Source organism: Heterodontus francisci, chromosome 8 (assembly GCF_036365525.1).
Source record: "Heterodontus francisci isolate sHetFra1 chromosome 8, sHetFra1.hap1, whole genome shotgun sequence".
NCBI classification, from domain to species: Eukaryota; Metazoa; Chordata; class Chondrichthyes; order Heterodontiformes; family Heterodontidae; genus Heterodontus; species Heterodontus francisci.
In genome coordinates this window covers 93,040,085-93,110,296 of record NC_090378.1, presented here as the reverse complement: position 1 = coordinate 93,110,296, position 70,212 = coordinate 93,040,085, and the positions used below count along the sequence as shown (strand labels likewise).

General features: G+C 43.8%; 1 protein-coding gene across 3 annotated transcripts; it reads left to right on the top strand.

Moving 5' to 3' along the window:
- Nucleotides 1-10,667: 10,667 nt before the first annotated feature.
- On the top strand, nucleotides 10,668-53,129 carry nuf2 (UF2 component of NDC80 kinetochore complex). 3 transcript variants are annotated; one of them, XM_068036504.1, is made up of 14 exons: nucleotides 10,668-10,720; nucleotides 21,164-21,291; nucleotides 22,439-22,513; nucleotides 23,222-23,298; nucleotides 28,059-28,120; nucleotides 31,453-31,550; nucleotides 39,292-39,365; nucleotides 41,393-41,489; nucleotides 43,207-43,269; nucleotides 44,064-44,201; nucleotides 46,494-46,637; nucleotides 50,281-50,456; nucleotides 51,449-51,584; nucleotides 52,763-53,129. In XM_068036504.1, the coding sequence occupies exons 2-14, from the start codon at nucleotides 21,169-21,171 to the stop codon at nucleotides 52,892-52,894; spliced, it is 1,395 nt and encodes a 464-aa protein (XP_067892605.1). In that variant the 5' UTR covers nucleotides 10,668-10,720; nucleotides 21,164-21,168; the 3' UTR covers nucleotides 52,895-53,129. The 3 variants fall into 3 exon arrangements, with proteins under 3 accessions (XP_067892605.1, XP_067892607.1, XP_067892606.1); XM_068036506.1 differs by lacking the exon at nucleotides 10,668-10,720 and adding an exon at nucleotides 11,043-11,209; XM_068036505.1 differs by lacking the exon at nucleotides 10,668-10,720 and adding an exon at nucleotides 13,880-13,977.
- Nucleotides 53,130-70,212: the final 17,083 nt, after the last annotated feature.

Below are 70,212 nucleotides of genomic sequence, written 5' to 3'. Positions count from 1 at the left end.
GACCTTCATGACACTGGTGCTCCTCTGGCTACTGCTGCCTCGCTCCATGTGGCTGAACCTGTCTCTCTCTCCCACTTTCCTCCTCACTGAAGCAGTCAACTCAGAGTGCTAGAGCACACATTGAGATTTGGAACCTTCATGGCACAATGCCTCTCCATCCTCTAATGTTGCCTGCATTCGCTGCAAGTGGATCTGGGCCCTCCGCTATGGCCTCACGCTCTGCAGTCCCTCGATATGTACAAGCCTTTGCTTATCTGAACCTCGGCCTGCCTGGGTGGCAATTTAGCTGCACTCAATGGCTGCCACTTCCAGCCAACACTGACCTGCCACTGAGCTCTCAACTACTTTGAGCAGGAGAGCTGCTGATGCTTCCTTGAATCCGTGCACCCCATGGAAAACTTAAAGGACATTGCAAAATCACTGTCAATTGGCTGCTTAATATCCTCAATTGCCTGTGCCCAACCATTCCTGGGAAGTTTGCCTGGCGGCGGGAATAGGTCAAGGATTCCCACTCGTGAGGTTTAGTTTAGTTTAGAGATACAGCACTGAAACAGGCCCTTCGGCCCACCAAGTCTGTGCCGACCATCAACCACCCACCCATTTACACTACACTAATTCCATATTCCTACCACATCCCCACCTGTCCCTATATTTCCCTACCACCTACCTATACTAGGGGCAATTGCTAATGGTCAATTTACCTATCAATCTGCAAGTCTTTGGCATGTGGGAGGAAACTGGAGCACCCAGAGGAAACCCACGCAGACACAGGGAGAACTTGCAAACTCCACACAGGCAGTACCCGGAATTGAACCCGGGTCACTGGAGCTGTGAGGCTGCGGTGCTAACCACTGCGCCACTGTGCGGGAAGTGCTGTTGAAGAAGCTATTATTACCTTCCATTCTTTGAATGCTGTCAGAAAGCTAAGAAAGCGAAGAAACTGAGACTGCTACATTGAATTCTGACAATGTATTCTTCCTGCAGGAGGAGGTTGTACATCATGACAGGGAGCATCAGGCACTAGAAAGATCTAGAGCCACAAACTTACAAGGAAGACGCACCATCAGTATTTGGAACCAACTCTGGTCAGGCAGTTGGGGGTTGGAAATGTGCCCATTACCGATTCATGATCATACAAAGCTTTGGTTAGTTGATATATATGTGTAGTTCAAAGAGTCAACTATTTTTCTACAGGCTTAAGATTAGTGCGTGCTGTTCTCATAGTCCACGTTAACAACTTGTTCACAAACTGCATACCTTGAAACAGAGATTCCAGGTCCCTCTACCCTGCTGGCAAAGGTGGCAGAAGCTCATCCATCCTGTCATTCACCCTCTCCCTTGCACTCAGTGTAAGTCTGATATTGCTGAGTGAAAGCTTGAAAAATGTCAGCTCAACTGTCTACTGATGAATATATCAGGGCTTGTAGCATGGAACAAAGAATGCCATCAGAACATCAAACAAACTGTGCACCACATTTCAAGATATGCAACAGTTGTGTGGACTTACAGTAGAGTTCAATATCATTCTGCGAACCAACACCAAGAGAGTATTTCATCATTTTAATGCTCTTCCAGGTGTGGCAACCTTACGTTGAGACGTCCAGGCATACCAAGCATTGCAATGTGGACGTGCCAAATGAAGAACTGTAGGTCTTGGGGACCTTTTGGCAAGGTAAATGTCCATCAGATTCCAAAATATCCAGGGCAATATCTTAAAGGACCTAAAGGATATCCACTAAAATAAAAGCAAAATGCTGCAGATGCTGGAAATCTGAAATAAAAAGAAATGCTGGAAATACTCAGCAGGTCTGGCAGCATCTGTGGAGAAAGAAGCAGAGCCAACGCCCCAGGTCAGCGACCCCCCCCCCCCCCCCCAGAACCGGCAAACACCAAAAATGCAAAAGGCCACAAGCAAGCAAAGCAGGGGTAGGGCAAGAGACAACAAAGGAGAAGGTGTAGATAGGACAAGGTCACAGAACAGCCGACCAGGTGGGCGTACAGCAAAGGTAAACAACATGTCCATGGTGTGCTGAAACACAAAGCATCAGTACAGATAGGGTGTCAACGGAATTACATCCACCCAGGATTACAGGTATCTCCAAGAAATACGTTCCTCAGACTGCTATTCTCACCGCATCCTGAGATCCACACTCTGTGCTATGTGCCGCCACATGTACACACTGAACCTGTCTCCAGCAGCACCGCCTCACCTTACCTCAAAGCCGTTCTACTCCGCAGTTTCATTTCATCCTTCGTCTCATCCGACGCATTAACAAAAAACTTTTTTTCTTCCTTTTTCAGGTGTCAAGGAATGCAAGCTCCAGCAGCTGATGGGGACTAATACCCCTCCAGATCCTTCTTCCCCTTCACTTCCCTCTGACCCCACCCCTTCTGATCTGACCCCTTGCCGTGTATTCACCCGTCAACTTCCCCCTCTCTGACACTAAACATTCTGTACTCAGCAAAGGTCTCAGTTTTATCCCCTTATGCCCCCATCTCAATTAATTTCGCGCTCGGCACGACGTTGAGCTCTTCTTCCGTCGCCGCTTCCTCTGGGCTCACTTCTTTGACCAGGAGTCCTTCCCCCGATCAGTAGACCCATTCATCCGCCTCCAGCATTCTTCCTCTACCTGGACCCCTCCCACTGGCCTCTTACCCGCTCTTGATCCTTTCATTGAAAACTGTCGGCGAGACATTGGTCATCTCAATTTCTCTGCCCCCCTCACGCACTTTAAACTGTCCCCCTCTGAACTTGAGGCACTCCGTTCTCAGGTCTAACCCCGACATGGTCATCAAACCTGCAGACAAGGGTGGTGCTGTTGTTGTATGGCATACCGTCCCCTACCTTGCAGAGGCTCAGTGTCAACTCTCAGGCACTTCTTCTTACCTCCCTCTGGAGCATGACCCCATCACCGAACATCAAGCTACTGTCCACAGGACTGTCACTGACCTCATCGCCTCTGGACATCTTCCCTCTACAGCTTCCAACCTCACAGTCCCATAACCCTGGATAGCCTGCTTCTATCTCCTTCCCAAAATCCACAAACAGAACTGTCCCGGCAGACCCATTGTGTCAGCCTGCTCCTGCCCCACTGAACTTATTTCTTCCTATCTTGACTATTTTTTCTCTGCTGGTCCAGTCTCTTCCCACCTACATCCATGACTCTTCTGACACCCTACATCATTTTGACAATTTCCAGTTTCCTGGCCCCAACTGCCTCCTCTTCATTATGCTTCCAATCATCCAATCTCTACATCTCCATCCCCCACCAAGACGGTTTGAGGGCACTCCGCTTCTTCCTGGAACAGAGGCCCAACCAGTCCCCATCCACCACCACCCTCCTCCGTCCAGTTGAACTTGTTCTCACATTGAACACCTTCTCCTTCAACTCCACTCACTTTCTTTAAGTAAAAGGTGTTGCTATGGGTACTCACATGGGTCCTAGTTATACCTGTCTTTTTGTGGGATATGTCGAACATTCCTTGTGCCAGTCCTACTCAGGCCCCCCTCCCCCAACTCTTTTTCTGGTACATTGATGGCTGTATCGGTGCCGGTTCCTGCTCCCGCCCCGAACTGGAAAACCTCATCAACTTTGCTTCTAATTTTCACCCTTCTCTCACATTTTACATGGTCCATCTCCGACACGTCCCTTCCTCGACTTCTCTATCTCCATCTCTGGGGATAGGCTGTCTACTAATATCCATTATAAGCCCACCGACTCCCACAGCTACCTCCGACTACCCTTTTTCACACCCTGCCTCCTTCAAGGACTCCATTCCATTCTCCCAGTTTCTCCGTCTGATGCATCTGCTCTGATGATGCTACCTTCCATGACAGCGTTTCTGATATGTCTTCCTTTTTCCTCAACCGAGGATTCCCCCCCCCAGTGTGGTCGACACGGCCCTCAACTGTGTCCGGCCCATTTCCCGCACCTCCACCCTCACCCCATCCCCTCCCTCTCAGAACCGCGACGGGGTTCCCCTTGTCCTCACTTTTCACCCCATCAGCCTCCATATCCAAAGGATCACCCTCCACCATTTCCGCCACCTCCAGCGTGATGCCACTACCAAACGCATCTTCCCCTCCCCTCCTCTGTCAGCATTTCGAAGGGATCGTTCCCTCCGTGATAGCCTGGTCCACTCCTCCATTACCCCCACTACCTCGTCCCCGTCCCATGGCACCTTCCCCTGCAATCGCAGGGAGGTGTAATACCTGCCCATTTACCTCCTCTCTCCTCACTATCCCAAGCCCCAAACACTCCTTTCAGGTGAAGCAACGATTTACTTGTACTTCGTTCAACGTAGTATACTGTATTCGCTGCTCACAATGTGGTCTCCTCTACATTGGGGAGACCAAACACAGACTGGGTGACCACTTTGTGGACCACCTCCGCTCAGTCTGCAAGCAGGACCCCGAGCTTCCGGTTGCTTGCCATTTCAACACTCCCCCCTGCTCTCATGCTCACATCTCTGTCCTGGGATTGCTGCAGTGTTCCAGTGAACGTCAACGCAAGCTCGAGGAACAGCATCTCATCTACCGATTAGGCACACTACAGCCTGCCGGACTGAACATTGAGTTCAATCATTTCAGAGCATGACAGCCCCCCATTTTACTTTCATTTTTAGTTATTTTTTCTTCCTTTTTTTAACATTCCTTTTTACATTTTTTACAATCTTTTTTTGCATTTATTTCATTCCATCTTAGTTTGTTCAGTTTGCTTACCCACTGTTTTTTTCAGGTTGTTTTTCTTCAGGTTTGCACTTGCTGCTGTTCAATATTCAGTGTATTCACACCTAATCTGTACTAATGCTTTGTCTTTCAACACACCATTAACATATTGTTTGCCTTTTCTCCATGACCTTTTGGTCAGCTATGTGGCCTGGTCCAATCTACACCTTCTCCTTTGTTATCTCTTGCCCCACCCCCACCTCACTTGTTTATAATCTGTGACTTTTCCAATATTTGTCAGTTCCGAAGAAGGGTCACTGACCCAAAACGTTAACTCTGCTTCTCTTTCCACAGATGCTGCCAGACCTGCTGAGTGATTCCAGCATTTCTTGTTTTTGTTTGAGGTCACGTGGTGTAATGTTTCCACTTGACTGTGTGAAAAACTGGCTGAAACCAGACTCACCAGCGAAGTGTAATGAAGAGAAAGGAGCTGTTTATTCTCTCTCAACAGAAATTCTACAAGGAGCTACAGGCCAAGTTAATTCCCTAAAGAAAGAAGAAAAGCTGTTGTCTTTTAAGAAACCGTTTGTATTGCTGAAGGAACTGTTGATGCCTACTGCAGCCGAAGAGTTGAATGCCTATTAAGGATTGACTATTGCATCAAATCCACGTGAAGACATCACTTTTTTTAAAAACTGGTTACTGTTATCTTTTGAATGTATGTGTGTGAATGGGGGAGTTAGATTAAAATAAGAAGTTATAAGGTCTTTAGACATAGGTTTATCTTGATAGTGTTTAAGATTTGTTTTTTTTTATAAATCGTTTATTTGTTGTCTCAAGATACCTGGTTTGGTCTGTTTTATTCTGTGGGTTACTAGAGTGTTTAATTTGGCTGCTTTTCCGATTGGGTGTGAAAGCTTAATAATATGCTGTGACCTGTGGCGTGACGGGACTGAATTGACGGTGCGTTGCTCCTGCCATGGTTGTAACACCCTCCAATGCTTTAATCACTTTGCCATACAGGGTATCTTTTTCATTGATCCCCAAGGTAGTCAGAATGTCGTCTGCACTGTCTCCCATGGCATAAAGCAAAACACTGACCTGTTCTCTGTCCAGTCATGCCGTTAAACCCGACGCAGGGTGGTACCTATCGAAACTTCGAATCCATCTCGGTCACGCTTCAGCCTGGTTGGGCCCTGCCACTCACTCAAAGCTCTCTGGTAAGGGTATCGACTTTTCCATGTTTCCTCAATGCTTTCGATCTCTTCTGTTTTTTATGCTACAAATGTCATTTTTACTGCTGCCGCTATATACTATATTGTTAGTGTGCTGTTAGTATTGAATGAGGATGGTGGACTTTGGGTCAAAGTAACAGGAGTTTATTTACTGGGGTCTTATATCTGTAAGGCATCTACATTAACACTGAGCAACATGAGGTTCAGACTCGTGACATCACATCCTATGAGGATGCTTAAGGTTTATATACATAATCCACTCAGCAACAGCTTATGTACATTATACTACGCTCGCTACCATAGGGAGTGGTTGAAGCAAATAGAATAAATGCATTTAAGGGGAAGTTCAACAAGCATATGAGGGAGAAGGCAATAGAGGGTTACGATGATAGATTTAGATTTGCTTGGAGAGAGTTGGGAGTGGAAGCAGACCTGTTTGGAACTGAAGACCTCTCCGCTCCAGAGTTTGAAAAAGAAAAAAAACAGTGACATCACAGGAAAGCAGTGAGTTGATTGGCTGGTGAGTATTTGCTGCTCAGGAAGTCAGTCTAAACAACTGGGAGTTTAAAAACATAAAAAATATTAAGTATTAATAACAAGTAACAAGTGGATAGTTGGTGAGTCTTATCTTTTATTTTAAATTCGGGTTTATTACTATTAGTGAGGTTATTACTACTATTGTTAGCGTTTTAGTTTTGGTAGGGTATATTGTGGTAAGGCAGATTAGTATTGATAAAGATTAGTAATAGCAGTAGTAAGGTTATTATTATTATTGGTATGATTATTAGTAGTAGCAGGGATTATTTTTATTTATTTATTTATTTTTATTTATTTAGAGATACAGTACCAAGATTTATTATCTGATGGATAGAGGAATGGCAGGGCTGCTCCAACCTCTGGGGTGCACATCCTGTGCCATGTGGGAACTCCAGGACACTTCTTGGGTCCTGGATAACCATATGTGCAGGAAGTGCCGTCAGTTGTAGCAGCTTGAGCTCCGGGTTGCGGAACTTGAGCAGCAGCTGGCGTCACTGCAGTGCATCCATTATGATGAGACCTTCGTGGATAGCACGCTTATTGATGTGGTCACCCCACAGCTTACAAGTATTCAGGTAGAGAGGGAATGAGTGACCGCCACAGGCAGTCAAGAAGAAACAGGCAGGTAGTGCAGGAGACCCTTGAGTGCATCTCACTCCCCAACAGGTATTCAGTTCTGAATACTGAGGAAAGTGATGGTTCGTCTGGAGTGTGTAGCCAGAGTCAAGGCCATGGCACCAGGTAGCTCAGCTGCATGGTGGGTGGGGGGTGGTGCAGCACAAGGAAGACTGGAAGAGCTATAGTGAAAGGAGATTTGATAGTCGGGGAGCAGACAGGCGTTTCTGTGGCCACAGATGTGAATTCAGGATGGTATGTTGCCTCCCTGGTGCCAGGGCCAAAGATGTTACTGAACAGCTGCAGAGCACTCTGAAGGGGGAGGGTGAACAGCCAACAGTCATGGTTCACATTGGTACCAATGACATAGGTGGCTAGAGGGATGCGGTCCTGCAGAAAGAGTTTAGTGAGCGAGGTAAGAAATTAGCAAGCGGGACCTCAAAAGTAGTAATCTACGGATTACTCCCGGTACCATGTGCAAGTGAGGATAGTGCAGACAAATGCGTGGCTGGAAAGATGGTGCAGGAGGGAGGGCTTTAGATTCCTGGGACACTGGGACCAGTTCTGGAGAAGGTAGGACCTGTACAGGCTGGACGGGTTGCACCTGAACAGAGCTGGGACAAATTTCCTTGCAAGTCAATTTGCTAGTGCTATTGGGGAGGGTCTAAACTAACTTGGCAGGGGTGTAGGGACAAGAAGGAAATATCAGAGAGGAATACAAAGGTGCACAGAATACTGGGAGAGATAGATAGCACCAGAGTGGGGAATAGTAAGTTATTAGGTGGGGTCAGAGTAAGGGAGAAAGTAATGTGAATGCATGGAGTGTTGTCAATAATATTGGTGAGTTACAGGCGCAGATTGACGTGTGGAAAAATGATGATGTGACTATAACAGAGACCTGGCTCAAAGAAAGGCAAGACTGGGTGTTAAATATTCCTGGATACAAGGTGTTCAGGAAAAATAGGAAAAGGGGAAAAAAGGGGGAGGGTGGCGGAATTGATTAAGGAGAGCATTGCAGTGCTGGAGAAAAAGGATGTCCCAGAGGGCAGAATCAATTTGGCTAGAGCTACTGAACAAAAAAGGTGCAATTACATTGCTCAGTGTTGTCTATAGGCTACCAACATGTGGGAAGGATGTGGAAGAACAAATTCGCAAGGAAATTACAGAGAGATGCAAAAATTATAGGGTAGTTGTAATGGGGGACTTTAGTTATCCAAACATAGACTGGGATAGTAGTAGTGTAAAGGGCAGTTGGGGCAAGAGTTCCTAGAGTGTGATGAGGAAAATTTTCTACAGCACTGTGTTTCCAGTCCAACAAGAATGGAGGAACTACTAGACCTGGTTCTTGGGAATGAGGTGGGCCAAGTGGATCAAATGTCAGTCGGAGATCATTTGGAGGGCAGTGATCATGTATCATAAGATTTAGGCTGACTATGGAAAAGGAAAAAGAACAATACAGAGTAAGAATAATTAAATGGGGAAAGCCAACTTCAATGGATAAGAATGGAGCTGGGTTGAATAAATTGGAGTCAAAGTTTGGCCAGAAAAATGGTAGCTGAACAATGGGCTACCTTCAAAGAAGAGATAGTTTGGGCACAGTCAAGGTATGTTCCCCTAAATGGGAAAGGTAGGGTAAACAAATCCAGAGCTCCTTGGATGACAAAGAGGTAGAGGTTAAGATCAAGAAGAAAAAGTGTGCTTATGACAGATGCCAGGTAGGAAATACTATTGAGGACCAGGCTGAATATAAAAGATCCAGCAGGGAAGTGAAAAAGCAAATAAGAGAAGCAAAGAGAGGGCATGAAAAGAGACTGGCAGCTAACATTAAAGGGAATCCCAAAGTTTTCTATAGACATAGAAATAGTAAAAGGTTGGTAAATGGAGGAGTGGGGCCAATTAGGGACTATAACGGGGATTTACACATGGGGAGAATTGCAAACGTTATACCCTTGTTCAAAAAAAGGTGTAAAGATCAGCCCAGCAACTACAGGCCAGTCAGTTTAACTTTGGTGGTGGGGAAACTTCTAGAAAGAATAATGCAGGACAAAATTAATAGTCACATGGACAAATGCAGGTTAATTAAAGAAAGCCAGCATGGATTTCTTCAGGAAAAATCATGTTTAACTAACTTGCTGGAGTTTTTTGAGGGGGTAACAGAGAACGTTGATGAGGGCAATGTGGTTGATGTGGTGTACATGGACTTTTAAAAGGCATTTGATGTAATGCCACAGAAGAGACTTGTGAGAAAAGTTATAGCTCATGGAATACAAGGAATGGTAGCAACATGGATACAATATTGGCTGAGTGACAGGGAACAAAGAGTAGTGGTTAATGGATGTTTTTCGGGCTGGAGGAAGGTTTGTAGTGGAGTTCCCCATGGGTCAGTTGGGACCCTTGCTTTTCCTGATATTTATTAATAACCTAGACCTTTGTGTACAGGGCACAATTTTAAAATTTGCATATGATATGAAACTTAGAAGCATTGCGAACTGTGAGCAGGATAGTGTAGAACTGCAGAAGGACATAAACAAGAAGCTGGAAGGGGCAGACAGGTGGCAGATGAAGTTCATTGCAGAGAAATGTGAAGTGATTCATTTTGATCGGAAGAACATGGAGAGATAATATAAAATAAAGGGTACATTTCTAAAGGGAGTGCAGGAGCAGAGGGACCTGGGTGTATATGTGCATAAGTCATTGAAGATGGCAGGACAGGTTGAGAGAGTGGTCCATAGAGCAAACAGTATCCTCGGCTTTATTAAAAGGGGCATAGAATACAAGAGCAAGGAGGTTACGTTGAACTTGTATGAGACACTAGTTCAGTCTCAGCTGCAGAATTGCGCCGCAGTTCAGAAAAGATGTGAGCGCATTTGGGAGAGTACAGAAAAGATTCTCGAGAATGGTTCCAGGGATGAGGAACGTCAGTTGTGAAGACAGATTGGAGCAGTTAGGACTGTTTTCCTTGGAGAAGAGAAGACTGAGAGGTGATTTGATAGAGGTATTCAAAATCATGAGGGGTTTGGACAGAGTAGATAGGGAGAAACTGTTCCCACTCGTGAAAGGATCGAGAACGAGAGGGCACAGATTTAAAGTAATTGGTAAGAGAAGCAAAAGCAACATGAGGAAAAACTTTTTCATGCAGCGAGTGGTTAAGATCTGGAATGCACTGCCTGAGAGTGTGGTGGAGGCAGGTTCAATTGTAGCATTCAAAAGAGAATTAGACTGTTATATGAAAAGGAAGAATGTGCAGGGTTACGAGGAGAAGGTGGGGGAATGGAACTGAGTGAATTGCTCTTTCAGAGAATCAGTGCAGACATGATGGGCTGAATGGCCTCCTCCTGCATTGTAAGGATTCTGTGATTCTAGATGAGGAAAGCTGGGAAGAGACTCAAGTGAAGCATGGACTGGTTGGGTCGAATGGCCTGTTTCTGTGTCATATTTCCTATTTATTTCAGCCTTCTAGCTTCGGCGGTATTTTGCTTTCATTATTTAGTTTGGGATTTATTAGTTGTGTTTAATTAGGCTTGTTGCAGTTGGGGTAACACAGCGCTCCCTGCAGCTCAGGACTTTGAGCAGCCACGCCGTGACAGCGTGATGAGATCATCACGCTGTCGGTTGACGCTTGAGGCGCCAAGTTGAATTTTGAAAGGAGCGGCGGTTAGAGGAGGTAAGCGCGCGCGAGTACCGTCCTTTGCAAACTAAGCAAAGAACAAACCCGGGAAGATGGGGGTGGTCACTTACTGCAGATCTTGTTTGTTCACATTAATTTGGTGCCTCCGTCGCCCTGTGGAAATTTTAGGCAGTTTGTTACTTAGCGACAAGGGAGCGGGGTGTTTGTGTTTGAATGCGAATTTGTTCAGTCAACTGGGGCGACGCTGGTGCATTGCTTTGTTTTTGCGGCTGGTTACGTTATGTGGCATTGCCTTTTGCAATAAGCTTTGTCAAATGCTCTTCAATTTTGATATTAGCTTTTTGAACGAAGGGTTTTCGGACAGGGGATCGCACTTTTCGGGAGCTAACTTCTAGCGCATGCTTGGTCTGGTTGGGAAACTGACGGATGCCGGTCTCTGGCGCATGCTCAGTTTGGCCGTGGATGACGAGCTGTCGGGAGCTGGCTTATTGCGCATGCTCAGTTCGTTACATAACGAGCTTTAAGGTGAATAGTTCCTATTCAAGTTACACCTGTTGAAGTGCGTGTCAAAATTGCAGCTGCCTGTCTTCTTTGTAGGATAAATCTTAAATGTACAAGTCATAGTTATACAGCACAGAAACAGGCCCTTTGGCCAACCTGTCTGTGCTGACCATCAAGCACCCATCCAGTCTAATCCCATTTTCCTGCACTTGGTCTGTAGCCTTGTATGCTATGGCATTTCAAGTGCTCGTCTGAAAAATACTTCTTAAATGGTGTGTGAGTTCCTGCCTTTACCACCCCTTCAGGCAGTGTGTTCCAAATTCCAACCACCCTCTGGGTGAAAAAATGTTTCCTCAACTCCCCTCTAAAGCTCCTCCTCACCTTAAATCTATGTCCCCGGTTATTGACCCCTCCGCTAAGGGAAAAAGTTTCTTCCTATCTACCCTATCACTGCCCCTCAATTTTGTATACCTCAATCAGGTCCCTCCTCAGCCTTCTCCGCTCCAAGGAAAACAAACCTAGCCTATCCTATCCCGTATGCATTCCTAACCACGTTATCTACCTGTGCTGCTGTATTCTGTGATCTATGGACAAGTACACCAAGGTCCGTCTGTACTCCCTAGGGTCCTACCATCCATTGTATGTTCCCTTGCCTTGTTAGTCCTCTCAAAGTGCATCACCTCACAGTTCTCAGGATTAAATTCCATCTGCCACTGCTCTGCCCATCTTACCAGCGCAACTATATCGTTCTGTAATCTAAGGCTTTCCTCCTCACTATCCACGACACCACCAATTTGCGTGTCATCTGCGAACTTACTGATCATACCTCCTATATTTGTGTCTAAATCATTAATGTACACAAACAGTAAGGGTCCCAGCACTGATCCCTGCGGTACACCACTGGTCACAGGCCTCCATTTGCAAAAACACCCCTCGACTATCACCCTCTGCCTCCTGCCACTAAGCCAATTTTGGATCCAATTTGCCAAATTACCCTGGATCCCATGGGCTCTTACCTCCTTAATCTCCCATGTGGGACTTTATCAAAAGCCTTACTGAAGTCCATGTAGACTACATCAACTGCTTTACCCACATCTACACATTTAGTCACTTCCTTGAAAAATTCAGTCAAATTAGTTAGACACGATCTCCCCCTGACAAAGCCATGCTGATTATCCCTGATCAATCCCAGCCTCTGTAAGTGGAGATTAATCCTATATCTCAAACTTTTTTCCAATAGTGAGGGGAAAAACTTTGATAACATGCCATATGGAGTGCAACCACAACAATAATATGCATCCATATCATGCCTTAAATATAAAGAATGTTAGGGGGTGCTCCACAGCTAATTGAGTGGAAAATAGATGTGGAGCCAGGGAGGAGAAATTACAGATTATCCAAAATGCTTCTGCCTATATCCTACTCTCACCAAATTTTGTTCACCATCCATGAGCCATGATCTTATTGAATGGCGGAGCAGGCTCAATGGGCCGAATGGCCTACTTCTGCTCCTAACTCATATCATCATGTCACCCCTGTATTCGATCAGGTACATGACTCTGGGTCCTTCCCTATTTCTGAAAATGCATCCAGCCCTATATCTCTCAGAACTCTTGCACTCCTCCAGTTCTGGCCTCTTGTGCATTCCTGATTTTCTTTCGGTATCTAGACGCAAAGCTTTGGAATTTCTTCCTAAACCCCTCTACCTCTCCTTTTAATATGTTCCTTAAAACCTAACTCTTTGACTACCGCCCTAATATCTCCTTTTGTCACTTGGTCTCAAATTTTGTCTGATTAAGCCCCTGTGAAGTGCCTTGCCATGTTTTACCATGTTAAAGGGCGGCGCAGTGGTTAGCACCGCAGCCTCACAGCTCCAGGGACCTGGGTTCAATTCTGGGTACTGCTTGTGCGGAGTTTGCAAGTTCTCCCTGTGACCGCGTGGGTTTTCACCGGGTGCTCAGGTTTCCTCCCACCGCCAAAGACTTGCAGGTGATGGGTAAATTGGCCATTGTAAATTGCCCCTAGTGTAGGTAGGTGGTAGTGAATATGGGATTACTGTAGGGTTAGTATAAATGGGTGGTTGTTGGTCAGCACAGACTCGGTGGGCCGAAGGGCCTGTTTCAGTGCTGTATCTCTAAATTAAATAAATTAAATAAATATAAATTTAAGTTGTTGAGTGAATAAAAGCTTGGCTGAAAGAGTTGGCTTTTAAAGGAGGGAAGAGAGATGGGTGAGCAAGGAAGAATGGAGTGTTTGGGAAGGACTGAGGCTTGAGGAAGTTGCAGGGATAGGAATGGGCAAGACCTTGGACAGATTTAAATATGAGAACTGAGATCTTGAGGCATCAGGGGATAGTGAGCAAGTGTGGGTTAGTTGGAGTTTATGGAGGATGGGAGGCTGAGAAAGACAGTTATTGTGTCTGGAGGTGACAAAATAGATGAACCACTTTATTGCAAACACTCAAAACCTCAAGGAATGCAACTAAAACGGGAGTTTCTATAAGAAGGAAGCAATAGATATCAAGGCTGGATTGTGCATAACAATCATTATTTGCCTAAATTTCTTACATCTTTAAAAATGTGAAATGCATGATTTAGCAAATCAGATTTTCAGCTTTATTAGTCTTAAAAATGAACAAAAAATGCCCCTTTTTGTTGAGCCATCTTGAAAAATAATTTGCCTTCCACACAACAGTAACAAACATTGAAGATGACTGCAAACAAGGTCGAACCTTTTTAGGCCAACATTGACCAACACACTTGGATTGAAAGGTGAAAGCCTCAAATTCAAAGGTGTGAAAATTTTCCTTAAAACAATATTTCTGCATGTTATGCTTACAGATAAATGGGAATTGCAATGAATAAAATTATAATAAAATATGTTTTTCATAATAGGGAGTATAGAGGTTGCATTAAAATAAGAATTGCAAATAAATCAATGTGGGTATATATGAGGGCTTCTGCGGCAAAGAGGCTGAAGTAGGGGGTGGAGGCATGTGGGTGTTGTGGAAGTGAAAGGCTGCTGTGTTTATGATGGAAATATGGAGTTAAAAGCTCGGTTCAGGGTTAAACAGGAATCCAAAGATGCAAATAGTTAAGTTCACTAGTGGTTGTGGAAAGAGGACAGAATCAGTGGCAAGGAAATGGATTTTGCAGTGTGGAACAAAGATGATAGCTTTGGTCCTCTCTGGTAAATGTTACTGGTATGTGATACTTCGAAAGGTGAAGCTTTTAATTCTGTAACTTGTATCAATTTATTTTTTACAAGAGTAAGCAAAGTTTCAGATGAGAAATTCTGAGTTATTAAAATTCATCTCCAATTTAATTGTTCGTAATTCCCAAAAGTCAGAACCCGCCGGAAAACAGAGTCCGTTGGGAAATGGCTGTTCTCGGTGTCAGCGGCTGTCGGTTCGAAGACTGACAACAATCTTTTTTAAAAGAACTGACTTTTAAAAGAACTTTAAAAAGAGCGATCCACTCTCTGCAACTGTGAGAGAGTGGTAGAGGGAGGAGAGACCGAGAAGAGAGAGTGGGGGGGGGGGGAAAGAGGGGGAGAAGAGAGAGTGGGGGGGGGGGAGAGGGGGAGAAGAGAGAGTGGGGGGGGGGGGGAGAGGGGGAGAAGAGAGAGAGTGGGGGGGGGGAGAGGGGGAGAAGAGAGAGAGTGGGGGGGGGGAGAGGGGGAGAAGAGAGAGAGTGGGGGGGGGGAGAGGGGGAGAAGAGAGAGAGTGGGGGGGGGAGAGGGGGAGAAGAGAGAGTGGGGGGGGGGAGAGGGGGAGAAGAGAGAGAGTGGGGGGGGGAGAGGGGGAGAAGAGAGAGTGGGGGGGGGAGAGGGGGAGAAGAGAGAGTGGGGGGGGAGAGGGGGAGAGAGAGAGAGTGGGGGGGGGAGAGGGGGAGAAGAGAGAGTGGGGGGGGGAGAGGGGGAGAAGAGAGAGTGGGGGGGGGGGAGAGGGGGAGAAGAGAGAGTGGGGGGGGGAGAGGGGGAGAAGAGAGAGTGGGGGGGGGGAGAGGGGGAGAAGAGAGAGTGGGGGGGGGAGAGGGGGAGAAGAGAGAGTGGGGGGGGGAGAGGGGGAGAAGAGAGAGTGGGGGGGGGAGAGGGGGAGAAGAGAGAGTGGGGGGGGAGAGGGGGAGAAGAGAGAGAGAGTGGGGGGGGAGAGGGGGAGAAGAGAGAGAGAGTGGGGGGGGGAGAGGGGGAGAAGAGAGAGTGGGGGGGGGAGAGGGGGGGAGAAGAGAGAGTGGGGGGGGGAGAGGGGGAGAAGAGAGAGTGGGGGGGGAGAGGGGGAGAAGAGAGAGTGGGGGGGGGAGAGGGGGAGAAGAGAGAGTGGGGGGGGGAGAGGGGGAGAGAGAGAGAGTGGGTTGGGGGGGGAGAGGGGGAGAAGAGAGAGTGGGGGGGGGAGAGGGGGAGAAGAGAGAGTGGGGGAGAAGAGAGAGTGGGGGGGGGAGAGGGGGAGAAGAGAGAGAGAGTGGGGGGGGGAGAGGGGGAGAAGAGAGAGTGGGGGGGGTGAGGGGGAGAAGAGAGAGTGGGGGGGGGAGAGGGGGAGAAGAGAGTGGGGGGGGAGGGGGGAGAGGGGGAGAAGAGAGAGTGGGGGGGGGGAGAGGGGGAGAAGAGAGAGTGGGGGGGGAGAGAGAGAGTGGGGGGGGGGGGGAGAGAAGAGAGTGGGGGGGGGGGGAGGGGAGAGGGGGAGAAGAGAGAGTGGGGGGGGAGAGAGGGGGAGAAGAGAGAGTGGGGGGGAGGGGGGAGAGGGGGAGAAGAGAGAGTGGGGGGGGGAGAGGGGGAGAAGAGAGAGTGGGGGGGGAGGGGGGAGAGGGGGAGAAGAGAGAGTGGGGGGGGGGAGAGGGGGAGAAGAGAGTGGGGGGGGGAGAGGGGGAGAAGAGAGAGTGGGGGGGGGAGAGAGAGAGTGGGGGGGGGAGGGGAGAGAGGGGGAGAAGAGAGAGTGGGGGGGGGAGAGGGGGAGAAGAGAGAGTGGGGGGGGGAGAGGGGGAGAAGAGTGGGGGGGGAGAGGGGGAGAAGAGAGTGGGGGGGGGAGAGGGGGAGAAGAGAGTGGGGGGGGGAGAGGGGGAGAAGAGAGAGTGGGGGGGGGGAGAAGAGAGAGTGGGGGGGGAGGGGAGAGGGGAGAGAGAGAGAGGGGGAGAAGAGAGAGTGGGGGGGGGGAGAGGGGGAGAAGAGAGAGTGGGGGGGGGAGAGGGGGAGAAGAGAGTGGGGGGGGGAGAGGGGGAGAAGAGAGAGTGGGGGGGGGAGAGGGGGAGAAGAGAGAGTGGGGGGGGGGAGAGGGGAGAAGAGAGAGTGGGGGGGGGAGAGGGGGAGAAGAGAGAGTGGGGGGGGAGAGGGGGAGAGAGAGAGTGGGGGGGGGAGAGGGGGAGAAGAGAGAGTGGGGGGGGGGAGAGGGGGAGAAGAGAGAGTGGGGGGGGAGAGGGGGAGAAGAGAGTGTGGGGGGGGGAGAGGGGGAGAAGAGAGAGTGGGGGGGGGAGAGGGGGAGAAGAGAGAGTGGGGGGGGGAGAGGGGGAGAAGAGAGAGTGGGGGGGGAGAGGGGGAGAAGAGAGAGTGGGGGGGGGAGAGGGGGAGAAGAGAGAGTGGGGGGGGAGAGGGGGAGAAGAGAGAGTGGGGGGGGGAGAGGGGGAGAAGAGAGAGTGGGGGGGGAGAGGGGGAGAAGAGAGAGTGGGGGGGGAGTGGGGGAGAAGAGAGAGTGGGGGGGAAGAGGGGGAGAAGAGAGAGTGGGGGGGGGAGAGGGGGAGAAGAGAGAGTGGGGGGGGAGAGGGGGAGAAGAGAGAGTGGGGGGGGAGAGGGGGAGAAGAGAGAGTGGGGGGGGGAGAGGGGGAGAAGAGAGAGTGGGGGGGAGAGGGGGAGAAGAGAGAGTGGAGGGGGAGAGAGAGAGTGGAGGGGGAGAAGAGAGAGTGGAGGGGGAGAGAGAGAGAGTGGAGGGGGAGAAGAGAGAGTGGAGGGGGAGAAGAGAGAGTGGAGGGGGAGAAGAGAGAGTGGAGGGGGAGAAGAGAGAGTGGAGGGGGGAGAAGAGAGAGTGGAGGGGGAGAAGAGAGAGTGGAGGGGGAGAAGAGAGAGTGGAGGGGGAGAAGAGAGAGTGGAGGGGGAGAAGAGAGAGTGGGGGGGGGGAGAGGGGGAGAAGAGAGTGGGGGGGGGGGAGAGGGGGAGAAGAGAGTGGGGGGGGGGAGAGGGGGAGAAGAGAGTGGGGGGGGGGGAGAGGGGGAGAAGAGAGTGGGGGGGGAAGAGGGGGAGAAGAGAGTGGGGGGGGGAAGAGGGGGAGAAGAGAGTGGGGGGGGAAGAGGGGGAGAAGAGAGTGGGGGGGGGGAGAGGGGGAGAAAGAGTGGGGGGGGAAGAGGGGGAGAAGTGAGTGGGGGGGGGGAAGAGGGGGAGAAGAGAGTGGGGGGGGAAGAGGGGGAGAAGAGAGTGGGGGGGGGGAAGAGGGGGAGAAGAGAGTGGGGGGGGGAAGAGGGGGAGAAGAGAGTGGGGGGGGGGGAAGAGGGGGAGAAGAGAGTGGGGGGGGTAAGAGGGGGAGAAGAGAGTGGGGGGGGAAGAGGGGGAGAAGAGAGTGGGGGGGGAAGAGGGGGAGAAGAGAGTGGGGGGGGAAGAGGGGGGGAAGAGGGGGAGAAGAGAGTGGGGGGGGGAAGAGGGGGGAAGAGGGGGAGAAGAGAGTGGGGGGGGGAAGAGGGGGAGAAGAGAGTGGGGGGGGAAGAGGGGAGAAGAGAGTGGGGAGGGGAAGAGGGGGAGAAGAGAGTGGGGGGGGGAAGAGGGGGAGAAGAGAGTGGGGGGGGGGAAGAGGGGGAGAAGAGAGTGGGGGGGGGGAAGAGGGGGAGAAGAGAGTGGGGGGAGAAGAGTGGGAGGGGGAGAAGAGAGTGGGAGGGGGTGAGGGGGAGAAGAGAGTGGGAGGGGGTGAGGGGGAGAAGAGAGTGGGAGGGGGAGAGTGGGAGAAGAGAGTGGGGGGGAGAAGAGAGTGGGTGGGGGAGAGGGGGAGAGAGAGTGGGGGGGGGGAGAGGGGGAGAAGAGAGTGGGGGGGGTGGAGTGGGGGAGAAGAGAGTGGGGGGTGGGAGAGGGGGAGAAGAGAGTGGGGGGGGGAGAGGGGGAGAAGAGAGTGGGGGGGGGGAGAGGGGGAGAAGAGAGTGGGGGGGGTAGAGGGGGAGAAGAGAGTGGGGGGGGGGGGAGAGGGGGAGGGGAGAGAGAGTGGGGGGGGGGAGAGGGGGAGAAGAGAGTGGGGGGGGGGAGAGGGGGAGAAGAGAGTGGGGGGGGGAGAGGGGGAGAAGAGAGTGGGGGGGGGGAGAGGGGGAGAGAGAGTGGGGGGGGGGAGAGGGGGAGAAGAGAGTGGGGGGGGGGAGAGGGGGAGAAGAGAGTGGGGGGGGGAGAGGGGGAGAAGAGAGTGGGGGGGGAGAGGGGGAGAAGAGAGTGGGGGGGGGGGGAGAGGGGGAGAAGAGAGTGGGGGGGGGGAAGAGGGGGAGAAGAGAGTGGGGGGGGGGAAGAGGGGGAGAAGAGAGTGGGAGAAGAGAGTGGGGGGGAGAAGAGAGTGGGAGAAGAGAGTGGGGGGGGGAGAGGGGGAGAAGAGAGTGGGAGGGGAAGAGGAGAGTGGGGGGGAGAGGGGGAGAAGAGAGAGTGGGGGGGGAGAGGGGGAGAAGAGAGAGTGGGGGGGAGAGGGGGAGAAAAGAGAGTGGGGGGGGAGAGGGGGAGAAGAGAGTGGGGGGGGAGAAGAGTGGGGGGGGGAGAGAGGGAGAAGAGAGTGGGGGGGGGAGAGGGGGAGAAGAGAGTGGGGGGGGGGGGAGAGGGGGAGAAGAGAGTGGGGGGGGGGAGAGGGGGAGAAGAGAGTGGGGGGGGGGAGAGGGGGAGAAGAGAGTGGGGGGGGGGAGAGGGGGAGAAGAGAGTGGGGGGGGGGAAGAGGGGGAGAAGAGAGTGGGGGGGGAAGAGGGGGAGAAGAGAGTGGGGGGGGGGAGGGGGAGAAGAGAGTGGGGGGGGAGGGGGAGAAGAGAGTGGGGGGGGGAGGGGGAGAGAGAGTGGGGGGGGGAAGAGGGGGAGAGAGAGTGGGGGGGGGAAGAGGGGGAGAAGAGAGTGGGGGGGGGAAGAGGGGGAGAAGAGAGTGGGGGGGGGGAAGAGGGGGAGAGAGAGTGGGGGGGGAGAGGGGGAGAAGAGAGTGGGGGGGGAGAAGAGTGGGAGGGGAGAAGAGAGTGGGGGGGGGAAGAGGGGGAGAAGAGAGTGGGGGGGGGGGAAGAGGGGGAGAAGAGAGTGGGGGGGGGAAGAGGGGGAGAAGAGAGTGGGGGGGGGGGAAGAGGGGGAGAAGAGAGTGGGGGGGGGGGAAGAGGGGGAGAAGAGAGTGGGGGGGGGGAAGAGGGGGAGAAGAGAGTGGGGGGGGGGGAAGAGGGGGAGATGAGAGTGGGGGGGGGGAAGAGGGGGAGAGAGAGTGGGGGGGGGGAAGAGGGGGAGAAGAGAGTGGGGGGGGAAGAGGGGGAGAAGAGAGTGGGGGGGGGGAAGAGGGGGAGAAGAGAGTGGGGGGAGAAGAGTGGGAGGGGGAGAAGAGAGTGGGTGGGGGGTGAGGGGGAGAAGAGAGTGGGGGGGGGTGAGGGGGGAGAAGAGAGTGGGTGGGGGTGGAGGGGGAGAGAGAGTGGGAGGGGGAGTGTGGGAGAAGAGTGGTGGGGGGGAGAAGAGAGTGGGGGGGGGAGAGGGGGAGAAGAGAGTGGGGGGGGGGAGTGGGGGAGAGAGAGTGGGGGGGGGGGAGAGGGGGAGAAGAGAGTGGGGGGGGGAGAGGGGGAGAAGAGAGTGGGGGGGTGGAGAGGGGGAGAGAGAGTGGGGGGGGGTGGAGAGGGGAGAAGAGAGTGGGGGGGGGAGAGGGGGAGAAGAGAGTGGGGGGGGGAGAGGGGAGAAGAGAGTGGGGGGAGGAGAAGAGAGAGAAGAGAGTGGGGGGGAGGAGAAGAGAGTGGGGGGGGAGGAGGAGAGTGAGGGGGGAGAAGAGAGTGAGGGGGGGAGAGTGGGGGGTGGAGGAGAGTTGGGGGGGGGTGTGGGGGGGTGAAGAGAGTGGGGGGGGTGAGGGGGGAGAGAGAGTGGGGGGGGGTGAGGGGGGGGTGAGAGAGTGGGGGGGTGAGGGGGGGTGAGAGGATGGGGGGGAAGAGGGGGAGAAGAGAATGGGGGGGGGGAGAGGGGGAGAAGAGATTGGGGGGGGGAGTGGGGGAGAGAGAGAATGGGGGGGGGGAGAGGGGGAGAAGAGAATGGGGGGGGAGAGGGGGAGAAAAGAATGGGGGGGGAGAGGGGGAGAAGAGAGCATGGGGGGGAGAGGGGGAAGAGAGCAGTGGGGTGGGGAGAGAAGAGAGGGGGTGAGACCGAGCGGGGGAGAGAGATAGAGATCCTGCTGGCTCTCCACGGAGCTATGCAGTCAGTGTCAGCCCCGGTTCAATCTAGCCCTGCGTCTATTTTTCTCAGGTGGCCATCCAACTTCCTCTTGAAGTTATTTGTCATCTCCACTTGTACCACCCTTGTGGGCAGCGAGTTGCAGGCCGTTGCCGACCCGCTGCATTAAAAAAGTGCTTCCTCATATTCCCCCGCATCTTTTGCACAAAACTTTCAATCTGTGTCCCCTAGTCCTGGGGGGAGGGTAGAAAGAATGAGACACGCAAAGAGAGCACGGGGAGATGGGGAAGAGCAATTAAGGTCTCTCCTGAAAGGTGGACATCTTTCCAGAATACTCTGCATCGCTACATCAAGTGTGCGGGCAGAGATTGACTACTTATTAAAGCAATAAACAATGTCATTAAATCACTTTTCAATATAGTGATGAGAAAGTAAGTCAATAAATTAGTCTTCTCATTTAAAGCTTCTTCATAAAAATGCACATTTGTTGTTCTTAGTAAGAAAGCATGAGAAACATTATATTAAATATAAATGATAGTAACTGTCACAATAAATTCAAGGAACCATTATGATCACTTATTCACTTACTGTGCTAATCTTATACGCAAGGCTAATCTGATCTCTAAAATATCGCTGTTTTCTTGACAGCTCAAATGGAGGGGGAGAACAGACTTACTTATCCTATTTGCAAATTGGATTATATTGTGAGTTTTTGTCGCAAACTGATTTTAAGTGGATCAGAAGCTAACAACTTCACAAAAGCTGACCTATCAAAAGTAAGTATTTTAATATTTTTTAACCATTGTAAAGCCATGGTGTTGCTCTCACGCAAGGATTTATTGTTTTATAGGGACAGGAGTATTAAATAATGTAATGTACATTACAGTTATGTTCTTTTGGGCTAAAGGGTCTAATTGCTATAGACACACACCTGATGCCAGTCACAAGCTAATTCCTCCTAATATCACTATCTGTCACAAATATGATTCTTGACTCCTTCCTAAGGTCAGAAAACATAGCTAAAATTATCAGCTTTTTTTCTTGAGACAGTTCTGCATGTATAATATTGTTTAAATTGTCACGTAAAATTTTATATATATCCTACTTCTAATGCGTTAGAGGTTTAGCTGTTGCAAGGAGAGGTCCTAGGCTGTGGAATTTGGGGAATGATGCATATTCGGAAAGAAGTTTGTAAGATTTCTGAGAGCGAAGTAAGTATTTTTTGATGGGAACCTAGAAAATCAGGTGTCTTTTTTGTCAATAAACAAGTGCACCGTTGCGTAACCATTTGAGTCCTCCGTATGTTCAAAAGACAGTTGCTGTAACTACTTGGATATAATTGCAAAATACAAAAATGCTATTTTTAAAATTTGACATAGAGCATGCCTAGACTTTAAACTGTGAATGTTTAATTTGGTTTCCTTTTGTAAAATATTTCCACAATACCTTATCACAGGCATTTCTAAATGGAAAGTTGAGCTTGCGTAGCTGGATAATAACCAAACTAAAATAGCTGAGAAGCTGAGAGATTGAATGTGGACTGGGGAAAGTTTGTTGCTGAAGCACTAAATGAACATATGGTGTCTTTTTTTTTAAACTACACAAACTGTTGCATATTCATATAATAGATGGGGACTGGGCGTACAAATTTTTGTAATACAAAATTTCTATCCTGGAAAAAGTACTATGTAATATAGATATGTCTAGTACATGACCGTAGCACTTCAGCTGCTACACTTTGTTATAGAGGCAAAACAAAAGAAGAAAACCAGGCATTTACAAGCAATTTATGACCTAAGTTACAATAATTGGCGGTTACTATTACTGAGTTTATTAGCTAAATATCACAATGATGCTTGAAAGTGAAGTATTTGAGCTTAACTATTCTGGCACACTAATGACATTTTATTTTTGTTTCGACAGCCAGAAGCTGTACAGCGGTTGTATATGAGATGTCTACAGATTATCTTTGATGCACGACCAGATTGCTTCTACATGGTTAGTAAGAAATTGGGGAGAATATCAGAAAAGATGCTGAACATATTGTTTTTGTTCTCCACCTCTGTGCGTACATCAGCTGTAGTGTGCTGGTAATGTGGCTTGCCAGTGGAACAAGTGAAAATTGACAAGTATATATGAATTGGGCTTTGTTTACTCTCCCAGATACTTAACTATGGACTTGAATGTATTAATTCTCCTCTGAAAAGTGCATTTCTTGGCCTCTCTTTCCATGGTAGAATTGGGTACCATTGATCTCTTGGAGTTGCTACAGTTGGTCGTGGTATACCAGTGGACTAACCCATGAACTCAGCTAAATTGCCCACTTTTGAACAGTTCGTTGCATGGTCACCTTCGGGCATTTTGGTTGTATTCCACTACAGTTGACTTGTTGATATTTAGAGCTAGCTTAGCTGCTTACAGAATCACAAAGACTCAAGTTAATGTATGGTACAAGTGTTATCAAATTCATAGAATATTTGAGTTGTATGAAATTTTTTTTTGCAACGTAATAGATACCCATTTGTTGTACTCTTGGAATACTGGATAAAGTGCCCTAAAGTTCTTGACTTTAATATTAAAGGACATTTTATTCTGTATAACCTCTTTCTATCGGCCAACTTCTTAAAAAAGTGTGTCATGACATGGAATGTGTTTTTTTGAAGCACTTTTGTATGTTGCAAATAAACCTGTCTGTTTTATATGTAGATGCCTGGAGATGAAAATATGCCATATCCTCAACTTTCTGAGGGTTTTGTTCCAATTATGAATCTATATGTTTGCATGTAAGTATCAGATTAGTCTAGTAGAATAAGGCATCTTGTGTATATGAGAATCAAAGGTAAAGTTTGTGAAGCTTGTTTGATGCATAGGTGGACTGTCAAAGTTTCTCTGTTACCAGCATTTATTTAGCATGTGTATTTATTACTTTATTCACTGTAGCTGTCATTTAAATATTCCTTACTGATCCAATTTCAATCTTTTTTTGAAGAGTATTGGAGAAACTTAACTCCAGTCTTAATGTAGGTCTCAGCATTTAATCCATATCAGATTTGTGGTTGGATTGAAATGATAAGTAGAGATGGTGTAAACACTTCTGTCAGAGTTTTGGTACGATCTCCAATGTAAGCTAAATTAATTTGTGCAAACAAGATGAGTTTGTGCAATCAGGTCTTACATATGTAATTAGTTTTAATGAAATCCAAAATCTGAACTTTGAAAATGGTTTTGTATAGATTATAGGAGAGATGTTTGGAAGGAGTTTGCATTACAAATTTTGGGTCTGCCACATACTTTTGATTCTGTGACACTAACCTTACAACCCCTGTCATCTGAAAATACCTTTATTGCCCAGAATCCAGTTAAATTCTCCCAGTCTGACTTGACACTTCAGGTGTGCACTTTTCTGATTTTCTTTTTTATAACTGCCTTCTGACATATCAAACTAACTATATCAGAAAGAATTTCAATATCTGCTTCATTTGTAATACTTTGAGAAGCAGAGATTTATCATGCAATGCCCATAAACACCCAAAATGAATAAGCAGTTATTGCTACAGGGACTCCTTTAAATGATTTTCATCATTTTATCTGTTCTTCAGGGTAACTAGGCCTCTAGTTACCTGGATGACATTTTCTACACTTTTTATAAATAGAGACGTTCTGTTTGCTTGTTCCAGTTCCAAGGAACTTCATGTGTGCTCAAATGATTCCTTTATAAAGAAATTTGTGCTCCACAAAGTTCCTTCCTATTCTTCAGCACTATTATATTTGCTGTTTGGTGCAGAATATGTTTTAGTCTCTAATGTTTTTGTCTCTACTAGGCTGGTTGGCAAATTATTGCAAATATTTATTGGAGTTAAGTTCTTGTAAATATTTGAAACTTATTTTACATCAATTCAAGTTACATCCTCTGATCTAATGTTTCTGTCCCAAAGTGTTTCAGTTTCACTTCTATCTATCTATACCATTTAATATTTGATGAGGTCACCCCTTAACCACCTCCTTTCTAGCCTGGTGAGAGGGAGTCGCCAACAAGTTGATGGCGAGCTGCTGGTAGCTCACGTTGGTCTTTGAGTAGCTCGCATTAAGTCTTGAAAAATTGCACTTTCACTGTGTCTCCTGACAATGCAGTCCAATCGCCCATTTCATCCGAAGTTTATCCACACTCACCACATTAATACACACATGCGCACCTTGACATTACCACGTGTACAGACATAACAGGATGAGTGAATGGCAAGGAGGGTGACGAGTGAGTGGGAAGGAAGGTGACAAGCGAGCGGCGAGAACAAGCACGGGGAGGGTAACTCGAATCTTGAATGCTGAAGTCAGCCCATCCAAAAAAAGACATGCTGGCTGGAATTTTACATTGTGTTGGTGGCCCTGCCCACCAATTGAAAAGTCGGGAGAGCATGCACCTCCGCCAGGCCTGGAAGCCATGCAGCAATTCTGTATGGCCCAGGCCGTCAATTGGCCTCAGTTGGGACTCCTGCCTCCCCGCCCCACCCCTGAGGCAGGAAGTCACGCCTCCAAGAGCTGCCGACCAATCAGAGGGCCAGCAGCTCCACAGTCCCAGCCATGCCACCGGGAGTGGTGGCCACTGCTGGGACTGTACCCAGCCAGAAGAGGACCATGGGCGCCAGCCTTCAAAAAGGTAAGTGAGGAGTGGGCCTCGCGGGGGTCAATTGACTGGGCCCTTGTGAGGGGATGGGGGTCGGAGTCTAAGGTGGGGTGCGGGGGGAGGGGGGATTTTGCCGGGGAGGCCATGCTGCATGGGGGGCCCCTCTGGGGCCCAGGGTGCCTGATCAGGAGGGCCCTGCCCCCACCCCAACCCCCCCCCCCCCTCCCTCCACTCCTTCCGCAAGGAGGCTGTCGTTTTACTGGGCGGACTCTTGAGGTGCCGAAGTGCCATTTGCCACCTCCCCGTCACTGGTAAAATAGGAGCGGGGGCAGGTAGGTAACAGGAACAACAGCCCCTGCCTCCCACTCGATTTTACACCTACAAGCCTGCTCCTGGGGTTTGTTGGTGGGGGAGCATAAAATTCCGGCCACTATTTTTTGCTTACATGCATTAAAGACGACTGTGTCTGTCTAATCTATGGCGTGGGAGTTGCAGTTAGAAAAAAGAGCAATGTCGAGAGGCATTTTGCAATGGTACACAAGCATTTTGAGAAAAGTTTTCCTGCAGGAAACAGTTTCCAAACAAAAAATGTAAGTGAACTAAAGGTGGCATTGCAGAGACAACAATCATTTTTAACTAAACCTGTGTAGAAAGCTCACATGGTAATCGAGGCATCTTTTCAGGTTGCTCACTTTTTAACCTAAAACAACCAGAATTTTCATGTGGTGCAATGATAAAGGGCGTGATGACTGTTATGTCCAAATTGATATTCAAAGGTTTCAAAAAGAAGCCAGAAATTATGTCTGCCATATCTGATGTGCAGTTAGGGGCGAAGCCCATACCAAGAAGGGTATTGGCATAATCTGCACGTGTTTCAGAGCATTTAGTGAGGGATTTAAGAACTTGTCAGTGGTTCTCCATTCAATGTGATGAATCGGATGACTCCAGCAACACTGTCCAGCTGGCTGAGTTCATTCGGATGATGTTTGAAGACTTCACGGCTAAAGAGGAATTCTTGACATTGAAAGCCATTACCAGAGGAGTTGATATCTACAACACAGTTGAGAATTATCTAGCAAAAAAGAATGTGCCAGTAGAGACGTTAGTGTCAATAACAACCGATGGAGCCCCTTCAATGACTTGTTAGTTTCATTGCAAGTTACAAGTTGCAAAGTAGACCCAATTTCCCTCATTTCTTGAATTGCCATTACATCATTCATTAGCAGGCAATTTGCGGCAAAGTAATGGGGATTTGATCATGTTTTGACTCCTGTTGTGAAAATAATCAGTTCAATTCATGCAACATGTCAGTTGTTGAGAAGTAACTTGAACAATCATCCGATAGTTTTGCTGCACATTGAAATCCAGTGGCTTAGCAGAGGGAAAGTGCTGCGCGATTTCTTTCCCTTGTGTCAGAAATTAAAGCTTTTATGGAGTCAAGGAACGAAAGTACCACCCAAATATCAGACAGTTGCATGGCTGCTTAGCTTGACATTTCTAACAGATGTGACAGAGAAATTAAGAAGCTTGAACTGTGAAATTGCAGGGAAAACAAAAAAACAATTGGCAACATAAGTGCAGTGAAAGCTTTCAAATTGAAACTGGACTTTTGGGCGCAACAATTGCAGAAAAAGAAAATGCAGCACATTCTGACTGTGCTCCAAATAATGGCAGAAAATGAAGCCGCTTCTGGAGACCGGCAAGTACAGTGATCTCTTGACCATGCTTGACCAAAAGTTCAGCGACAGATTTTGTGACTTTAAGCAGCTGGAACCGTGTGTGATGTTTACTTCACACTCCTTTTATTGAAGTGGATGTAAGTTACATTTTTGAACCAGTGAGCTCGCTGTTTAACTTGGATTGTGCTAATTTGGAAATGGAGATTATTAATCTTCAAAATGACATTAAATGGAAATCAAGGAACCCTGCAACTGACTTCTGGAGTGTTGTGGATACGGAGAGGTGCAGCAACGAGGATGACTTCCTTGTTTGGATCCACATATCTTTGCGAGTCCGCCTTTTCTGACATGAACTTTATCAAATTGAAATTTTGAAGCCTAATGACTGACAAGCATCTAAACAACTCCATCACGGTTGCCCTCTCCAGTTACAAGCCGAATTTCGCAGAACTGGTGGACAGCATGCAGTGTCAAGCATCACATTAAAATAAAGTTAATATCAGTTTTCCTTCATATATTTTAATTATAATAGCTACATATTTAGTTTGTATTTAGCCATCAATATTTTTCACTATATGTTTAAGTGGCTCGTGATATTTTTCGTTTATCAGAAGTAGGTCTCACTAAAGAAAAGGTTGGAGACCCTGCTGTAGACCTTAAGGTTTCTTTAACTTTTCCTCCAAGCTCATCTTATTTATTTTAAAAGAGAGTTTTTGCATTGGTAACTGACTTCAGTATTGTACATGTAGTCAGATTCTGGGAATTTTGTCACTGCTTCTCCTACTGTCACTTCGGTTGAAGATCAGCAGAAACACTGTTTATGCACATAATTTGGGTTTCCGTCAAAGTGGTAGAAGCCCTGAGGAATCCCCAGTCATAGTATTGGTCTTGACTTTTCACTCTTTGGATTCTGGCAGTTATTTATCAAAGTTGATGGAGTTTCTTATTTTTACTACACAAATCCCTGTTACTGATCTAATCAGAAAATGTAGCTAAGTTTTAAAACAAGAATACATTGGGCATGGTTATTTACGGATGGGTATGTTCTGACAAATATTAACTATTTTAAAAGGCTAAACTGTGTTTAGTTGTGCAATATTTTATGCTAAGCAGAATTTGACTTTTGTAGAATTAACTTTAATTGCATTTGCATTGCAGCAAACAGATACTGTTAAATTTGTGCTGGATTGTTGTCTCAGATGCCATAACATTGTTCAAACTAATTTTTCTTTGTCTCTCTTAGGCACAATTTAATATCACTATGTGCAATTCCAACTTTTGAGATGGTTGACCTCTTGAACCCTAGTAAGTTTTCCATTTTTCAAAATTAATTTAAGTTCTAGATTCAAACATGCTGAGTGCAAGCCATCATAAATGTATATACCAAGACTAGGGACATTAGACAACTTTATCTCTCATAATTACTTTGGGTTAACTGTCATCCACAAGTTTTCAATTATATGGGTTATTTGCCCATGCAGGTACACTTGCCATTTATAATAAAGGTCAAAGACACCACTCAGCTTGTTCGCCTGTATTAAATCATAGTGCTAAGCTGACTAAATTGAAAAAAAAAGAAATGCTTGCATTTACATAGCACCTTTGACGACCACCAGACGTCTTAAAGCGCTTTATAGTCAATGAAGTACTTTTGAAGTGTAGTCACTATTGTAACGTAGGAAACATACCAGACAATTTGCACACAGCAAACTTCCAGGAACAGCAGTGTGATAATGAACAGATAATCTGTTCCTTGTGATGTTGATTAGGGGATAAATATTGGCCAGGACACCAGGGATAATTCCCCTGCTCCTCTTTGAAATGCTGCCATGGGGTTTTTTACACTCACCTAAGAGGGTAGACTGGTCCTCAGTTTAACGCCTCATTGGTTTAAAGTCTCACCCAAAAAACAGCACCTCTGAGTGCAGCACTCCCTCAGTACTGCAGTGGAATGTCAGTCTTGATTTTTGTGTTCAAGTCCAGGAGTCCCACTCCTGGACTTGAACCCATAACCTTCTGACTCGAGAGTGCTACCAACTGAGGCACAACTGATACACAATTATAGAATTATCTTTGAACAGAAAAGCACCAGGAAATGCTTCTAAGGAATTATGCTTCCGACTGACTTGCATCCAAGTAAAGTATATTCTATCCAGCTTGAAAACTCCCCTCACAGTACTTGTGTGTAGCATAGCCAATAATGAATCAAAAGAGTTAATTCATGGGGAAAATGCTTCATTTGTATTGCATCCATTTCCATATGGCCAATGACTACAGGAGTACGGCCTGTTGCTCAGAAATTGACGGGCGATGTTAGAGGTGGAAATAGGCGGTCTTAGTGAAAGCACGAATATGTGTTGGAAGCTCATTTCAGGGTCAAATATGGATATCAAGGTTGCAGACAGACTGGTATAGTCTCAGACAATTGCCACAGAGAAGGATGGAGTCAGGAGCATGGGGACGGAGTTTGGAGTGGAAATTGAAGACAGTGGTTTCCGTTGTTCCAATGTTTAGTTATAGGAAATTTCTGCTTATCCGGTTGTCGGATAGGAAGTCTGATAATTTAGCAATGTAGGAGTCAAGAGAGCTGATGGTGAGGTAGAGCTGAGCGTCGTCAGTATACATGTGAAAACTAACGCTGTGCTTTTGAATGATGCTGCCCAGTGGTAGCATGTAGATGAGAGATAGGAAGGGGCCAAGGATAATTCCTTGGGGTCACCGGAGGTAACAGTGTGGGAACAGGAAGAGAAGCCATTGCAAGTGACTGTCTGGCTATGACTACCTCCAAGGTAACTCTGTGTTCTATCTGCTTCGCGGCGTTCTCAATTTGCCTTCCTTAAATCTTCCCTTCCATTTGAAGGTTAAGTCCTCCTGAAATCTGGTACGAAGATTAAATTATCTGCAACAGTAATTTGCTTTAACCAACTGAAGTCCGATGATACAATAATCACAGCCCAGACACTCCTCCACATGGACATTGGATATCATTCCAGCATCAATGTTAAGGACTAAATCCAATAGAATATATTACCTAAACATTAACTAAACGAGCACAATCGTTGACTGCATCAAAAATATTTATGCCTACCTTCTGGATTTGATTACTTTCCAATCTGTCCACCCCCTACCCAAGCAACACTACACTGGTTTGCTGCTCTTCTGGTTTGCTCAAGAAGTTCCTTATCTTTGCTGAACCTGTTGTCATGAAGGTCTATAACAGGTGAAAAGATCAATTTTGAACCTACTTCTCATTCCAGATGCACTTAAATTATTTTAATCCTTCTCTGTTCAACAATTTTTCTGTGATTTCCCCCAGAACCCTATATTGCAATCTCGCATGCACTGGGCCTCCTTGGTGGTGTGGGCACTTATTTGCTTCCTACAGCCTGTAGAAGTATGACCAACTTTGTCAGCAGGAATGCTCCAGCTTGCAGCAATGCTTCTGTTCACATAATACTTTCAGAATTGTGGATTCCTAAGGCATGTCCAAACTAAACAATATAAGCAATACTGAGTTACAAATTGGTGCAGTGCATTCTTCCTATCCAAGTCAGCTGTGTAGCCTGTAATATTTTTAAATACGGACAAACTTATTGGCAGATCAACTGTTTTTGCTGATGAGAGATATCAAAAGATAGAGTTCTGCAGGCAGGATAAGATTGGGAAGCAGGACAGATTTAGCCAACTATTCTACAGTGCTGGGTTGAAGTTCCGTTTGAGAAATGCCCAGGAAGCCATATTACAACAATCAGATTCTGGTGGATGGTACTTGTTAAACAGCTGTGCATGCGTAGCACATTTATTGAGAACTATTTGATTGCTGCATGTGATTTTTTTGTTAGCTTCTCTACAAGGATCTTCCCCATCTAAATTCTATACTAATGTGGTATAGTCTTGTGTTGTAGGGGATGCAAAGTGAAGAATATAGATTACCTACCTCAAATGATAGACATCCTCTGAACACTACAGAACTACACAACCACTGTTTTGAGCTCAGCAAGCTGTATGTTATGTGTGCATGCTGTAAGGTAGCTAATAGTTACCCTCCAGAACAGATCATTAACACTATTAGCAATATGTGTGAAAAATTGAAGCTTGGAACAAGCTCCCTCTGATTCATTGTTATGCCTCCTGTGTTCTCTAAGTGTTTTTTTTTCTGGAAAAGATCTAGGAGTGGGTTAGTAATTCAGAGATTTGTCCTGATCTACAAACTTACTTTTTTATTACTTTTTCATTGGTCTGAGGAAAAATATGAGTGTCCATTTTCAGTATTTTCATTACAGAGCTTGGTATTGCAGGCAACCTGTTAATAATTGCAATTGACATTATGTTAAGTAAAATGTCCTTTAGAATTATGAAGTTGAAGAGATATTGAAGCAAACAAAATATACTTTTGAAACATGGCAGGGGAAATACCTTTTATTTGTTTTGAGGTGCAATCGTATTGAATGATTTATATTGCTGTATTATGGTTTAATTTATTTGTTTGTATAACAATTTTAGGAACTGATCTTCAAAGTACTTAACTGCGTGTAAGATACTTTGGGATGTTGCGGGAGCTATAAACAGGACTCAATTTTTTTTTTCTTCCTCTTTCTCACTCGCTCATCTGTTATGCTAAATTTTTTTAAACAAAGAAACAAAACGTACCATTGTCATCTTGAGTGGCATCATCAACTTTCTTCAGTTCAGAAAAAGAACTCTGGAGACCTATCTGAACCAACAAAAAAGTTTTGTAAGTATTCATTTTAATTGCAAGGTAATCCTATGGTCTCTGTAAAGCAAAAGGCATGTAGCAATATTCCTGTAACAATTAGAATGATTGGTCATGTACCAAAATATAAGGGAGGATTGAATTAGCTTGTCATTATTGTGTGCAGGATTTATTTTTCCATTCTGTATTTTGTTTTTAGTCTTGGTGTATATCTGTCATTCTTCTTGTGAAATTAAGAGAGAATTTTTTTTTTCTAATGCCTGTGATGTAGGCACAAGTGTTTGCTTACTTTCCAGTGTGGCTGTTTACTCCATTTGTCCTCATGGCTTACTCCTGTTGTACGTTCCTTTCTGTTTATTTTTCATTTAATCATTAGATTTTTAGATTAAAACTTTATTTCTTGATAGTAAAACTGCTTTTCGCATCATCTATATAACAGCAAAAATATGTTCAGTTGTGAGTGTTGAGCAGAATTGCATATAGGAATAACCAATATTATGGCTGGCGTTTGCCATCATTTCTCTTGTTCGTTGATGATGTTTGTGATAAGCATTATTTTAGTGACTCATTGGACTGAATTTTACAGACCCCCCAATGTCAGGGGTCGTGGTGGAGGGGGCCGGAAAATGCCTCCGGCAGAGGCCTGCCACAGACCTCGACGTCAGGAAGGCATGGCCCGATATTACTGGCAACAAAAAGGTCTCGTGGCCGACCCCCCACCCTCCCTCTGCCGCTTGGTGACAGGTGCCAAATTTAAATATGTAAATTAATTTAAATTAAGGAATAAATTACCTTCTCGCTCCTGCCGTCTGTCCCGGTGCAATATTGGTGCCGGTGGCTGGCACTCGTGCACCTTCCGGAGTGGGGAGCAGGCAAATATTTGGTTTGGGAGTGTGGGGAGTGGCGTCAGTCATTTCATGGTGTAGGGGATGTTGGGATGGGGTTTATGAACTTTTTGGGGGTGGGTGGGGGCGTAAGGTCAGGTGCACAAGGTAAGGGTGCAAGGGGGAGAAAACAAAGAAAAGTACAGCACACGAACAGGCCATTCGGCCCTCCAAGCCTGCGCCGATCTTGATGCCTGCCGAAACTAACACCTTCTGCACTTCCGGGGCCCATATCCCTCTATTCCTTTCCTATTCATATATTTGTCAAGATGTCTCTTAAACGTCGCTATCGTATCCGCTTCCACCACCTCCACTGGCAGCAAGTTCCAGGCACTCACCACCCTCTGTGTAAAAAAACTTGCCTCGCACATCCCCTCTAAACTTTGCCCCTCGCACCTTAAACCTATGTCCCCAAGTAACTGACTCTTCCACCCTGGAAAAAAGCTTCTGACTATCCACTCTGTCCATGCCGCTCATAACTTTGTAAACCTCTATCATGTCGCCCCTCCACCTCCGTCGTTCCAGTGAAAACAATCTGAGTTTTTCCAACCTCTCCTCATAGCTAATGCCCTCCAGACCAGGCAACATCCTGGTAAACCTCCTCTGTACCCTCTCCAAAGCCTCCACGTCCTTCTGGTAGTGTGGCGACCAGATTTGCACGCAATATTCTAAGTGTGGCCTAACTAAGGTTCTGTACAGCTGCAACATGACTTGCCAATTTTTATACTCTATGCCCCGACCGATGAAGGCAAGCATGCCATATGCCTTCTTGACTACCTTATCCACCTGCGTTGCCACTTTCAGTGACCTGTGGACCTGTACGCCCAGATCTCTCTGCCTGTCAATACTCTTAAGGGTTCTGCCATTTACTGTATACCTCCCACCTGCATTAGACCTTCCAAAATGCATTACCTCACATTTGTCCGGATTAAACTCCATCTGCCATTTCTCCGCCCAAGTCTCCAACCGATCTATATCCTGCTGCATCCTCTGACAATCCTCATCATTATCCGCAACTCCACCAACCTTTGTGTCGTCTGCAAACTTACTAATCAGACCAGCTACATTTTCCTCCAAATCATTTATATATACTACAAACAGCAAAGGTCCCAGCACTGATCCCTGCGGAACACCACTAGTCACATCCCTCCATTCAGCAAAACACCCATCCACTGTTACCCTCTGTCTTCTGTGACTGAGCCAGTTCTGTATCCATCTTGCCAGCTCACCTCTGATCCTGTGTGACTTCACCTTTTGCACCAGTCTGCCATGCGGGACCTAGTCAAAGGCCTTACTAAAGTCCATATAGACAACATCCACCGCCCTTCCCTCATCAATCATCTTCGTCACTTCCTCAACAAACTCTATCAAATTAGAGAGGGCAGGTAATTAATTCTGTGGTTATTGGAGAGCAGTGAGAGAGGGCCAGGATCAATTTATTTAATTTTTAAAAATCAATATATCTTTAAATATTTAAGTTTAATGATAGGGCTCGAAGCTCTTCAAAAATGGCATCAGCACCTGCGCAAAGGCAGCTGATGCCATTGCCGGGACAGATGATCCGTCTCTTCCAAGTCATCGGAAGTCATTTTCCAGATAAAAACTTGTGAATGTACTCCTGCAGCTTTTAGGTTGTTGTTTTTTCTCTCCCATTCTCACCCACCACCACCCCTTTCTTGGTGAAAATGTTGAATCTTTGAGGGAGTATGGTTCATGGAAGGCTACAAAAATAAGTTGCATTTATATAGCGCTTTTATTCTAAGAAATTGTTCCAAAGCACTTCACAGTAGCATTTAAAGCAAAATTTGACATGGAGCCATATAAGGAGATATTAGGGCAGATGACCAAAACCTCGGTTAGAGGTAAGTTTTAAGGAGGACTTAAAAGGAGGAAAGAGAAATGGAGAGATTCAGGGAAGGAATTCCAGATCTTCACAGCCTGGCCAGCAATGGTGGAGCAATTAAAATTGGGGATGTTCAACAGGCCAGGATTAGAGGAGTGCTGATATCTCAGAGCGCTGTAGGATTGGAGGAGATTACAGAGATAGGGAGGCCATGGAGGGATATAAAAACAAGGATGAGAGTTTTAACATCGAGGTGTTACCACGTGAGCCTGAGTAGCCAGACTTGTCAGGGCCATATGTTCAGAAATAATCCTGATCCTATCTTTACCGAATGTGTCTATGTGCTCGTACTTCTGTCTTTACTCTTTGTTACATGGTGCCCAGAGTTGAATGCAGTGCGCCAAGGTGGTCAGATCAAAACTCTCTAGACATTTACCCTATAATTTTTGGCTATATAGCTTAGGATTCTGTTTTTTTAATTGTGTTGCCCCATTTTTAGACATTAAAAGTGGCAAGTTGTTACTTTCTAGTGTCAGTGCTAATTCTGGTCGCTTCACTCTATACTTGGGTTGCACATTTTTCACTGTGTGCAATATTTTATATTTATCAGAGCAGCATTGTTTATTGTGCCAAGTGCTTGCCCAGTTGCATAACTGATCGAAGTCCTGAAAATCTTGAGTTGCATCTCTCTATGCCTTTCTCTATATTACTGTTGCCTACAAATTTGGCGGGTTTGCGTCTTTCAGCAGCTAGGCTATTTATTTGGATTGGAAACAATGAAGTTCTAGCCACTGACTTCATCCCCCCCCCCCCTTAAGTACTTTCAGGTTCTATTAATTATATATTTGAGTACATTTGTCATTTGGTTTTTAGGTTCACTGTAATGTCTTCTTTCTGAAAACAAGCAAATAAACTCTGTATTTTATCACTTGAAACTTTATTTTACTATAAGAGAAAATACTGCTGATGCTGGAAATGCTGAAAAGAAAGCAGGGGTTTGCAGATGATCCAAACATTTGCCCTGTGGTTGACAGTGAGGAGGATAATTTAGACTGCAGGACGATATACATGGTCTGGTCAGTTGGGCAGAAAGATGGAAAATGGAATTCAATCTAGAGAAGTGTGAGGTAGTGCATTTTGGGAAGTGCAGCAAGGCAAGGGAATACACAATAAATGGAAGGATACTGAGTAGTGTGGAGGGACAGAGGGACCTTGGGAATGTATGTCCGCAGATCCTTAGAGGTTGCAGGATAGGTTGATAAGGTAGTTAAGAAGGCATATGGCATGTTTTCCTTTATTAGCTGAGGCATAGAATATAAGAGTGGGGAGGGTATGCTAGAACTGTACTTTTTTGATTTGTTCATCGGATGTGGCCAGCATTTATTGCCCATCCCGAATTGCTTTTGAGAAGGTGGTGGTATGCAACACTAGTTAGACCACAGCTTGAGTACTGCATACAGTTGTGGTCTCCACATTACAGGGAAAATGTGATTTCAGTAGAGGAGGTGCAGAGGAGATTTACAAGGATGTTGCCAGGACTGGAAAATGATAGCTATGAGGAAAGATTAGATAGGCCAGGGTTGTTTTCCTTGGAACACAGGATGGTGAGGGGTGACTTAATTGTGTAAAATTATGAGGGGCCTAGATAGAGTAGGATGATCTATTCACCATAGCAGAGGAGTTTAAAAACTAGGGGGCATTGATTTAAAGTAATTAATAGAAGGATTAAAGGAGAGATGAGAAAACGCTTTTTCACCTAGAGGGTGGTAGGGACCTGGAACTTACCACACTTAAAAAGTACTTGGATGTCTACTTGAAGAGCCATGACCTGCAGGTCTATGGACCTAGTGCAGGAAGGTGGGATTAGGCAGGATAACTCTTCGTTGACTGGCATGGCCACGATGGGCCAAATGGCCGTCTGTGTCATAAATTTTCCATGATTTCTATGAAAATGCTGGAAATACTCAACAGGTCAGGCAGCATCTGTGGAGAAAGTAAGTGTGTGTCTGGGAGTGAAGGGAAGGGGTGACAGCAGAAGTGCAGGGAATGGAAATGATTCAGTTGAGGGCCCTGTCAACCATGGTGGAGGGAACTTCTAGGTTAAAGAAAAGGGAAAGCATATTGAAGCACCGGTATGAAATTTTCCTGTCTCTGTGAAGTGATTTATGACTTTAACCCCTCATAGGGACTAAATCAAATCAGGAGTACATCCCTATGAATCTCCTTTAATAAGTTCAAACCAGACAAATTCCTTTAGACACTTATTTGGGTCCAAAGAAATGAACTAGTTTTCCCTCAAAGAAAGAAAACTAACAGAGCATATTACCATCTTTCATATAGCCTATTTTTTAATAATTATGGCTAAGTTGAGAAATTCAACACTCCTAATTTTTGCTCCAGAAACCCTCTTATTTATACTGTTTCTAAGGTATCATCTGATACCTTAGATATCAGAAGGACGGCATTACCCCTGAAATCATCAAGAGTGCCAAGCCTGTTATACTTTCAGCACTGCACGAACTGCTTTGCCTGTGCTGGGACGAGGGTACAGTACCACAGGACATGCGCGATGCCAATATCATCACCCTCTACAAGAACAAGGATGACCACGGTGACTGCAGCAACTACCGTGGAATCTCCCTGCTCAGCATAGTGGGGAAAGTCTTCGCTCGTGTCGCCTTAAACAGGCTCCAGAAGCTGGCTGAGTGTGTCAATCCTGAGGCACAGTGTGGCTTTCGAGCAAAGAGATCCACCATTGACATGCTGTTCTCCCTTTGCCAGCTACAGGAGAAATGCCGTGAACAACAGATGCCCCTCTACGTTGATTTCATTGATCTCACCAAAGCCTTTGACCTCGTCAGCAGACGTGGTCTCTTCAGAATACTAGAAAAGATTGGATGCCCACCAAAGCTACTAAGTATCATCACCTCATTCCATGACAATATGAAAGGCACAATTCAGCATAGCGGCACCTCATCAGACCCCTTTCCAATCCTGAGTGGCGTGAACCAGGGCTGTGTTCTCGCACCTACACTATTTGGGATCATCTTCTCCCTGCTGCTGTCACATGCGTTCAAGTCTTCAGGAGAAGGAATTTTCCTCCACACAAGATCAGGTGGCAGGTTGTTCAACCTTGCCCGTCTAAAAGCGAAGACCAAAGTACGGAAAGTCCTTATCAGGGAACTCCTCTTTGCTGACAATGCTGCATTAACATCTCACACTGAAGAGTGTCTGCAGAGACTCATCGACAGGTTTGCGGCTGCCTGCAATGAATTTGGCCTAACCATCAGCCTCAAAAAGACGAACATCATGGGACAGGACGTCAGAAATGCCCCATCCATCAATATTGGCGACCACACTCTGGAAGTGGTTCAAGAGTTCACCTACCTAGGCTCAACTATCACCAGTAACCTGTCTCTCGATGCAGAATTAAACAAGCGCATGGGAAAGGCTTCCACTGCTATGTCCAGACTGGCCAAGAGAGTGTGGGAAAATGGCGCACTGACACATCACAAATGTCCAAGTGTATCAAGCCTGTGTCCTCAGTACCTTGCTCTACGGCAGCGAGGCCTGGACAACGTATGTCAGCCAAGAGCGATGTCTCAATTCATTCCATCTTCGCTGCCTCCGGAGAATACTTGGCATCAGGTGGCAGGACAGTATCTCCAACACAGAAGTCCTTGAGGCGGCCAACATCCCCAGCATATACACCCTACTAAGCCAGCGGCGCCTGAGAGCCACATGGAAGATGGCAGGATCCCCAAGGACACATTGTACAGCGAGCTCGTCACTGGTACCAGACCCACCGGCCGTCCATGTCTCCGCTTTAAAGACGTCTGCAAACGCGACATGAAGTCCTGTGACATTGATCACAAGTCGTGGGAGTCAGTTGCCAGCGATCGCCAGAGCTGGCGGGCAACCATAAAGGCGGGGCTAAAGCGTGGCGAGTCGAAGAGACTTAGCAGTTGGCAGGAAAAAAGACAGAAGCGCAAGGAGAGAGCCAACTGTGTAACAGCCCTGACAACCAATCTTAACTGCAGCACCTGTGGTAGAGTCTGTCACTCTAGAATTGGCCTTTATAGCCACTCCAGGCGCTGCTTCACAAACCACTGACCACCTCCAGGCGCTTACCCATTGTCTCTCGAGACAAGGAGGCCAAAGAAGAAGATCTGACCTTTTAGCATATAGATGTTACCTTTCTGTGTATATTTTTCCTGCTTTAAAAATCTGTATTTGGCAGTATCATTAACTAACATCTCCATTTAATGTTTTACTGGAATTCCTCTGCTCTTGAAGTTGTGAGCATTTATCTGGTCAAAATTTTTATAATTGTATTTACTTGAGCTCTTGTTCCTCTAAGTACATTTATTGTTTTATGATCTATAATTGTGTTTTTATGGTACCTTGTAATAACCTTTTGAGCCGATCTGTCTACATCACCAACCAACACTATCAATTAAGTTTATTGCTACCTCTTACTGATGTCACACAGGATATTTCAATGTGCGTTTATCCTCCAAGGCCCTGGCAACAGAAATGCTGAAATAGATTTCCCTACTTAAAAGGTGTTTCTGGTTCACATTCTAATGTAGCAGAGACCTTGAAAAACCTTGACATTTCTAACTCTACCTTCTTAAAGGGGAATTTCAGTGAGTCTTGAAAACTGACCATTTATTCAATCTAATTCTAAAAGGTATAATGTATTAATTATATCTAAATTCTACCTAATTATGTCTATTATACCTATATTACATCACATCTGTACTTGTTTAAACCTGCTACATCGCTAGCTTTTTGCAGTTCTGACGAATGGTCATCAATCTGAAAACTCTGTTTCTCTCTCCACAGATCTTGCTTGATCTGAGTATTTCCGGCATTTTGTTTTTACTTTACTACATAAGTAGTTGCAATGTATTCCTGATTATCTGACTACAGACCAGTACAGTGCATGTTTCTTGAGCAAAATAAACTCTACAGCAAATTGCAAGTGTAAAAGGCTAGTAGAAAAGTTAACCAATGCATTTGTTCCCCACAGAAATTGAATCTGGAGATGATGCAGCAGATGCTTTCATCAAATGAAGAAATGAAATACAGAATTCAAAGTCTTAAGTATGTGGATCCCAATATAGTTTAATCTGTTAAAGACAAAGTTATGCATAAGGTTCTGCATGGTAGGCATATCTCAACTGTTACCAGCATCGGCATATGTATTAACAAAAATATCTTGATACTGCTTGTGTCCCTAGTACATTGAAAGTCTGCAGGTCCCTCACACTGCTATTTCATGCGGAATAAAATCCCAATTATCATGGCTAGCGTACTTGATCAGAACAACCAGCGACTGATAGGAATTGTTCTGCATTATGTATCAGACAGAAAGTCAACATCTCTGGAAAATTATTAACATTTAAGATGCCAAAAAGCTTACTTACTCAATAGACCATGAGTTAAGCAAGCATGGCAGCTGCATGATTAGGGAGAAACATTGCAAAAGTATCAGAGGGTCAGTTTTAAAAAAAAAATAGTGCTTGAAAATATGACTGCCCTTTAAATGTCCATTGATTGAAGTACCACACCATTTCATGGGTTACAGCTTTTTATTTTCCTTTTTGAGACAATCTCAGTTTACAGATGTTACCTTTAATATACTATTATTGATGCTATCTTATAGTCATCTAGTTATGTAAATTAATTTATTTTGTGATGTGGTTGCAAACATACGAATTAGGAGCAAGTAGGCCATTCGGCCCCTCAAGCGCCTCTGGCATTCAATAAGATCATGGCTGACCAGTTTGTGTCTCGAGTTCCACACTCCCATCTACCCCGAAAACCTTGGATTCCCTTGTTTAACGAGAATCTATCTACTTCCGCCTTAAAAATATTCAATGACCCCACCTCCACCACCACCTGAGGCAGAGTGTTCCAAAGTTGCGCAACCCTCATCTCTGTCCTAAATGGGCGACCCCTAATTTTAAAACAGTGCCCCCATAGTTCTGGACTCACCCACAAGAGGAAACAACCTTTCCACATCCACCTTGTCAAGACCATTCAGGATCTTGTATACTTCTATCAAGTCTCCCCTCGCTCTTCTAAACTCCAGTGAAAATAAGCCCAGTCTGTCCAGTCTTTCCTCATAAGACATTTCGCTCATTCCAGGTATCAATTAATTAATTCCCCAGTTATTGCTTTTGTTTTATTCTTCCATGGGAGGTAGGCGTCACTGGCAAGGCCAGCATTTGTTGTCCATCCCTAATTGCTCTTGATAACTGAGTGGCTTGCTAGGTCATTTCAGAGGGCAGTTAAGAGTCAACCACATTGCTGTGGGTCTGGAGTCGCATGTAGGCCAGACCAGGTAAGGACAGCAGATTTCCTTCCCTCAAGGACATTAATGAACCAGATGGGTTTTTATGACAATCCCTAATAGTTTCATGGCACCATTACTGAAACTAGCTTACAATTCCAGATTTTTTTAGTTAATTGAATTTATTCCTTAATTGAATTTAAATTTCCCCAGCTGCCATGGTGGGATTTGAACCTGTGTCTCCAGGGCATTCGCCTGGGCCTCTGGATTATCATTGCCTCTACACCAGCCTCTCCTCCTGCTTCAAAATAGTGCCGTGGCATATTTTGAGTCCACCTGAAAGTAGCCAGAGCCTCAGTTTAAGATCTCTTCTGAAACATGGCACCTCCAACAGTGCTGACCTCACCCAGTACTGTGCTGGAGTGTTAGCAGAGATTTTGTGCTCAAGTCTCTGCAGTGGGACTTGAACCCACAACCTTTTAATTCAAAGATGAGAATGCTACCAACTAAGCCAATCTGAAACTTTATGACACAGTATTAATTGTCGGTTCCTCAAGCGTTGCATACAAAACTGAAGTAAGGTTTTTGTGGTATCATATTTGTACTGGCAAGTTTGTATCTTAACCTTGCATATTATGAGCGTAAGTTCTCAACTGGAGTCAGGTATTTCCAGTTGAGCCATCTATTTTCAAAAACTTAGTGGAATAGGTTGGTACCTATTGTATTACTGCTAAAATGTATACTCTGCATTTGATTTCTATGATCTTCTAAAGATATATAAATTGCATAAACTGATATATAACGATTTCACATCAGAAACCATTAATTTTGCCAGTACCATACCACCTGATCAAAAGGCAAAGATTGAGGAGCTGTCTGCAGACATTACAGAATTGCAGCAAGTTATAAACCGGGAATATCGTCTCAAACAAGTAAGTGTGCTTGTGTTCACCAAGTATGTGCACCCTTTCTCAAAAAACAGGTGGTAAAATTTTCCCTCTGTATTGTTCAAACCCAGGAAAGAGCTTGAATTAATAGAACATGACATCTGAAAGTGCTCTGCAATCAATTAATTACTTTCAGAGAATTGTTACTGTTATGTAGGGGAACCAGCAGCCAGTTTGCACACACCATTATCCAGCAAGCAGAAAATAGCTGATTCTGAAGGGCAGGAAGGTGTAAAAATGTGCAGTGTCAAACTTGAGGGTGTGGATTGGGGTTGGGTTTTGGCATTGGTTGCCGACGTGCTGTTACTTTACGATTACCTAAGGATATACCAAATCTAACCTCATTCTGATTTAGAATTCAAACTTTAATATGATTAGGTAGCCCGATTTTCTGGGTGTTTCTAAGAGGTAATGCTACAGAAATAATGGAGAAAATATAGCCTAAAGTACATACCAATGTAAAATAGTTGAACACTAAGGAATACATCTTGCAGTGTCTGCTGATTAGCAGACTTGTCACAAACCTATGGATACTACATCCTCATTTCCATGATCTGATTGACAGCTTAATTCATTTGTACTTATGCAGCACTTAATTCCTTCCCCCTTCCGTATTGCTGCCCATATTTAGGACTGCTGCTAGAATGTGCTGCCCTATGTTTAGGCTCACCTGGAGCATAAACATCAGCATTGACTAGTTGTTCTGAATGGTCTGTTTCTGTGCTGTTAATTGTATTTAATATTTGCCAAATATAATGGGTCAGAATTTTGCTGTTAAGTTTCCTGTGCAAAGTTAATCAGTTTTGTCAAATAAGGTAAATAAGTCTGGAGAGAAAGGGAGTACCAAATGACCTGCATTTTAAAGCAGAAATAACAAACAAAATAAGAGCAAATGACCATTGAATCTTCAAAAGGTATTGGCGTATGCTTTCTAAATCATTAGTTACTTTTTAAAACTACTGTTGTTTCCTGTCAATACTGAATTGTCTGCAATGTTTTGAGTAATCACTCCAGTTGGCTACTTTGAGCAACAAAGACTTTATTCAAATTTCCTATTTGACCCATGTTTGATGTTCAAATAACTTTCTCTGGAATTCAAAGTGATCACAGAAAACATCTCTAATTATGACTTCCAATATCTTCCCTACAACTGACATTAAAGTAAATTTCTAGAGTCTGATTTACTCCCTTTAATATTGGAACTACATGGACCTCCCACCAATTCATTGGAATGACTGTAGACCTCAGTGAGCTACTTAAATATATGAGCCAGCAGCTGGCAAAGCATGTACCCCATTTTATTTAACGCTCTGGAGTGTATGTCACCAGGTCCAACAACCTGATCAGCTTTCAGAACCGTATTTCTAACCAATACCACTTCTGAATTTAATTTCGAAGGAGTCCATTTTGAGAGCATTTGTATCTGTCACTGTTGTCAGTTAGTCCTTGCCTTCAACAGTGAAAACAGATACCAAGTCTCCATTTGGTACCTCAACAATTTCTTGGTCTTCAGTCTTGATCTGCCCTGTGGAATTTCACAAAGAACCTATGCATCTGAAAGCTGCTGAAATTGGATTTCCACAAAGAACTGTTTGAATCAGTGGAGCTTGCAAGCTACATTTGACCTGAGGGCTATGTCTTGGAAACACCCGTCTTACACTATGCAGTCGGAACTGTATCACTGCTTTTATTTTTTGTTCAGAATTCCATTCAAGATGCAACTACACAATTGAAGACTGAAATTGCAGAACAAAACAAAATGCTGGTAAGTACATCTTAATTAGTTTTCAATTTTGACCAGATATTGATGTATTAGTATTTAAATTATGGCGATATTTTATAAGTGAATATGTGGTACATGGTTGCAAGAAATCTTCCAAGCAAGTCGTTAACAACTTGTAGATTTTGTGTAAAATCAATAAGTACTATCAAGCTCACTTGTGTGTGACCTTGCTTTCAAAGTTTGAAACCTGTGTAAATTTTATTCTACCTTTTCAATTTCTCCTTTTGTTGTCTGTCTTCATGGTTTTCAAGTAAAATGGAAGTTCTTACCAATACCTGTAGATGAAGCTGAACAATTCCCATTAAAGAACATGGCAATGTCATCTGCCAGTTTACTGGGATGTGCAGATGAGTGCTTTTGTTTGTAGTTTGGTTAGGATTACTGATATACAAGAAAGATAGACAAATACTTGTGTGTGAGTAGAGTTGACTGTACTTCTTAAATTAGCCTCTATATAAGCAATTGGAGGTCATTATAGCTTTGTGCAACAGACCTGCTTAAGATAATTAATTGCCTTCTTTTATACTTGTGTCTGACATGAGTTTTACAAAAAAAATGAGAATAATGGTTTCTTTTGTTTAAAATTCCTTAAGCTGTTGCAGTGGACATCACTGAGTGGCAGCAAAGGAAATGGGGATAAACAGAGAATGGCAGTGAGATTCTTCTGTACAATATCCTTTCCAAAATCTGAATTACAGTATTGGTTGATAGTTTGAAAGGGTTTACTATTTCAATTTTTTTTTTGTTCCTAATCTAGTTGTATTCTTTAATAATAGGGTCAGATAAAGGTGGACCTGGCCAATGCAAAAGAGAGCCAAGCAAAGCTCAGACCTCTGATTGTGGAATGCCCAGAACAACTGAAGAATGAAATACAAGCAATGAGGGAGGCAGTAGAAAAGAAGAAGGAAGCCATGGTAAAATCCTTTTCACTCCTCCTTTCTCCTAAAGTTGTTAACTCATGCTTGCATACGACCCCCAGATGCTGGCAGCTGTTTTGTAAGGTTCCAGTCATAAGATATAACTTTAGACAATGGATTTTGGTAAGCTATTTGAAGCATTACATTTTACGTCAATTCTGTTCTTGTCTGATATTCAAGCATGCAACTCTTTTAGTGTAGGTGTTGCTGGTTAAGAATCAGACAGGGTTCCAAGCTGATGAAACCTTTATTCACCTTAAAGATATTTTCCAGACTGCTTAGTCTTGAGGATGACTTTCCATTCTAATTTTTTGTAAAAAAAAATGCATTAAAATGTGAATTGCTTTTGTGCAAAAGGCCAGTGTCATACAATTACAAGTTTGTTTGAAGTGGGATTGAGGATAGTTTTCTGTGCTGATCTAGCACCAAATTATATTCCAAATTATTCTATTGCCCTTTATTCTATTACCATTTACTCACTACCCTTATGCTGCAGGCTTTCTAAATGTGATGATTAGAACTGATTGAACTGGTATTCTGGTGCAATCTCAGTAGTACTCTTAAAAGCATCAAATTACTTCCCTGCTGTTATAATTTCTGCTTCTAGCTTACCCATTGAATTTGGTTCGTTAGCATCAACATCTTTCGAGCTCAGCACAATTCTGAGCTCTTCTTCCTTCGCCTCTGCACCCACTTCTTTAGCCAGGGGTTTTCCTTCTGTCATTTTTCTCGTTCCACCTGCACCTCTCCCTCTGGCCTTTTACCCTCTCTCAGTCTTTTCATTGGGAACTGCCAGTGTGACAATGGCTGTCTCAATTTCCCTACCTCTCTCTGAACTTGCACTTTGTTATCTCAGGTCCAACCCTGAAATTGTCATTAATCCTGCTGACATGGCCAGCACTGTTATTTGGTGAACAGACCTTGACATTGTGGAGGTTGAATGTTATCTCATCAATGCCTCCTCTTGCCTCCCCCGGACCACGATACCGCCACCAAACCATTATTTCCCAGACTGTCGTTGACTGCATCTCCTTTGGCAATCTCTCTCCTGCCCCCTCACCCCATCCCAATAGCCTCCAACCTACTGGTCCTCCAATCCTGCACAGTCTGCTTCTACCTTCTTCCCAAGATCCGCAAACAGGACTGCCCCCCACCCCATCCCAATGGCCTACAACCTCCTGGTCCTCCAATCCTGCACAGTCTGCTTCTACCTCCTTGCCAAGATCCACAAACAGGACTGCCCTAATAGGACCATCGTTTCAGCCTGTTCTTGCTCAATGGAACTTATTTCTTCCTATCTCGACTGGCTTTTTCTTTTCTCCTTGTCCAGTCTCTTCGAAATTACATCCATGACTTTTCCAATACCCTCCACTTTAACAGTTTCCAGTTTCCTGGCCCTAACCATCTCTTTTTCACCATGGATGTCAAGTGGTCCTTGGATCTAGGATAATACATGCTTAAGATATGCATGGGACAGTTATGATGGTAAATAGTGGTACATTTGGTCTACAAGCACTACCTTTTCAAGCTACAGGGGTAATGTCATTGGTGCCAGTTTGTTTTTTCCAAGCTAAAAATGTTGCTTCCTTAATTTTCATGTTGCAGCTTTTCTTTTGAATTGGACTAAAACCTAAGAGTCTCCCTAAAGGACAAAGTTACGTTAGATAATCAAGGTAGTATCTGCAGTTTGCAAGTGTATTTTGTCTCCAAATAGGCCCGTTTGTGTTTTCTCTTTTTATAATCAGAGAAATCAGGCCATTGGCAGTAATTAGCTAGCACGTTACTAGAATGAACAGCAACAGAAATTGTACACTGTCCCTTATTAACAAAGAAAAATAAAATTGAATTACAGTTACTTTATTTACAGTCCTGGTTACAAACCATGGCTTCCTAGACTGTATGGTAACACCATTGAACAATATTCTTGGTGTCCATTTAAAATAAATACAGGACTGTTTCATGGATCAGTTGGCAGTGACAGTTGATGCGCAAAAATGCTTTTCTGCTATATTTGCCTTGGGCTCTTCAAAATTACCCATAAAAGGTAACTAAATGTATATCCCACATTATTTAGGAGGAAAAAAGTGCAAAGAGGCCCACTCTGAATAATATGTTGCTCAACTCTGTGTATCTCTATTGTTTTGATTGAGAATTGTTAGGGCAGAGAAAGTACTGCAACTTGATATCATCATTCTCTGGTCCTAAACAACTAGCCAGCAACTACTTGGTAAGGGCTGTGCCAACTGTTGTGTCTACCCCATTGTAATTCAGTTTTGATGTATTAAATAGCAAAAGAAAAATGAGAGAACATTGGAACTTCAGGACAAGTTGGCAAGTTTTACTAATTTCCAAAACAAAGAACTAGAAACCTACTGCAGTTTATTGCAACAATCCCAGACTGGCTCTGACCTTATAAGCAGCATGAACACTGAGGTAGGTGAATTCCACCGTGTTTAGCAATATATATATATTGCTAACTCCTTAAAAATTGTTTTAAAATTATTGTATTCAAATTATGTGTGAAGTGTGCTGTTGAGCTTCCAGATTGCCGCTTTGTCTGCTGCTTAAGGTTGATGGAGAACTTGGATTTGGGTGACTGTAAAGGCTATTTTGAAAGACAGACGTACACGCCTGAATGATATATAATTATGTTCACGGTTCTGATCTCTATACTATGAAAAGGGTATAGAGGCACTGGAGAAGGTGCAAGGATGACACTAGAACTGACAGGTTATAACTATTGGGTAAGACTGAAAAGATTGGGACTTGGTTCTCTGGGAAAGAGAAGGTGACTTAATAGAGTTCTTTAAAATTATGAAGGGATTTGATGAGTTAGATGTAGAGATGATATTTCTACTTGAGGGGAATTGAAAACTAGGGGCTATAACTATTAGATAGTCACTACTAAATCCAATAGGCAATTCAGGAGAAACTGTTTACCTGAAAATGTGTAACTTGCTACACAAGAGGTAGTTTAGGCAAGTAGCTTAGGTACATTTTAAGGGCTGCTGGATAAGCACATAAGAGCGAAAAAATAGACGGTTGTTCTGTTACAGTAAGATGAAGAGGGGTGGGATGGCAGTGCTCGAATGTAGCATCAACACTAGCATGGACTAGTCAGGCTGAATAGCCTCTTTTTGTCCTGTAAATTCTCTGTAATAAATTTAATTGGTATATAGGGTGGTGAATTTCAAAATATGGTTGCTAAAATCACTAAGGGGGTGGGAGGGTGGTGTCAATGGTTTTGTGTTTGTTTGCTGATTGTGATGGGGAATGGCTGCTTTTCTTACCTGCCAGATATTTGACCAAATCAGTTGACCAAAACAAGTAATGGTCATATAAGTCAATCAGAAAAGCACATATATAATCTTCAGTTTTTCTTTTGCATATTTCTTTGGTGAGACCTGTGCTCATTGTTACGACCGACCGCTCCACGCAAAGCCCCCAATCAAAATTAACGATTCTGATTGTGGTGGGACCAATGCACTGTTAATTCAATCCCGTCACTCCACAGATCAGCTAACATATCATTTAAAACTTTCCAAATTAAATAAAGACCCAGCCAAATTGTACCATCTATTAACCCCCCGAATGAGGCTAACCAAACCAGGTGTCTTTAAATCAACAAATTAACTGTTTAATTAGAAGAACTAAATGCTTAAACACTCTGAAGATATAAACAACATTTAAAATAGAAGAAATTAGAGTCCTTGCAAATTTGCAGTCCAATGTTGCTTGAAGTCCTCACAGGATGTTGCTTTCCTTCTCCTGTGAATTTCAAAAATTAATGACTTGCAAACACTTTCAACAGAATCAATCTGACTTGAGTTTTTTGAGCGATAAAAGATTGTCAGTCTAACTTCCCTTTCTTCAATTTAAATTACCAGAGATCTCTGTTTTGGCTTGATGTTTTAGAATTTTGAGAGATGATAAACAGACTAAAATCCTATTCCTTCAGTTTAAATGGTTGAGAGCTCTTTTTCAGGTGTGCTCATCACAGCTGTCTGTGTCTTTTCGGACAAACTGTCTCCACTAAAAGCCAGTTCAAAACTGAATTGTAACAAATTTATCGCATCAGGCTCACTCCCAGTGGCTATATATATGGTAACGAGAATGCACCCTTTGAATCGCAGTCTCCAAATGGCTGTTTCTAAGGCAGTGAAAATGCACCTTCCTATAACTCCTAAGGCTTGCCAGCTCTTAAAGCAGTACTGATCCCTTGCAATCCTTAAAGGCAAACCGCATATTCCGAAAAAAAAACTAGAGGACCATGACACTCGTATACAAGCCTTTGTTATAAAGATAGATGCATTTTCCCAGTAATTGTTTCCTCCAATCAAATTGCAAGATGACCCAAATCTTTCAGCGTTGCATATAAAGGAGGATAACTGCTGGATGATGAATTTGAAAGCTTCCTCTCCTTTTCATTGCACCCTCCAATATTATTGTTGTGGTACAGTTGCATTGGGAGTTTAACTCTGCACCTCAAATCTTACACACTAGTTTTCTAATTACATAGAAATATATAGAGGTTGCAACACAGAAACTGGCCATTTAGCCCAACTGGCCTGTTCACTCTCCATGTGAGCAAATAGTTCTGATCACATTTATCCATCCTGTAGCCATAGCCCTTCAACCCATTTTTCTTCATGCACCAGTCCAGTATAATTTTGAACATTGATAGCTTCTGTCTCAATTGTTGAAGTGAATTCCACTGCCTTACAACTCAGAAGACTTTTCTTCTGCCCCCCATTCTAAATTTCTTACATTTATCCTTGTGTTGTTTTCTTGTTTTTGGCCCCATAAATACTGGAAAATCAGTTTTTATCTATCCTGTTGCATCCTTTCATAATTTTAAACATTTCTATCATATTGTCCATCATCTGCATTGTTCTAATGAGAAATGCCCAATTTTTCAGGTCAGTCTTCATATTTTTATTTCCTCATAACCAGACCGTGTCCTAGCAAATCTTCATCGAACCTGCTTTAAAACCTCAATAGCCTTCTTATACTATGGAGCCCAATATTGCCCACAATACTGTAACTAAGATCTTATTAAGCTTTTATATAGTTGAACTGGAGCTGGCATCATGAGGGCATTCTTGTAGGTTGTGGGAGAATGTACCAAATAATACCATTAGTGCTTCAAAGGGCCAGGCTATTATTTGGTTCCTCTGCTGCTAGAAGAAGATATGTTCATGGTATGTGAAGAATGAGGATGTCCAATACTGTATGTGAAAGATAATCTTTTAATATACTTTTAGAACTTGTTACAATGGATTATCATGTCCACTTCAATTCAAGAGCTATTAAATTTTGTCTATTTATCTCTCAGAAGTGAAATCATCTGCGGGAATCCTCATATCGCAAAAAGTCAGCAGGCAGGTACAGCAAGTAATTAGGAAGGCAAATGGAATGTTGGTTTTTATTGCAAGGGACAGGGAGTATGAAAGGGAAGTTTTTCTACAGCTGTACAGGATGTTGGTGAGACCACACCTAAAGTACTGTATACAGTTTGGTATCCATATTTAAGAAGGGATATACTTGCATTGGAGGCAGTTCAGAGAAGGTTCACTAGGTTGATTCCTGGGATGAAGGGTTATGAGGAAAGGTAGAGTGGGTTTGGCCTATACTCATTGGAGTTTAGAAAAATGAGAAGTGATCTTATTGAAACATAAGCTTCTGAGGGGACTTGACAGGGTAGATGCTGAGAGGATGTTTCCCCTCGTGGAATCTAGAACTAGGGCACAGTTTCAAAATAAAGGGTCTCCCATTTAGGATGGAGTTGAGGAGGAATTCCTTCTCTCGGAGGATCGTTACTTGTTAGAATTCTCTACCCCAGAGAGCAGTGGAGGCTGGATGATTGAATATATTCAGGGCTTAGCTAGACAGATTTTTGATCTACAAGGGGGTCGAGGGTTATAGGGGGGCAGGCACGAAAGTGGTGTTGAGGCCACAATCAGATTAGCCATGATTTTACAGAATGGGCAGAGCAGGCTTGAGGGGTCAAAAGGCCTACTCCTGCTCCTGTTTCATATGTTCTTAGGAATATATTTTTCTCTTGACCCTTCTACAGATTTGGAATGAAGAAAATGAGCTAGAGAGAAAGAAAATGGAGCTGAAAAACATGCAGACAGAAGAGACTCGGCTGAAAAGGATTCTCTGCTCAAAACTTGAAAAACAGGATAAGCTACAGATGCAGAGGCATAAGAAGCAAGAAGCTAGGGAGCATGATCTTGATTCAGTAGCCACGTATGTAAACTTAACTACTATTTCAGATTTGGAGATATTACTAGGCCACATTTTTCAGAATCCATAATTGCAACTTGTTAACAGAATGGTCTAGGCACAATGTTCAGAATGATCAGCATGTTCTGTTAATCTGCATAGAAGTTATGAGAACTGAAAACTGCTATGGATTTCATTTTTTTTTCCTTTTTAGTTTTCTACTTGTGTTTGCCTATCAGTTTTTGCCTCAAGTGCCACTTGTCATTGATCTGCATTGCTTGTTTGCCTTGCACAAATATTCCTCTGCAAGTCTGTGTATGTATTTAGAATTCCTTATCAGCATACAGATAGAATAATTCTTGGGTGTAGGTATAAATGGAATCTGTAACTCAGATCCCTGCTGCATTAGCTGTTTAATACAAAACCAGTTTAAAAAATAACTATACTGTAGAATTTGTTACATTGCAAGACGTAAACTGAGCAGAAGTATCAAAACAACTTCATCTGCAAAAGGTTTATAATCACCAAAGTAATTTTTAGCTTTAAACTGAATTTCGCATACAATAGCTGATTATTTTCAGCATTTGATAATGTTATAGGGAAGGGAGAGTTGTACACTAGCTAGATCTTTGTTCAAAAAAAACCCAGACAATAAACCAAACAACTTGCCCAGAGTTGTTGTAAGCGATGTTCTTCCACTTGTGCTGAGCCCAGTTAATAACTTCAGATGATTTATCATCAATATATCAGAATTCTTGTATGATCATTATGGCTTGAAGTAGCCAATTTATTGATTGGAGGCAGCTTTGGTTTCTGAAGCAGCACCATCTTTATTTGGTTTTGTGGAAATATGTTCCAGAGTAACGATTTGGTTAATAAGAAATGTGCTGTTGAATTCAGGCTACCAATTTTAAGCTTGTAAATTAAACTCGGGGTTATTCAGCTTATTTGTTTTGTTTTAAAATATATTGCCACATAGATTTCAAATACTTTTGAATTGTATTTTTTTTTAATAGTGAATTTGACCAGTGTAAACAGCGAAGTCAGGAAATATCTGAGCAGATTGCACAAATAACCAGCGAACGCCAACATATTCTGACAAAAACCCAGGCATTGCAAGAGAGCTGTGATAAAGATGTGTCTGAATGTCAGGTATGTAATAGCAATATGAGGAAGGGGCTATAATCTGCAATATGGCCTCATTGTAACTACACAACCAGGTTTTTTAAGTTTACATTACTTAGGATATTTAACCATCTGTAGACTAGCAGTGATTTGCATTAACTTAAGTCACTGGCTAACCTCAATCAAAAATTGCAACTAGCCACTTGGGAGAAATTATTATACAGTGGACGAGGGAAGTAGACCTATGGCATTGACTAAAATATCTGTTACAGGTATAGGGATTAGAGTTGTGTTTTTCTTTCATACTTTGATAGACTGTCAGAAGTATGCGGAATATAGTTTAATTTGAAGAATGATCCTTACTGTGTGTACTATATTCTAGATTGAGCTGTTTGTGAGCATTTTGGTAAATTAAACTAGTTGGCAAGCCTTTCAGCACTGTGCAAAAGGTAAACACACTCAAAACTCTCTTTGCCTAGGATTTAACCTTTTAATTGTTGCCGGGCCTGTCCAGTATCAGTGAAACCAATTGCTGAGCTAATGTTAAAATTGAGATCTTTCCTGTTGCTGAGTTAATAAACTTGCTACAGTGATCATTTTTAGCAGAAGTGCGATGTCCATATTTAATGTTTTTAGTCTTAAAAACAGAGCTCTAAAATTGAGGCTGCATTCAATTTTATTCATGTTGAGAAGACAGATTGTAGTGGCATACAGATTCTTTACTAGCCTCAACCCTCCAAGAAATATGTTGCTCCAATTCTGGCCTTTTGAGCATCACCTATTTTAATCACTCCACCATTGGCAGTCATACCTTCAGCTTCCAAGACCCTAAACATCTCTGCGCCTCAACCTCTCTCTCCTCCTTCAAGACACTTCTTAAAACCTACCTCTTTGACCGAGCTTTTTGTCTTCTGCCCTAATATCTCTTCATGTGACTTGATTTATTGTGTTTGATAACACTCCTGTGAAGTGCCTTGGAGTGGTTTACTATGTTAATGGTACTCTATAAATACATGTTCATCAAAATGACCTTCCTTTATTGTCCACTTGGAAGATACTGGTAGCATTAGTGGGATAGAATGTGCCTTGTACTTGTTGGCCAGTGCAATGAAGTAAGTAAAGAAGAAAATTCTGAAGGGGAAGATGAGGATACACAGCAGTTGGATTAAAGTTTTGAGCTCTATTCTTGCTTTATCTACTAACAGAATCAGTATTCCAAATTGCTGGATCATCTGGAACAATATCATGAACGTTTGGCCACAGTGACACAGAAGGCTACACATGAAGGACGTAAGCAATTAACAGAACTGGAGAGAGCCATGAATGAAAGAATTTAAAGCCCACTCTGCATTCACTTTAAATCGTTGTACAACTCTGATTTTATTTGTTAATCTGTTTAAGTCTCCTGTCTCTTCAGTTTATTCTTAACAAGTGACAAAATTATTCTTGAGCAGGTGCTTCAAATGGTTTTGAGTTTAAGCCAGCGTATTTGTCACCGAACTGTTTTGTACATAGCTTCCTTAAAAATATACAAACTGAATAAAGCATAATTCCCTACAGTGCAAAATGAAATTTGCATTTTCATGTCTTCTCTACATTTTATAGTGTGTGATCTTTACTGATTGGCAGAGGAGGGCGATGCAACATAAATCATTGTTTGAACTAGCCTCTCTGTAAAAACTTTGCATAGAATCTACAGCAAAGGAACTGATTATTCGGCCTAACTGGTCTATGCCAACATTTATACCCCACAAGAATCTCCTCCTGCTCTAATTACCTCTAGTTAACACCCAGAACTTGTATCTCTCTATTCCTTTCTCCTTTATGTATGCATTAATGTGAGACACTTCAACCATTCCTTGTGAAAAGGAGTTCAGCATTCACTTTGCAGGAAGAAGTTACTCCTCAATTCTTTATCTGGTATGTTAATAGCAATCTTGTATTTATGCCCTCTTGTTCTGGACTTGCCCACAAGTGGAAATAGTTTCTCCACACTAATCTCTTCATAATTTTAAAGACCTCTTTGAGGGTCCTGTTTGTCTTTTTTTTCATAGAGAACAGTCACAAACTTTCTCATCATTGCGTTTTCTCAATTCTCTTAACATCCCTGTAAATTTTTTCTGCAATTTCTCCTGTGCTTCAATATCGTTTTTTTGTAGCATGGAGACCAGATCTACATTTTCCTGAGTGAACATTCAACTGCCGTACAGCAGCAACAGCAACAACTTGTGTTTATATTAAAAAGTCCCAAGGTGCTTCACAGCAGCGTGGTCAAACAAAATTTGACACCAATCCACATTCGAGCATGGCTACCCAACCCGAACCCGCGACATGTGTCGAGTTGCTCTTCCAGGTCCGGCATTCGGGCTCGGGTTGGACACAATGACAGCCAGGACGTCAAGGCACTAGTCTGCAGTGAGTGATTCCAACCAAGGCAGAGCACAACCTCTTTAATATAGTCAACTTCATTCCGGTGGTGGATCAGGTCGGGCACGGGAAAAAATCAAAGGACTCGGGCCTAGTCGAGCTCGGGTCAGATGTGGTTCTGTTGGGCTCTGCTCAGGTTTCAATTGCAGACCCGAGCAGGCCTTTAATATACATAAGGTGACATTATATGGAACGTGCAGCACAGAAACAGACCATTTGGCCAAACTGGTCTATTCCACAAGCTGCCTCCCATCCTGCTTCATCGATCCTTATCAACATAATCTGCCATTCCTTTCTCCTTCATGTATCTATCACTTAAAAGCTTCAATGCTATTTGCCTCAACTACTCCTTGTGGTAGCAAGTTCCATATTCTAACCACTCTCTGTAAAGAAGTTAAAAACCATTAGGGTCAACTTCAGAGCAAAACCAGTGCCAGTCAAACCAGCACTGTTGCTTGCAAAACTCTTCTGAACAACTTGCAATGGGGTGCCCTGGGACTGATCTTTTTATGCCAGTCTTGCCATTCACACTCCTGATAGTATCAGAAGATGATATTCAGACACAATGCTGTTTCGATTTTCAGAAGAGGGCCACTCGCTCAAATGCAAGTTTCATTTCTTTCAGAAAATAACATTTTAGAATACAGTATATGAATAATTTGAGATATGTCCAGTGGTAATGTTTGGTAGGAAAAAATGATGTCTTTGGACCTATGGTTCCCAAACTTCCAACCACTGAGGTTCTCTCACATCATTTGTCCCTAGACTGATTGGAGATTGATTGCTATGACTAAACAAAAATTCCTTTATTGCATCATGTTTCCAAGATGGTGGATGTTGAACTAAATGGACCTTGGTCTTTTTTTTGGTCTTGCAGTTCTTGGGCCGTGCATTGGCATATCCAGTGGATGTTCCACTGTTTGTACATTTTGCATACCTACCCTACCATTCACTCATTAACTTCCCAAGGACTGATGCAGCAATTCTCAAACAAAACTGGGTCACAATGTCTTCTGTTCATTTAATTTTTTTTTCTTTTTTGTCTCTCACAATCCACTCTTTCCATCTCTATTCCTTTTTGTTTCAATTTTTTCTTTGACTTTATTCATCCAATTTCCTGTTCCGTCTTTTGTTCTGTTTCTTTCTCTATCCTTTTCTTCCAACGGTCAAGGAGGTAAGCCAGTGGGCAGGACATTCACAAGATATGTTACTGCGCCATTATTGGATCACCATGCCAGTATTTTGTCAATGGTGAGTATAAAGGGCCAATTAATGCTATTTGTTGCCAAATTTGTCATTGCATCAATTTCTGGCCCAACATTATATCTATGTATACACTTAAATGAAGAAAAGGTCTTGAATCCAGTGCGCACTTAGTTGAATTTTGGGTGTTACTGCTTTTTTTAATGGCAATTTTTTTTGTGCAGGATTTCCTATTGGCAAATATTGGGGAAAATTACTGGCAGTAGGAAGATAGGAAACCATTTTGGGGATATGAAAATATATAATGCAAAATATAAAAATGGATAGCAAAAGCTTCTATAAGTCTATAAAAGGGAAGAGAGTAGCTAAAGTGAATGTTGGTCCCTTGGAAGATGAGACTGGGGAGTTAATTGTGGGGATCACAGAAATGGCAGAGACACTAAATCTGTATTTTGCTTCAGTTTTCACAGTGGAGGACGCTAGTACCATCCCAATAGTAACAAGTAATGCAGAGGTTATAGAAAGGGAGGAACTTGGAACAATCATCACAAGGGAAAAACTACTGAGCAAACTATTGGGATTGAAGGCAGACAAGTCCCCAGGGCCTGATGGCCTACATCCTAGGGTCTTCAAGGAAGTGGCAGCGGAGATAGTGGATCCATTGGTTATAATATTCCAAAATTGCCTGGATGTGGGAAAAGTTCCAGTGGATTGGAAAAATGCTAATATAAGGCCCTTATTCAAAAAAGGAGGGAAACAGAAAGTAGGAAACTATAGACCTGTAAGTTTAACATCTATTTTTGGGAAATTGTTAGAATCCATTATTAAGGAGGTAATAACAGGACTTTAGAAAGTCAAAACGCAATCCATCGAGACAGCATGGTTTTATGAAGGGTAAATCGTGTTTGACTAATTTACGAGAGTTTTCCGAAGATGTAACTAGTAAAGTGGATAATGGGGATCCTGTAGATGTAGTATATCTGGATTTCCAGAAGGCATTTGATAAGGTGCCGCACAAAAGGTTAATACATAAGGTCAGATCACATGGGGTTAGGGGCAATTTATTAGCTCGGATAGAGGATTGGCTAACCAACAGAAAACAGAGTCGGGATAAATGGGTCCTTTTCTGGTTGGCAAGATATAACTAGTGGGGTGCCACAGGGTTCGGTCCTTGGGCCCCCCAACTATTTACAACCTATATTAATGCCTTGGATGCAGGGATAGAAGGTACTATAGCCAAATTTGCAGATGACACTAAAATAGGTGGGATAGTAAGTTGCAGTAAAGAAATAAGAAATTTACAAATGGATATAGATAGGTTAGGTTGAATGGGCCAACATTTGGCAGGTGGAGTTTAACGTGGATAAGTGTGAGGTTATCCATTTTGGTCAGAAGAATAGAAAGGCTAATTGTTATCTAAATGGAGAGAAACTTCAGAGTGCTTTGGTGCAGAGGGATCTGGGTGACCTCGTGCATGAATTGCAGAAAACTAGTATGCAGGTGCAGCAGGTAACAAGGAAGGCAAATGGAATTTTGGCATTTATTGCTAAAGGAATAGAGTACAAAAGTAGGTAAGTGTTGTTGCAACTGTACGAGGGAATTGGTGAGACTGCACCTGGAGTATTGCATACAGTTTTGGTCCCCTTGAGGAGGGATGTAGTTGCATTGGAGGCAGTTCAGAGGAGGTTCACTAGATTGATTCCAAAGATGAGGAATTTGTCTTATGAAGAGGGATTGAGCAGTTTAGGCCTTTAGAGTTTAGGAGAACGGGAGGAGATCTAATTGAGGTATATAAGATGATTAAGGGGTTTGACAAAGTAGATGCAGAGAGGATGTTTCCTCTGGTGGGGCAATCTAGAACGAGAGGTCATAGTTTTAGGATAAGGGGTAGCAGATTTAAAACAGATGAGGAGAAATTACTTCTCTCAAAGGGTCGTGAGTCTGTGGAATTCACTACTCCAGAGTGCGGTGGATGCTGGGACATTGAGTAAATTTAAGGAGGAGATAGATTTTTAATTAGTAATGGGTTGAAGGGTTATGGAGAATGGGCAGGAAAGTGGAGTTGAGGCTGAGATGAGATCAGCCATGATCGTATTGAATGGCGGAGCAAGCTCGAGGGGCTGAATTGCCTACTCCTGCCCCCAGTTCTTATGTTCATGAATGTCAAAATGGCTTTTTTGGATCCAAAGAAATAGCAAAACTGCCAAGTTTGTACTTTTTGCAAGATGACCTTTTTTGACAGGAAGAACAATCTATATACAAGAGCTATAAAAACAAGAAATGCTGGAATCACTCAGCAGGTCTGGCAGCATCTGTGGAAAGAGAAGCAGAGTTAATGTTTCGGGTCAGTGACCCTTCTTCCGAAGAAGTTAACTCTGCTTCTCTTTCCACAGATGCTGCCAGACCTGCTGAGTGATTCCAGCATTTCTTGTTTTTATTTCAGATTTCCAGCATCCGCAGTATTTTGCTTTTATATACAAGAGCTGTTTGTCTAATACATTTACTAAAGCTGCCATGTGTTTCTTTTTTGTCCAAGAGAAAGATGTCTTCCCAGTCTTTACTTATCCTCTCTCAGGTTTGTAGACTGGGATTTAAGTGACGACAACTCGCACCTAGACCCCCAAGTTCTTGCTGTATTTGATCAATTGAATGCTTACCTCTGTGCAGTTTTGCTGGGGGAAAAAATGCAGCACACCATCCTGATTGCCAAAATACCCTGCGATAGCTGAGAAGAAAACCAGTTTGAGGAAGGATGGCCAGCAACGATTCAATGTGGGTGGGTATATAGATGATAGTGAATGACGGGCCTGACTGTTAGTTCATATGCTGCAAAGTATTTGCCAGCCTGAATTTTCACTCACTTTGGATTAGGTTCTGAGACACTCAGACTCTAATCCAATCGAATGTCTTCACAACTCCTATCATATGACTCCAGTGTTCAGCCCTCGTTCTCTTTCCCCATCTCTCTTTTTCAGACTGGCTCATTTGCTTCTCCACTCTATTTCTACCCAGGTACAACCTCTTCCCTTCTAATCTCTCCTAGCCTGACCATTGGCCTCAAACTGTCTCTGAACCACTGACATTGCAGTATTTTTGACTGCCTCTCTCCATCTCCAACCCACGATTCAAAAACAGAAATGCCTTCCATCTTCCTGCATACTTTAAAAAAAAAATCAGTAAAGGAAAACTTCAGAACCCCATAGAGGCATTGGGAAGATTCAGAGGGAAGGGAGGAGTGAGATGACAATATGTTGGTCAGTGTGTTATAGACACTGCAGTGAGAAGTGTATAGTAGTAAGAGAAAAAGGATGGCAGTGATAAAACTAATTAGTGGCAAAGAAGCAGCATTAAGAAATTTTTTTGGTCAGTGAACAAAGCACTGGGAGATCAACTACTGATAACTTGTGTGATCTGTGGTATAGTGCACCTGTCATAAACTGTGTTTTATCAAGGTATGCTGCATTGCCACAAGTGATAAAGAAATATTTGCATTTGTATAGTGCCTTTCATTTCATGACCACTGGGACATCTCAAAGCACTTTACAGCCAATGAAGTACTTTTGAAGTTTAGTCACTGTTAATCTGCTATAACTTCATGTATATACACTGGAAACAACTGAGAATGGAGATCTAGGAGACAAGGTAATAAAACTGATGCTGACATTTGCCCTTGTATTAAGGATTAAAAGGCAGTTGAACAACTTTGAGACTGAACATGGGAAGTCCTCAGCTCACTCGTTCTTTGTTTTTTTCAGAGCAACTTACAACAGGGACTGGAGCACATGCAGTGCCCCAAACAATGGAAATGTTTTCAGAGCAACTTACCTTGGAACAATCTCCTCTTTCTAATAAAAATGAAGCAGACTAAAATCTCCAAAACGACTAAATAATTTCCATAAAATGCGAGAAAATGCCCGACGAAACCTCTCCTCCTTCCACTTTCAGAAACTCGCGCCAAAGCTTTGACGCATGCGTGAATATCGGAAGATTGATGCATGCGTGAATATCCGTTGGCCTTGCATAAAGCGCATGCGCAGAGGCCGACCAGGCGCGTTGCCCGAGGAAGTCCACGTAACACGATGACGTCATCGGCGCATACGCTAAGCAGTCCTGGCAAGCCGGAGCGCATGCGCAGAGAGCAGGAGACCGTCTGCGCATGTGCGCACTGCGGCACAGCCTGATGACGTCAGTGGGGAGCTGCGTCGTCAGGAATCACTTTGTTAAAGTAATGCGTCTCATAGCTGCCTGCTGTGGAAGGAGATGTTCTGTGGGGTCACGTGAGCTGCTTTTGACATCTGACCAAATTGACAAGGAAGCAAAACTGTACAAACCGTTGGCTGTTTCAACCTGAAACTAAGTGGCAGCTACTGTGAGCAATTTTAATGTTTGACCTTGTAACATCTTGACACCCCTTTGGAAAGCAACTAAAAAGCACCACAGGGGCATAATCTCTGCAACTGTTAATTGTGTGACCTTCTAAACGCATAACTGCTCTTTTAAACCTGGCAGGAGAATAAGTGAGTAATATAATGTGAAAAAACATCATAACTGCATGCCAATTGTTCAGTTGCTCATTGGCAATTTATAGTCTCTGCTGAGTTAATTGTTGTTAATGGGAATAGCAACAATGGCCCTCACACTCAGGAGTCATAGAGAGATACAGCACTGAAACAGGTCCTCTGGCCCACTGAGTCTGTGCCGACCAACAACCACCCATTTATACTAATCCTACATTAATCCCATATTCTCTACCACATCCCCACCATTTTCCTACCACCTACCTACACTAGGGGCAATTTACAATGGCCAATTTACCTATCAACCTGCAAGTCTTTGGCTGTGGGAGGAAACCAGAGCACCCGGTGGAAACCCACGTGGTCACAGGGAGAACTTGCAAACTCCGCACAGGCAGTACCCAGAATTGAACCCGGGTCGCTGGAGCTGTGAGGCGGCGGTGCTAACCACTGCACCACTGTGTGCTGGGAGTGGTGGGGAGTAAGAAAGGAAATCAAAACCACAGCGAGTTTGCTTCTCATATACCGTCCAATGATTTAGAGTCATTTACGGCACAGAAGGAGGCCATTCGGCCTATCGTCTCCATGCTCCATTCCACCTCTTACTACTCGCTTACTATTTACAAGCCGGCATGGTGTGTTGCCTCCCTGGTGCCAGCGTAAAGGACATCAAACAGAGGGTGCAGGATATTTTGCAGGGGGAAGGAAGTGAGCCAGCAGTTGTGGCACACATTGATACCAATGGCATAGCAAGGGCGGGTATTGAGGTCCTATGGTCAGATTTTCAGGAGCTAGGGAGGAAGTTAAAGAGTAGGACCTTGAGGGTAGTGATCTCGGGATTACTCCCAGTACCACGTGCTAGCGAGAGTAGAAGTAGGAAGATAATGAGGATCAATGTGTGACTTGAAGCATAGTGCAGGAGGGAGTGCTTCAGACTTTTGGGACAGTGGGACCAATTCTGGGGCAGGAGACACCTATCCAAAAGGGACTGGTTGCACCTCAACAGGACTGGGACCAATGTCCTCATGGTGGGGTGGGGGAATTCACCAGTGTGGTTGGGGAGGATTTCAACTAAATTGGCAGGGGCTGGGCACTAGCATATAGAAATAGAAAAGAGGAATAAAGTGAGAGTTAGATAATACTAGAGAAGGGAGTAGTTCCATATTCGATGGGAGCAGACTGAGAGGGAGTACGAGGAATGCAAAGACAGGACTACAATGTATGTGTGTAAATGCACAAATGTAGTGAATGAGATTGGTGAGCTACAAGCACAAATAGCAGTGTGGGAATATGATGTAGTGGCAATAACGGAAACGTGGCTTAAAAATGGCAAGGACTAGGTGCTTAATATACAAGGATAAAAGGTGTTCAGAAAAGATAGCGAAGGAAAAAAGGGAAGTGGGGTGGCAGGTCTTGATTAGGGAAGACATTGCAGTGTTGGAAAGGGAGGTTAACCTTGAAGGGGCAAGGACAGAATCTGTTTGGTTAGAGTTGAGAAAAAAAATGGGTATGATCACTTTACTAAGGGTATTCTGTAGGTTTCCAAATAGTGAGAGAAATGGAAGAGCAAATCTGCAGGGAAGTCACAGAGATGTGCAAGAACTATAGAGTGGTGATATTGGGGACTTTAATTACCCAAATATTGATTGGGATAATTCTAGAGTCAAGGGTATGGAGGGTGAGGAATTTCTGAAATGTGTTCAGGAGAACTTCCTTGATCAGTATCTTCTAAACCCAACTAGAAAGGAGACATTGCTGGATCTGGTGCTGGGAGATGAGGTGGGCCAGGTGGACCAAGTGTCTGTCGGGGAGTACTTGAGTAAGAGCAACCATATCATAAGGTTTAAACTCGTAATACAGAAAAGCAAGGAACAAAATAAGGTAAGATTTCTAGATTGGAAGAGGGCTAATTTCAATGCGATGGGGTCTAGCCAAGGTAGAATGGAACAAAAGACTGACAGGAAGAGCTGTAATGGAACAATGGCTTATCTTTAAGGTAGAGATGCTTCAGGTACAGGCTAGGTACATTCCAACGAGAGCGAAAGATAAGGTAACCAAGCAAAGGGCTCCTTGGATGACAAGGGAGATAGTGTCATGGTCCTGTGGTTTTTTTTTCTCTGGGGAATATGTGGTATGTCTTTAAGGCTGGAAAAGGATCAGTACTGCTTTAAGAACCAGCAAACCTCAGGAGTTGGAGAAAGTGCATTTTTGGTTGCCGTTGGATACAGCCATTTGGAGACTGCGATTCAAAGGGTGCATTCTCGTTACCTTGGATACAGCCATTTGGACTGAGCATCAAGAGATACATTTGTTACAATTCAATTTTGAACTGACTTTTTAGTTGAAGACAGTCTGTTCTAACAGAACACAGCCAGACAGCTGGTGTTAGCACCTGAAAGAAGAACTTTTAGCCATTTAAACTAAAGGGAGAGAACTTAGTTTGTTTAATTATTATCTCTCAAAATTCTAAAAAAAAAGTCAAGCCAAAACAAAGAACTCTGACAATTTAAACTGAAGGAAGGGAAGTTAGACTGTGACAATCTTTTATCCCTCAAAAACTCTGAAGTCAGATTGATTCTCTTGAAAGTGTTTGAAAGTTGTTAATTGTTGAAATTCATCGCTGGAAGGAAAGCATCACTTAATGCTCGAATTATATTACGGAATGTTCTACTGTTATAGAGTCACACAGCTCAGAAACAGGCCCTTCAGCCCATCGTGTCTGTGCCAGCCATCAAGTACCTACCTATTCTAATCCCAATTTCCAGCACTTGGCCCGTAGTCTTGTATGCTATGGCGTTTCAAGTGCTCATCTAAATACTTAAATGTTGTGAGGGTTCCTGCCTCTACCACCTCTTCAGGCAGTGCGTTCCAGATTCCAACCACCCTCTGGGTGAAAAGATTTTTCCTCAAATCCCTCTAAACCTCCTGCCCCTTATCTTAAATCTATGCCCCCTGGTTATTAACCCCTCGCTAAGGGAAAAGGTTTCTTCCTATCTAATCTATTAATGCCCCTCATAGTTTTGTATACCTCAATCATATCCCCCCTCAGCCTTCTCTGCTCCAAGGAAAACAACCCTAGCCTTTTCAGTCTCTCTTCATAGCTGAAACGCTCCAGCCAGGCAACATCCTGGTGAATCTCCTCTGCACCCTCTCCAGTGCAATTACATCCTTCCTATAGTGTGGTGCCCAGAACTATACACAGTACTCCAGCTGTGGCCTAACTAGCGTTTTATACAGCTCCATCATAACCTCCCTGTTGAAGAACCCTTTATCCCCATTGGACAGCTGTGAGGACTTCAGGCAACATTGGACTCTAATTTTTTCTATTTTAAATGTTGTTTATGTCTTAGCAGTGTTTAAGAATTTAGTTTTTCTAATTATACAGTTAATTTGTTGATTTTAAAGACACTTGGTTTCGTTAGCCTCATTTGGGAGTTAATAAATGGTACAATTTGGCGGGGTCTTTCTTTAATTTGGAAAGTTTCAAATGATATGTTCGGTGATCTGTGGAATGACGGGATTCAATTAACAGTGCGTTTCTCCCACTACAATCAAAATTGTATATTTTGATTGGGGGCTTTGACTGGAGCGGTCAGTCATAACAATAGAGATCATGATGAAACAAAAAGAGTGAGTATGATGCATGTCAGGTGAATTATTCAAGTGGCAACCAGGCTATATACAATAATTTGAGAGGGGAGATGAAGAGGAAAATAAGACTGGCAAAGAGAATATGAAATTTAACATAAAAGGGAACCCAAACATTTTTTACCAGTGTGTAATTAGTAAGTGGAGTGGGGTCTATGAGGGACAGAGAGGGTAATATATGCTTAGAGGCACAGGGCAAGGGTAATATACTTAATGAGTACTTTGTATCAATGTTCACTAAGGAAGTGGAATCTGACTAAATATCAGTAGAAGCAGAGAGAGTAGAGGCAATGGATAGGGTAAAAATTGAGAGGGGGGAGGTCCTAAAAAGGCTGGCTATGCTTAGGGTAGGTAAAATCACCTGGTCCGCATGGCTTGCATCCCAGATTGCTAAAGGAAGTGGGGATGGAGATAACGGAAGGGCTTGCCATAATCTTCCAATTTTCCCTGCAAATGGGGGAGGTGCCAGAGGATTGGCTGGGAAGCATGCATATGCAATTTCTGTTGAAAGAGGAATTGGGGTTCACTTCTGTCTGAATGACCTGTTGACATTTATTTGCCTTGCACGTGGCAATTGGACTCCTCAAATTGCTGCAAGACGACAGGTGATATTTGCAGAGCATGCCTGATGTGAATTGAAAAGGAAGGAAAAATATATTACATTTTCACTTAATTAAAAATATTTATTTTAAAAAGTGCCCTGTTTTCAGTACAGCTTTTTTTGTTGAAGACCTTGATGAATGTAGTTGCTGGTAAAAATTAACAATTTCTCTAAACTTGTTGCATGTGCAGTATTTAGAGTCACAACTAAAAAAAAAACTTTTAAAAATATTTTAACTTAAGATCAGTAGAGTGTGCTAATGCTCTATTTACCCATGTGTAATATTACCCATATTTGTATGGTCACTTAAAAGTCTAGACTGAAAGTAAGTAATTTTTTAATTTCATGGCAATAATACACATTGATGCACAGTTATTTTGATCCAGATGGCATGATTGAATGGTATTTTGTGTAATGTTCATCCAGAAGAATGAAACCTGCAAATAGGAGACAATTGTGAAAAGTATTTTGAACAACTGTTGACGAGACAGCTTTATCATACAATAAGACATCCCTTACTTAAAATCACCAAATTCATAGCATATTTGTCTTCTCACAATGGGGTGCATCCACTCTCCAGCACCTAATGTGTGAACCTAGACCATTGGCAGACTATTCAACTGTGGGGTTTTTTTTTTACAACTGAGCCTGGCCAGAACTGTCCAAATACACAAGTATTTTTCAGCATACCTTATTAGATAATGATCAGAATGTCTCCCCTATTGCCCCCACTCTCCCACCCCACTTTTTCCTGCCTTGTAGCAGTGAAGCCAATTGCAGTGCCCCTATGCTGCTCTAAGAGTAGTTAGAGTAGTAAGAGTAGATCTAACTTGGCAATCTCCTGGGTGTATGGCTCAGTACCATTTTAGGAAAGGCATTTCACTCACTGGGCCAGGAGCTCTCAGAAGTTGAAACTTAAAAGGGAATAGCCAATTATTTGTTCAAGGGTTGTGATGAAATAGGTTTTGACAGTTTTTCTGTGTTTCCTAGGAGAATGTGATTCCACAATATAAACTACTGTGTGTTAGGAATCTGCTACTTCAAAAATGAGGAACTTAAAGCTGCAACAATTTACCAGGAGCTTTTTAGCAAATGCATCTAGTCTGAGTTTTCATAATAAGTTATAGATTGCTTTAGTCATCACCTCTGATATTGAAATTGTGTAAAAAAAAATAGTTATCTTCCAATTTAATTGCTCAGTTTGTTTTGAAGACAAAGGCTCATTTGTGAGTGAGTGAAGTGTTGCAATGAACAAAACAAACCATCTATATATTTTTTAAAAAGCACCAAAGTTCATTTATGTTTTTAATATTTGTTATTGGGAGACATTGAGCAGGCTGTTTTTATGGCCCATCCCCAGTTGCTCTGAGAAGATGGTGATGGGCCTTCTCTTTGAACTGCTGCAACCACTGTGGTGATGGTGCTCCTACAGTTGCATTAGGGAGGTAATTCCAGGATTTTGACACAGCAGTGATGAAGGATAATCAGTTTATGTCTACGTCAGAATGGTGTGTAACTTGCAGGGGATGGGAACTTAGAGGTGGTGATCTCATAACATTGCTGCTTTTGTCCTTCTAATTGGTGAAGGTCATGGTGCCAGGAGGTATTGTTGAAAGAAGCTCGACAAATTGCTGTGCGCATCCTGTAGATTGTAGATATTACAGTGTAATGCCAATGTGTTTTGTTGAAAATTCTCTTTGGTCCACTGATTGGAGATATGAACTTATATTTATTTTTAAAAGGCATTTTAAAAAGACAAGCTGCCAGCAAAGTCATCCTTTCAGCTTCAGATGATCACCTAGTTTGCTACACTGTATCCTAGACTGCAATGCTTGTGAGTAGAGAGACAAAATGTCTGCTAATATCCCAGCAAGAACCAAGACCGAGGAAGTTTAAAGGAACTACCTGTTCTGTCAGCAAGCAGAGAGATACTGCCAACTGTTATGTTTGACTGACTGCCTGAGTGACTATCATGTGACAAGCCCCCCACCCCCCCCCCCCCCCCCACCCCCATCTGTGGTTTTAAGCTGGTGTTTTTCTCTGCAGCAGAGGAGAAGCTTTTAGACTCTGACATGAACAGACCCCAAGTGCCCCCCCCTCTCTATCTCTTCATTCCAGCTTGAAAACTTTCAAATCTTGCTTGTTGACTGACCAATTTTGCATACTCCGGCTATAATCAGAAATCCCGTTGGAGCAAATTATCCACATCGCAGACCCACCAAATCAGTCATCTACCTCTTCAAACTATAAGCCTCAGGACCACCGAATTCAGCTCGAAGACAGCCGAATCACCAAACGCCATAGACTGCATGCCTCTTTTTTCTAAGGACTCTAACTCAACCAGACCACCTTTTCCCACTTTGTAACCTATTTGTGTGTGTGTAAACCTCTAGTATGTTTGTAAGCGTGAATGTTGTCATGTTGTTTATTATTTTATTAGTTCAGTTTAGATACAAGAAAGTTAACCTCTTTTTTTGTTAACTCAAGAAAGCCTGTCTGATTGGTGGTTCTTATGATCATAGCAAGTAAGTAATCAAACACCTACTGAATTGACCAGTACATCCACTTTAAGAAAGAATTAAACCTGTTGTGGTCAAACAAGGAGAGGGAAAAGAGGGAAGCCCTTCAACCCCTCCTTACTTGACAGTAACAACAGCCAGACTGCGCTGGTGGTGGAGGGGGTAAATATTAAGTTCAGTGGCAGGATCGCTGATCAAGTGATGGTATCTAGCTTTTTGAGTGTTGCAACTGCACCTATCCAGGCAAGTAATGATCGCCTTTCTGATTTGAGTCTTGTAGTTGGTGGAGAGATATTTGGGATGAGGTAATTAGCTACTTGTTGCAGAATAGCCAGCCTCTGCCCTACTCATGTAGCCATAGTACTAACTTGGCCAGTTAAGTTTCTGGTAACCCCCCCCCCCCCCACCCTTCCATACTTTAATGGTGGAAAGTTTGACGATAGCGCTGGTGTTAAAGGTTCCTATAAATAAAGGTTTAAAATCTAGGAGCCACTTAACTTGACATAGATTTTTTTTTAGAAAGCACGAGTAATACATGCAAGGGATGTGTGTACAAATCTACACACTCCCATAGGAGACTCACCGGGGTGCAGGAGCTCACGTAGTTGAAGTCGTTTCTAACTTGGAGTTCATTTAGACAAGTATTTCATAGCATATTTACACTTTTTCTTAACACACCTATTTGTACAGTTTGTTTGACTGTCAGTCATCCTGCCTCAGGTGATGTTGCATGATCGGTTTTGACATCAAGCAGTGAGATATGAGGGGACTGATTGCTTATCTATACTATTCCTCTAGTCTGCTGAATCATTCCACACTTGTCTACACTACTTTATACTAACAGTCCTTGTTCTGTTTTATCACCGCCTCTCTGATTCTAACCCTCCATAACCATTCTGCACGCAACACTTTTCCTTCGCTTTTGATGCCAACCAACTCATCATGTGTTATATTTATGCTAAGCTATTTGGCCTGACTTGTTATATTATCCCACACGTGTACTAATCCACATAGGTATACACATTTAATTGGACAGCCATGTGATTCTGGGACTGGTTAAACAGAAAGATGTCAGTAATGTTATTACATTATACCTTTTTAATGCTTCAGATAATTTGATTATTATTGTAAGCTCATTCCTCTCCAATCCAGGAGGCATACTGGGTTTAGTTTCTTGGGTGTTGAAGCCAACATTCCCCACAATATCCCACCCAAATGGGACGTTTTCATTTTTGAATGTAGATTGTATCAGCAAGCTACTCCATCAAAAGGGCATCCCCACCAAATCCAATTCTGCTTTCATCCAACATCCATGCATACATTTTCCAGCAGAGGTCACTAGATAACCATCACGAGCAGCAACCATGGTCGAGTTTTATTTTACCACTTCTTTGTCCAGAAGTCAATTGTGGCACTCTAGTTTCCTGGCTGAGCACTCGGTGAGTACAGACCTGGTATTCAACCTGGGAGTTTACTGATCTGTATGGCTTGATGCCCCTCTGAACCAGGAAGGATCCAAATTTTTAAATGATTATTTCATTCAAAGCTGCCATTTCACAGGAGTTCAATTAACATATTATAAGGAAGGATGAACTTTCATTTATATGGCGCTCTCGCAACCTCAAGGTATCCAAAAGTGCTTCCCAGCTAATGGAGGCACTGTCATAACGTAGGGAAACAAAAAAAGCCCCACAAACAGCAATGTGATAATGACCAGATAACTGTTTTTGACGAAGTTGGTTGTGTTGTGGGACAACCTTTAGATGACCACCTTAAGAATCTGTAAGTGAAGATCACCAGAGGAAGTGATGTCATGTCACACCTGACTAGGGAGATGTGGATGTAGCCCGACAGAGTAAGATATGTGTTGGTGTAGCTCCTGCAGTATCTATATATACATATATATGTTCTAGTTAAGTTATAATTAAAAAACCCATGTTTTCTTTAGATATTACTTACCTGTGAATCTTACAATAGTTCACATACCAAAGGAACAAGTAATATGACAGGTTGAGAGATAAATATTGACCGGGACACCGGGGAGAACTCTGCTTTTCTTCATTAATGTAATGGGATCTTTTACATCCACTTGAGAGGTCAGATGGGGCCCCTGTTTAACCTCTCATATGGAAGATGGCACCACTGACAGTACAGCACTCCCTCAGCATTGCATTACAGTGTCAGCCTAGATTCTGTGCTCAAGTCTTTGGAATGAGCTTTGAATCCACATTCTTCCAACACGAGAAGTGAGAGTGCTACCACTGAACCACGCCTGATGACTTTATGCATTTTTTGGCAGTTAGCTGTAAAATGTCATTTGTCACTAAAGATCGATTATTAAAATGATGGTTGAGGGGGCAGAGGTAGTGAGAAGGAAGGGATGACAAGTAGGGTGGGGAAGAGGAGAGGTTTGGAGGATGATTAATGCTTTCCATTAGTATTGTTCGTATGCTCTAGTAGAAAGTTCCTGGCTGCAGTTATTACCCAATATGAGCACAATGTTGATGAATTGGTGTGAGAGCATAAAACTGCTAATCTGTGGGTTGGAAGTGAACTGCTAGCATGCTGCTCCTTTGGGATGAAGAGAGTATGCTCATTATGGAGGCAGAGGATAGGTATAAAATACTGTTCAGTTGTGGAGAGGAGATGGTCAATGGGGTCAGTAAGTGACGGTCAGAATGCTGCTCATTTGGTCGATGAAAAGGGTTTGGAGGATGACAGTACTTTGCAGTGCTGGGCAGGAAATGTAAAGACTGGCACATTGCTCAGTGGAGGTGAGGCGTGAGCGCAAACAATACTACATGAAAGGACAATGGCTATATGCTACTGGAATCCACCAAGAGCGACAAGAGTACTGCCACTCTTTCCATCACCTCAGGATTTGAAATCAGGCAAATGAACTGCCCAGAGACTGAGGGAACTCCCAAGCGCATTAGCAGTTGGGCAGACCAACATTGAGAGCCTTGCAGGAAGTGTGGGTAATGAATGAAGGCTGGCAATTGGGAGCGCATGATGGGCAGGTGTGTGAATGGGATGGGTCAAGTAGGCAGTTGCTGGGTGAATCATTTTGTTGGCCTGTGCTGAAGACATTTCGAATGTGAATGCTCTCTGTTAATTTTGCATTAATTGGTGCAGGTGTATTTTCAAGATATTGTGACATATACATCTGTAAAGATAGAAGTTGATTTAAATGTACCTTTGAGTTATTTGCAGAAAGTTTGGAGTTGTATGGGAAAACAAACAGAAGTGATCTAGCAGTAATAAATAACCTTGCATGGAGACCATTTTTATGCCCTCAGGATGCCCCAAAGCTCTTTTGAATTATTTTTGAAAGTGTAGTGTAGTCATTATTATTTTCCTAGGCAAATGCAGCAGTCAGTTTTCACACAGCAAGCTCCCACACAGCATCAAGATAGACAACCAGCTAATCTGTTTTGGTGGTGTTGATTAAGGGATAAATGTTGTTCAGCACACCAGAACTCCCCTGCTGCTCTTCAAACAGTGTCTTGGGATATTTAATGTCCTCCTGAGAAGGAAGACAGGGCATTGGTTTATAGGATGATTTGACAGACAGCACTTCTGTCAGTGCAGCACTCTCTCAATACTGCATCGGAGTGTCAGCCTAGATTATGTGCTCAAGTCAAGTGGATGATCCATATTGGCCTCCTGATGAGGTCCTCAGCATCATAGTGCCAGTCTTCAGCCAATTTAATTCCCTCCACGTGATATCATGAAACAGCTGA

What these genes read in the sequence shown, in the direction of transcription:
- nuf2 (XM_068036504.1), top strand. Translation starts at nt 21,169, where the DNA reads ATGGAGGGGGAGAACAGACTTACTTATCCTATTTGCAAATTGGATTAT. An exon ending in TGAACCAACAAAAAAGTTTT is followed by an intron (nt 31,551 to 39,291) that starts GTAAGTATTCAT and finishes TGTTCCCCACAG; the next exon opens with AAATTGAATCTGGAGATGAT. An exon ending in GATCTTGATTCAGTAGCCAC is followed by an intron (nt 50,457 to 51,448) that starts GTATGTAAACTT and finishes TTTTTTTAATAG; the next exon opens with TGAATTTGACCAGTGTAAAC.